General features: G+C 48.7%; 1 protein-coding gene across 5 annotated transcripts; it reads left to right on the top strand.

Annotated features, from left to right (window-relative positions):
- The first annotated feature begins 25,301 nt into the window (after positions 1 to 25,301).
- CXCL12 (C-X-C motif chemokine ligand 12) lies at positions 25,302 to 51,417 on the top strand. Of its 5 annotated transcripts, none has more exons than XM_057736036.1 (4): positions 25,302 to 25,440; positions 29,440 to 29,557; positions 31,767 to 31,853; positions 51,096 to 51,417. In XM_057736036.1, the coding sequence occupies exons 1-4, from the start codon at positions 25,380 to 25,382 to the stop codon at positions 51,178 to 51,180; spliced, it is 351 nt and encodes a 116-aa protein (XP_057592019.1). In that variant the 5' UTR covers positions 25,302 to 25,379; the 3' UTR covers positions 51,181 to 51,417. The 5 variants fall into 5 exon arrangements, with proteins under 5 accessions (XP_057592019.1, XP_057592020.1, XP_057592018.1 ...); XM_057736037.1 differs by lacking the exon at positions 51,096 to 51,417 and adding an exon at positions 37,170 to 40,390; XM_057736035.1 differs by lacking the exon at positions 51,096 to 51,417 and adding an exon at positions 34,522 to 37,163.
- Positions 51,418 to 70,853: the final 19,436 nt, after the last annotated feature.

Below are 70,853 nucleotides of genomic sequence, written 5' to 3'. Positions count from 1 at the left end.
GAAAACACATGTGGCCTGGCTGGTAGCAACTGTGACAGGAATCAGAACCTGACCACCGGTTGTCTGTGCTGCAAACCAGAGGCTTCCATTGGCCCGTCCAGCCTGCACGCTGTCAAGGTATGGGCTCCACAAACACGCCCTGAGCACCACCTGCCTGCTGGGGGCTAGACTAGGTGCTAGAGCCCCAAACATGAAAAAGACACTCCTCTTCCTCAAAGAGTCACATCCTGGAGAAGAAGATAGACAGACCTGGAGGTAATTAAAAATGGCATTTCAAGTAAATGCTGTCAAGCCTTCTGCTCAGTAATTTCTCAGACGAACCAAAAGAACTCTATCTAGGAAAAAGAAAAAATACTCTTCTACAGGAAACCAGGGAAATCCTGCCTCGATCTGCAATCTCTGCAGACTAGCCTCAGACACACCACAGTGGGGACAGAGGTCATCACATCACAAAATGAGCCACCCCAGGACAGCACTGTCTGGCCGAGGGCGTGTCCCCAGTGCCCTCCAGTGAGAAGGGTGAGGGCCAGCGGCTGGCGCTCCCTTGAGACGGAGGGTAAACCCCAATTCGCTTCTCCCAGCCAGCGCTGGTCAGCATGGGCAGAAGGACTAGAGAAACATGTTACCAAATAAAATTTTTATTTTCTGTGACCAAATTTCACAGACAGAAGGGGTGAGGCAAGGAGACATCTGACTTTATTTTTTTTTTTTTTTTTTATATTATTATTTTATTTTATTTTATTTTTTTTGGGGGTACACCAGGTTCAATCAACTGTTTTTATACACATATCCCCATATTCCCTCCCTTCCTTGACGCCCCCCCCTCGATTCCCCCCCACCCTCCCTGCCCCAGTCCTCTAAGGCATCTTCCATCCTCGAGTTGGACTCCCTTTGTTATACAACAACTTCCCACTGACTATTTTACAGTTGGTAGTATATATATGTCTGTACTACTCTCCCGCTTCATCTCAGTTTCCCCTTCACCCCCCGCCCCCTCCCATACCTCGAGTTCTCCAGTCCATTCCCTGTATCTGCTTCCCTGTTCTTGTCACTGAGTTCATCAGTACCATTTTTAGATTCCGTATATGTGAGTTAGCATACAATATTTGTCTTTCTCTTTCTGACTTACTTCACTCTGTATGACAGATTGTAGTTCTATCCACCTCATTACATATAGCTCCATCTCATCCCTTTTTATAGCTGAGTAATATTCCATTGTATATATATGCCACATCTTCTGTATCCATTCATTTGTTGATGGGCATTTCGGTTGCTTCCATGTCCTGGCTATTGTAAAGAGTGCTGCAATAAACATTATGGTACAAGTTTTTTTTGGGATTATGGTTTTCTTTGGGTATATGCCCAGGAGTGGGATTACTGGATCATATGGTAGTTCTATTTGTAGTTTTTTAAGGAACCTCCAAATTGTTTTCCATAGTGGCTGTACCAACTTACAGTCCCACCAACAGTGCAGGAGAGTTCCCTTTTCTCCACACCCTCTCCAACATTTGTTGTTTCCAGACTTTGTGATGATGGCCATTCTGATTGGTGTGAGGTGATACCTCATTGTGGCTTTGACTTGCATTTCTCTGATGATGAGTGATGTTGAGCATCTTTTCATGTGTTTGTTGGCCATCTGTATGTCTTCTTTGGAGAAATGTCTATTTAGGTCTTCTGCCCATTTGTGGATTGGGTTATTTGCTTTTTTGGTATGAAGCTGCATGAGCTGCTTGTATATTTTGGAGGTTAATCCTTTGTCCGTTGTTTCATAGGCAATTATTTTTTCCCATTCTGAGGGTTGCCTTTTAGTCTTGTTTATGGTTTCCTTTGCTGTGCAAAAGCTTTTAAGTTTCATGAGGTCCCATTCGTTTATTCTTGATTTTATTTCCATGATTCTAGGAGGTGGGTCAAAAAGGATGTTGCTTTGATGTATGTCAAAGAGTGTTCTGCCTATGTTTTCCTCTAGGAGTTTGATAGTGTCTGGCCTTATATGTAGGTCTTTAATCCATTTGGAGTTTATTTTTGTGTATGGTGTTAGGAAGTGTTCTAATTTCATTCTTTTACATGTTGCTGTCCAATTTTCCCAGCACCACTTATTGAAGAGGCTGTCTTTTTTCCATTGTATACTCGTGCCTCCTTTGTCAAAGATAAGGTGCCCATACGTGTTTGGGCTTACTTCTGAGTTCTCTATTCTGTTCCATTGATCTTCCTTTCTATTTTTGTGCCAGTACCATACTGTCTTGATCACTATGGCCTTGTAGTATAGTTTGAAGTCAGGAAGCCTGATTCCACCAACTCCATTTTTCCTTCTCAAGATTGCTTTGGCTATTCGGGGTCTTTTGCGTTTCCATACAAATCGTAAGATTTCTTGCTCTAGTTCTGTGAAAAATGCCATTGGTAATCTGATCGGGATTGCATTAAATCTGTAAATTGCTTTGGGTAGTACAGTCATTTTCACGATGTTGATTCTTCCAATCCAGGAACATGGTATATCCCTCCATCTGTTTATGTCATCTTTGATTTCTTTCATCAATGTCTTAAAGTTTTCTGCATACAGATCTTTTGCCTCCTTAGGCAGGTTTATTCCTAGGTATTTGATTCTTTTGGTTGCAATGGTGAATGGGAGAGTTTCCTTAATTTCTCTTTCTGCTCTTCCGTTGTTAGTGTATAGGAATGCAAGAGATTTCTGTGCATTAATTTTGTATCCTGCTACTTTACTAAACTCATCAATGAGTGCTAGCAGTTTTCTGGTAGAGTCTTTAGGGTTTTCTATATATAGTATCATGTCATCTGCAAAGAGTGATAATTTTACTTCTTCTTTTCCAATTTGGATTCCTTTAATTTCTTTTTCTTCTCTGATTGCTGTGGCTAACACTTCCAAAACTATGTTGAATAACAGTGGTGAGAGTGGACACCCTTGTCTTGTTCCTGTTCTTAGAGGGAATTCTTCCAGTTTTTCTCCATTGAGAACAATGTTGGCTTTTGGTTTGTCATATATGGCTTTTATGATGTTGAGGTAATTTCCTTCTATGCCCATTTTCTGGAGAGCTTTTATCATAAATGGATGTTGAACTTTGTCAAAAGCTTTTTCTGCATCTATTGAAATGATCATATGGTTTTTATCCTTCAATTTGTTGATATGATGTATCACGTTGATTGATTTGCGTATATTGAAGAATCCTTGCATCCCAGGGATAAACCCCACTTGATCGTGGTGTATGATTTTTTTAATGTGCTGTTGCAGTCTGTTAGCCAGTATTTTGTTGAGGATTTTTGCATCTATATTCATCAGTGATATTGGTCTGTAGTTTTCTTTTTTTGTGACATCTTTGCCTGGTTTTGGTATCAGGGTGATGGTAGCCTCATAGAATGAGTTTGGGAGTGCTCCGCCTTCTGCAATATTTTGGAAGAGTTTGAGAAGGATAGGTGTTAACTCTTCTCGAAATGTTTGATAGAATTCGCCTGTGAATCCATCTGGTCCTGGGCTTTTGTGTGTTGGGAGATTTTTAATCACTGCCTCAATTTCTGTACTTGTGATTGGTCTGTTCATGGTTTCTATTTCTTCCTGGTTCAGTCTTGGAAGATTGTATTTTTCTAAGAATGTATCCATTTCTTCCAGGTTATCCAATTGATTGGCATATAGTTGCTTGTAGTAGTCTCTCATGATGTTTTGTATTTCTGAGGTGTCCGTTGTGACTTCTCCTTTTTCATTTCTAATTCTGTTGATTTGCATCTTCTCCCTTTTTTTCTTGATGAGTCTGGCTAATGGTTTATCAATTTTGTTAATCTTCTCATAGAACCAGCTTTTAGTTTTATTTATTTTTCTTATGGTTTCTTTCCTTTCTTTTTCATTTATTTCTGCTCTGATCTTTACGATTTCTTTCCTTCTGCTCACTTTGGGGTTTCTTTGTTCTTCTTTCTCTAGTTGTTTGAGGTGTAAGGTTAGGTTGTTTATTCGATCATTTTCTTGTTTCTTAAGGTAGGACTGTATTGCTATAAACTTCCCTCTTAGAACTGCTTTTGCTGCGTCCCATAGGTTTTGGGTTGTTGTGTTTTCGTTGTCATTTGTTTCTAGATACTTTTTGATTTCCTCTTTGATTTCTGTAGTGATTCCTTGGTTGTTTAATAGTGAATTGTTTAGCCTCCATGTGTTTGTATTTTTTGCAGTTTTTTTCCTGTAATTGATATCTAGTCTCATGGCGTTGTGGTCTGAGAAGATGCTTGATATGATTTCAATTTTCTTGAATTTGCTGAGGTTTGATTTGTGACCCAGGATGTGATCTATCCTGGAAAATGTTCCGTGTGCACTTGAGAAGAAAGTGTAGTCTGTCGTTTTTGGATGGAATGTCCTATAAATATCAATTAAGTCGAGATGGTCTAATGTGTCATTTAAAGCTTGTGTGTCTTTATTTATTTTCTGTTTGGATGATCTGTCCATTGATGTAAGTGGGGTGTTCAAGTCTCCCACTATAATTGTGTTACTGTCGATGTCCCTTTTTATAGCTGTTAGCATTTGCCTTATGTATTGAGGTGCTCCTATATTGGGGCCATAGATATTTACCATTGTGATATGTTCTTCTTGGATGGATCCCTTGATCATTATGTAGTGCCCTTCCTTGTCTCTTTTAATAGTCTTTACTTTCAAGTCTAATTTGTCTGATATGAGTATTGCTACTCCAGCTTTCTTTTGACTTCCATTTGCATGGAATATCTTTTTCCATCCCTTCACTTTCAGTCTATATGTATCCCTTGGTCTGAAGTGGGTTTCTTGTAGGCAGCATATAGAAGGGTCTTGTTTTTGTATCCATTCAGCCAGTCTGTGTCTTTTGGTTGCAGCATTTAATCCATTGACATTTAAAGTGATTATTGACATGTGTGTTCCAATTACCATTTTGTTAATTGTTTTGGGTTTGTATTTGTAGGTGTTTTCTTTTTCTTGTGTTTCCTACTTAGAGAAGTTCCTTTAGCACTTGTTGTAAGGCTGGTTTGGTGGTGCTGAATTCTCTTAACTTTTGCTTGTCTGGAAAGCTTTTGATTTCTCCCTCAAATCTGAATGAGATTCTTGCTGGGTAAAGTATTCTTGGCTGTAGGTTTCTCTCTTTCAGGACTTTCAGGATATCCTGCCATTCCCTTCTGGCCTGCAGAGTTTCTGTAGAAAGGTCAGCTGTTATCCTGATGGGTTTTCCCTTATATGTTGTTTGTTGCTTTTCTCTTGCTGCTTTTAATATTTTTTCTTTGTGTTGAATTGTCGTTAGTTTGATTAATATGTGTCTTGGTGTATTTCTCCTTGGGTTTATTCTGTATGGGACTCTCTGTGCTTCTTGGACTTGGTTCATTATTTCCTTTCCCATGTTGGGGAAGTTTTCCACTAGAACCTCTTCAAATATTTTCACAGACCCTTTCTTGTTTTCTTCTTCTTCTGGGATGCCTATAATTCGAATGTTGGTACGTTTAAGGTTATCACTGAGGTCTCTGAGGCTGTCTTCTAGTCTTTTTATTTTTTTATCTTTTTCCTGCTCTGTGGCGTTTATTTCTTCCATTCTATCTTCCAACTCACTTATTCGTTCTTCTGCCTCAGTCATTCTGCTGGTTAGAGCATCTAGAGTATTTTTAATTTCAGTTATTTTGTTATCCATTGCTGTTTGTTTTTCTGAGTTCTTATGAACTGTTTCTTGTACTTTCTCTAATTTGTTATCGAGATTTTGTATCATTTTTACTATCATTACTCTAAATTCTTTTTCAGGCATTTTTCCTATTTCCTCCTCATTTATTTGGTCTTGTGGGTTTTTTTCCTGCTCCTTTGCCTGCATGGTGTTTCTTTGTTTCCTCATGGTTGTCCAAGCTTTTGGGGTTGCTTGTCCTGGTGATAGAGGTGTTTATAGAAGACTGTCCAAGCCTCAGACTAATGTCCAAGTATTGGATTAGACGAATATTCAGTCTAGGAAACACATACATGTATAAGACACACAATTATTGAATCCGGTAGGACATAAGGCTCTAGAAAGACCTGACAGAACCCCAGTGTGCTATCAGATATTCAGAGAGAAACCCAGCAGAAACTGACAACTGAAACAGAACAAATCAGAGACAAAAGCAAAAGCAAACAAACAACAAATAACACCCTACACATACAAACATCAATCCAGGGAGATTTTGTAAGCTAGGATCAAATATAGAAATGAGCTGGAGTACCACCAGAGAGAATGGAGATTCTCAGAATGTAATTAGACAACTGTACTAAGAACTAAGATAAAGACAAAAGCCTAATATTAATACCAAGGCAGTGCATCATCTGGAGAATAGAGCAAGGAGTCTGAGCAGACCGATAGTGTTGCTTATAAGTATGTTAAGATAAAATACACTTAAAATGGCTGGAAGAAAGGGGAACAGAAGAGCGTAATGTGGTTGGAAGTATGCAAAGAAAAAGAAAGGAATAGAAGTGTATAAAAGAGAGGGATGAAAGGAAAGTATGAAAGATATTTTGTCCGTACTACCAAAAACTTAGCTAGATATAGAAGTATTTTAAAAGGCAAAAAAAAAAAAAAAAAAAAAAAAAGAGTAAAAAATATCCTTATAAAATTATGTTGTAAAACTTGTAGATCCCTTAGGGCTAAAATCGTATTTAATAAATCAAAAAAAAAAAAAAAAAAAAAAAAAAAAAAGAGAGAAAGGAAAAAAAAAAAAAAAAAAAAAAAGAAAATCCAGAACTGATCCCCGAATGGACCAGTTCAATAGGTATTGATACTACTATTTCTGTTTCCTTAGCGTCTCAGCTGTAAGTGTCCTTTTCCTTGCCTTGGGTTTTTTTTTTTGCGTTATTCTGTGACCAGCAGAGGTTCCTTTACTGTTCGTCTGTAAGCCTCGGTGTGTGGGGAGGGAGAGGGTGCAATAGTGGCTCCTTCTCCTGGGAGGGAGTGAGCAGTGGCGCACTGTTGCTTCAGTCAGGCTTGGAGGTGCCTGTTGCAGAGGGCACTGGTGGCTCAGGCGTACACAGAAAGTCTTAGAGTTGGGCCTCTCTCGGGGTTTTTTCTTTTTGATGCTGGTTTTTTTTTTTTTTTTTTTTTCCTCTCGGCAGCCTCCCTGCTGCTGGCGTTGCAAGGAGTTTTAATCTAGCCCCGCTCGAGCGCCTGAGGGTGCTTGTTATCCCTGAGCACCTTATGTGGCCCCGCAGGGCGTCTCTCCGCTGCCTGTTGCAGAGGCGCAGAAAGAGAGAGAGAGGCTATGTGCGCGGCTCCTCCCCCCCGCCCGGGAGCCTGCAGCCTCCAGCCGCCATCATGGCCGGGCAGCTCTCAGGGATCGGCACTCCTCTCCGCGGACCTCCTCCCTCCTGTCCTCTCGGTCCGTCACCCTACCGGCAGCAATGTTTCTCCCCCTGAACCAGCTCTCCGGTTCCCACGCTCCCGCTCCTGGACCCTCCGTTCAGCCGCGGATTGATGTCTCGGTCCGGGAACGCTGAGCTGCGCTGCGGACCCTCCGTATGTTTCTCACTCCCTCCCGTCTGCCACAGCTCCGCCGCTTCACCCTCTTTGAGCCCTCGTAGATGCCTCCCTACCGGCTATGTCAGGTTCTCCGCAGCCCTTTCCGGTGTCCGAGGCCGTCTGCTGGTGTTCAGCTGGTTCTCTGTGGGAATGACTGTGTCCTTCCGTGCATTCCCAATGCATCTGTGGAGAGGGATGCACTCCACGTCTCTCTACTTCGCCGCCATCTTTAACCCTTCCATCAATAACTTCCGACATCTGACTTTATAGCAAGAGATCACAAGTGACTCTGTATAGAAAAAAAAAATACGCTGAGGTCAAGTCAAGGAAAGTTCTTGAGCTACAAGGCATTTTTCTAATTTGACTTTATACTAACATATCAAGTCTTATAACATGGTAATATACCTATTTAAAAAAATTTTTAAGTTTTATACAATGAAACTAAAAATCAACTATATCTCTTCCAAATTCCTAACAATGGTTTTTGAGGTGGAAGAAAACAGACCATAGTTCAAAAGACAGAAAAAATTTAAAAACACCAAGGAAACATTAAAATAGAACATCAAAGCTATGTCTTAAAGCAGCTATCTTATGCAATAAATATAAATATATAAACCTAACTCATAAAGAAAAGCTATCGGTCAGACAAGAACAAAACAATACAGAACAAATCACAGGCAGTCTACAAAAATATGCAATTACAATAAAGGAAATTAGGAAGGTTGAAAATAAAGAGAACAAAAATATTGCAGTTCATTGTACATAAATGGAAATCTCGGTGTTAATATCATACATAGTAACATTCAGAACCAAAAAAGATGATTTTGTTATAATAATATTGAACTGTATTCAATATAAAAATATTGTACTCAACACAAATATTCAACATAAAATATTAAATATTGTGTAATATTTTTCAATGATTTACAGTAATTTTTATTTATTAAATAGCATAGCACTAACAAACCAAGCAAAAGCCAGAGTAAATAAAAGTATAAATTTTGCAGAACACAAAATCATTAGGAGATTTTAATGTCGCTCTCTCATTCAATCCAATAAGAAAACTAAGTATGAGTAAAATACAGAGAATCTAAACAACATTAATTAGATTGATCATGTATATAACATACACATATATTATATAAACATATGTGTCTATTTATATGAATAGCTCTCCATGCATTGCAAATAGAATTTGCATTCTTTTCTATTGTCCATTTTCTTACATTATTTCATGAAAAAAATCTCAAGTTAAAAAATAAAATAAAATGAAAAATAGCAGAAACCACTTTCTATAACATCAATAGTCAAACTAGAAAAACATAACAAAGGTTAGTCATTGCCAATAATAACAAGGAACAATTCTGGAATTTTAAAAACTCTTACCTAAACAATACTTTGGTCAAAGAAAAATTTGAATAGCTCATGAAACTTTCCTAAAACACACCCCTTTATCAAAAATTTTGGGATTCTATTTGTAGCTGTAATTACAGAAAAATGTATAGCCATTAATATTTTTAGTAATTAATGTGAAAAAAACAAAACCAAGTGAATTGAGAATTCCATTCAATGATTTTTTTTAAAATCTGCTAAAAAGGATATTAAACAATATAAGCAGATTAAGAAGTTAACAGCATATGATTAATCATGATACAGAGGGTGTTTCTTTGGGGGAAGGAGAATAGAATAGAACAGAATAGAAGAATAGAATAGAATAGAATAGAATAGAATAGAATAGAATAGAATAGAATAGAATATTAGCCTAGTCAAGAAAAACAAAAAACAAACTAATAAAAGAAAAAGAAAAGAAAGGAAGTTGGGGAAAAAATAGAGTAAGAGAAAGCGCCAATATCTAAGCTTGGGTATTAAAAAAGAAGGAACAGAATTATACAAACATGTTAATGACTCTGAAAACCTGAATAAAGTGTCTTCTTTTCTAGGAAAGTACAAATGATCAGAACGGACTCGAGAAGAGATAAGAAAGCCTAAAGAACAAATCCATACAGTTTTCAAAGAACTATACCCTGTAAAGCACCTGATCCAAACTTTTTTCTAGGTGAGCTTTTTTCAAACACTGAATTTTAACAGATCCAGAGGGTAGAAATAGGGGAAAATTTTTTTCTCAATTATTTTTTGGAAAGATAATATAATTCTGACATGAAAGCTAAAAGAGCACAGAAAAAGTACCAAAAACTCTTACGGATATCGATGCATAAATCCTACGTTAAATATCAGCTTAAGTAAGAAAGCATAAATGAGAAATGGGACAACGCACAATGGCAGCCAGTTTGTGAGTATCTTGCTTGGTCAGTGGGTCCAACTACATTTCTGAGGCTGAGAGCTGGGCCTTATCTAAAGGGAATGGAAGGTCCCACTCAGTATCATGAAACAGAAGTGAGTATGGGACAGAGTGCTTGGACCCAGGGCCTTCGGGGCATGGCCAAGTGAGGGATGTTTGTAGAGAAAGGGGCTGAAGTAAGATGCAGGTACCAGGCAGAGACACTAGGCGGTCTGGGTCTGAGAGATTGCAACTCCTCTGTGAATTGTTCTGGGACTCTGCTGGAAAGCAGCAGTGAGCACTGACGCCTGGTCTCAGAGGTGCGGTGAGGAATGAGGGCTGGGCTTCCCCTCCAGGACAGAGATGTGGGGGGCGGGGCGCGGGGAGGGAGGGCACAAAGGCCTCTAGGAGAGAGATCTCTCCTCCAAGCAGGAACAGAGTAGTCTGTAAGACAGAAGCCTGGATCCCACAGCCAGGGGGCTCACAGTTCCTGAACACACAGGAGACTTATCCTGAACACGCAGGGAGGAACTGTGAGAAAAAACCAAAAAGTATAAAAAGTGAAAACATCAAAGTAGCATCTAAAGACAAAGAGATCCGTGCCATGTTTTACAAGCCTTACCAAGCCTCTTTGCAGCTTCTAGCCTGTTTCGTATCAAGGTTTGGACAATGACCATGCCCAGGGAGCCTGGGAAGTTAGGAAGCGCACGCCTTCCCTCGTGTCCCCCTACCTCCCCGAGCTATGACGAGTCACAAAATAAGTCACATGCCAGCCCCAGCCACCCCTTCAGGCCGAGTTCTCCCCACTGCTGGAGCTTTCCAGCCTGAAGCCCAGCCCAGCCTGGAACGCCCCAGGGTCTTCTGAACCCATGAAGCTATCCCTCTGCCCTTTGCCACATTTACCTCCACGGGTTGCACACCCTCCTCAAGGCCCTGGAGAAAGTGATCTGTGTGAACGATGAGGTAAAGTGAGAAGGTTATATGGCAGTGCATGATTGATTCCCTGGGGCTTTACAGTAATAACTTTAATCTTCTGGAACTCATCTGGTACGAATTTAGAAACTGTGCGGCATTTCGCTGAAATTCCCCGTAATGCAGCCCTCGCTCTTAATGCTGGCCTTCGTGGTTATGGAGTTTGCCATGTTTATGATTTGGCCCCAGGCTCCTTATTAATAGATCCTGAAAAAAGGGTGTGGAATGTGTTGGCGCCTTTCGTTGTGCTTTTCTTGGGGGGAAGAAACAAACAGAAACCTCTACCTTGAAGTACATCTGGGCTCTGCCGTCCTTGAAAGAGAAGTAAATCAATTTGTGCTTTCCAGGCCCCATCAGGGTGGAGAAGCGTCTGGCACCTGTACGTTCTCTGAGCACTTGGTGTTTGCAGATCAATGGGGAGAAGAAGTGGGCTTGCTGAGGTCTTTGTAACAAGGAACTCAGGTCCTTCCACCACTGGGCCCACAAGGGTTAATGGAAAAAAAAAAGTCATGTGATTTGGGGCTCAGCTCCCTCTATTTTAACAGCTCTCCTGGTGAAATCTGCCCACACTGGACATCAAGAGACTTGGGGTCAGATCCCCAGGCTTACAGACTTCAGACAGGTCACCTAACCTCTCCCCACATCATCCCTCAGTCCATTTAATAAGCAGTTCCTGGAGTGGCGTCACAGATGGGTCCTCTGAGCTTTGCATCCACTGGGCATCAGGGTACCAAGATCGGGAAAGCAGAGGCTGATCACCCCAGTGATCGTGAGTTCTAGTGCACCTTCGGAGCTTCGCAATCAGAGCCTGCCTGCAGATGACCACAGGCCAGGCGCTGCATTAGTGGAATGAGGAGTCAGTGTTCCCATTACCCTCTGAGGCTTTTGTAAATCAATAGAAAGCAAACAAACAGACGTGCCCTTGTAGCCTTGATGGAGCTGTGCTGGGACCAGCTGAGCCGGTAAGAATTGTGACACCTTGAGATGCAATGTGCACACCACTTCAGGGTCTTATTCTTTGCAGCCAAAGGCTTTGGTCAGCCTTGTTTGCAAGCAAGGTCACTAGCATGGAGGCTCAGCACTGTTAAGTGACTTTCCCTGGAACCCAGCAGCAATGCTGCCTCATAGAGACAGGAAGTGTGGCCCTCCCGGGCTTCAATCAGACAGCCCAGATTTTCATCCTGGCCACTCACCAGCTCTGGGATTGTGCAAGTTATTTATGTCTCCTATGCCTGTTTCTTTCTTAGGTTAACAAATGGCCATAAGATTGCCTGCTTTGCAGGGTTCCTGTGTCAACTAAAAATCTAATGTATGTCTATTTCCCAGGAGCATGTCTATACACAGTAGATGCTCAGTAGACCTAAGTTCACCTCCTCACTTCTTTCACTGCTGTGTTTCCTGCACTGGAGGTATTGCGCAGATATTAACCGACAGTAGTAACCAGAAGAGAACGGTCCATTTGTGTACTTGCTGGCACATCTGTTTGAGTGGTGGTGATGCCCAGATCTGGCTCTTGGGTCGCCTGGTGGCTGGTATCCTCCATGCCTTCCTTGTCTGGAGCTGTCTACTGTGAGCTCAGGATTAAGGAGCCCGTGTGGACCAAGCCCCTCAAAGCGTCCATGTGAGCCCCCCACAATGCCACACTTCACCCACAAAGAGGCTTGGCCAGGCCATATGACCCAGAGGAAGGGTATTATTGCCTCTGACCAGATGTCCTGAATATTCTACTAGGTTTTGAAAGAAATCCAGCAGTAAGAAATAAGCAACAAAAAGGCCAGCTGTGAGAGCCTATGTTGGATTCTAAACCCTGCCAGCCCTCTACTTCTGCTCTTGCTAGTTCCCCAGTCTGGGTCTGGCCTCATCTGTATCCCAGCATCTGGGGAGGAAAGGGAGTGGAGGGGTGTTAAAATGCAAGGACCCTCCACCAGGATCAGGACAGCAGCCACAAGACCCAGATCTATTGCACCCCTGGCTGAACCGCTGGGGCTGGGCTGCCCTGGCTCTCCAGGGAGCACTCCCAGGCATCCTCCGCTCTGCTCCTCCCCTCGCCCCGCTCAGGGGCCCCACGGAGGCTGCGGCCACCCCCCCTCCCCCCCACAACTCCTTAGGATCAAGCCCAGGCTTGAAATACAAGAGGGGGACCACATCCTCTTCTCTGGAGCAACTACTCCTTCCCTACTTTAAATATGCAAAGGGGAGAGAGCTGGAGATCTAATCTTCCCTGAGGCAAGTCCACCCTTCCCTTCCTCTGTCTATTTACGAGAAATAGTAAATTCCCCCACCCTGGCCTGAGTTTTAGTCACTCGTGACTGTAAAAATTGACTGATACAAAAACCCCTGCGAAAGGTTTGTAGACCTTCTGTTCTAACAAGCTGGTGGCACTTTTATATTCCTGCTGTTTCCATTATAAAAGTTTCTTAAAATTACATTTCATCTTAAACCAAGCCAAACCGCCACTCTGAAAGGTGTTCCCATGAAACTCCACTGGGCACCCTGAGATTTCGGAGGCCTTGTCCCCCTGGCTTGTCCAAACAGACCACCCACACCCAAGGAGCCTCCTGCACGCACAGGTCCTTACCACAGTCCAAGACCAGCCCCTTAACTGTCCCCGTCTAACGGAAAACGCTTCCTGAGGGGCAGGGCTTGGTGAGGCAAGCGGCGCACTGTAGTAGACGCTACGATGGGCCACCACGTGCCCCTTAGGGCCTGAAGGACTTGTTTCTTCCACGTGCTGGGAATGCCACCGGCTGACGGCCACCCCGCAGCCACCCCAGCGGAAGCTGCTGCTGGAGAGAGCAGCCTCACCCGCGGCCACACTCCTCCCGGGACGGCACCGCCAGCAACCCATCAGGGTGGGAGCAGGAGGGCCCCTTTCCCTCAGAGTCTGGGCTCTTACCTGGGACCTTTCTAAGGCTGCCTCACAGCTTACCATGCCCCTCTGCTCGGCGCTGCTTCCTTCCCTCCCCCTCCCTAGGTATCAACGCTGGGAGCACCCCACAAAATGCACTGATAGAGTAAGTCATCGTCTCTGATCCCAAGAGTCCTGCGCTCAACCATTTTCAGGGGCTTCCTTTATCCTCCAGAGCTCCGCAGCCCTCCCAGCTGAGGACCGATGAGGCCAGCCACGGCGGTTTCGGTCACCCTGGGCAGCCAGGGATGGACTGGCTGCACTCAGATGGCCGAGAGGATGTCTGTAGACAAAAGCGGTGATGTGAAGCTGTAGGTGGCGGGACAGGAGGGCTGCGGGGGGCATTCTGGCTCCTGGCCAGGCCCCCTGAGTGGGTCTGAGACTGCCGAAGGTGGACTGTGAGCAGATGGAAGCCCTGTGGGCTGGAGCGTGGTGCAGTGGACAGACGGGGGCCACTCCAGCCGGCACAGAGAGGAGCACAGCCTCCGCCTCGGCTGATGGAGAAGGAAGGGGCTCACTCGGCTGTGCATCCATGGTGGCTTTAGGGTCGGTTGGGGCAGCAGGGCCTTTATGAAGGTGGGTGTGGGGGGGGGGGCTCCAGTGAAAGGGGGCAGAGTCACCACTTGCTGAAGATGAAGCTCATTTGTGCCCACAGGCTGGGAAAGGTGGGCACAGCAGCAACTCTCCCCTCCTCCATGGTCAGACACTCGAGGTCTCTGTGAGCCGGTCACAGCCTGCACTCACTGTTTAGCATTTGATACTCAACCAAATCAGTCTCCTAGGTACCCCCAACATGCCCCCAGCATCCTCACCCTCTCTTTTTGCTCCCCTAACCCTCTCCCTCCAGCTGCCTCATCTTTATATCTAGATCTTTTCAGTCTTCAGGACTTAGGAAACCCCCTCCTTCACCCAACCTTTCAAACCTCGCCCACGATGTGGGTCCCCTGTGCCCTCCACCCCTCCTTGTTGCAGCTCGAAGCCTCAGGCCCATCCTGACAAGGCACCACCTTCCTCCTGCCCTGAGGAGGCACGTGCAGCGTAAAGGAAGGGAAAACCTGGGATTTGTGGTTGAGTGCGAGTCTAGATCCCACCTTTTCTGTTTACGGGTGACAAACTCCCCGAGCCTCAGTTTCCTTGTCTGCAACAGAGGGATGGGCGGCCACATGCAGGCACCAGGTGAGCTCCGAGGACTTCTCTGCAGAGCACAGGCGCTTCTGGTGAGTTTGGGTTGTCCACTCTGGCTTCTGCCTGAAAGCCATACTCTTGGGAGTGAGCCTCTACCAAGACCTCCAGTCACCCCCTGAAAGGGAGGGAGAAAGAGCCTAGGGGACTACAAGGGAGGAGAGCGCCCTCACCTCTGCTGGGCAGACTGGAAGCAAGGAACACCCGAGGGTGGTGCTGGGTTCCCAGAAGGGCCAGTCCTGGTGCCCAGGTGTGACTACTGAGGTTGGAGATGTGGCATTGCTGAGATGACTTGGTTTGTTGATCACTCAGGGAAAGCAAATACACCAGGTGTGGGGAGAGGGACCAGGGAGGCTGTTAAGCACCCAAGGACAGGAGTAGAGGTGCCTTTCCAGATTCTTTCTCCAAATAGATCCCAGGAGGCAGGGAGCTCACTGGGCAGGAACGCAGAGCCTTTGTGGCTGCTGGCTGGCCTTTCTCACCGTTAACCCACCCTCCCTGAGCTGACCTGGCAGAGGCAGAAAGCACGGGGCTCACACCCATGCTGGACTCCAAAGCATCCCAAATCTGCAGCTACGTAAGCCAAATGGCTTCTGTCCAAGGTGCCTGGGTGTTGGGTGGAGACTGGCTGGCTGCACTGCTGAGTGCATCTCTTTCCTCCTCGGCTGTGATCTGAGCTGAACTTAGCATTGGCTGAAGAGTTCACAGGGTCCTCGAGTGGACACTGGAGGAGGGGCTGGGAAGGTGGAGGGGGCCAGGCTTGGGAGGTTAAGGATCTCTGTGGGGGCCGACTGGGTGCTGCCACCTACAGGTACCTCTCCTCACTCACTGGGCACAGACACTAAGGGGAGCCTGAAGTGGGCAGCAGGCCACGGAGAGCCCTGACAGGTAGCTCTCCACCCAATCCAGTTTATTCCTTTATCTTATCTGCAAACTAAACACATCTACCATCTGGCAACCTAGAGAGATGAAGGTCAAATTTTGCACACATGAAGCATTTCCGCCTGAATAAACAAGTTTTCTCCCCCCTCTTGGTTCCTGGTCATTCTCAGAATTGATCCAGCTGTTCATAGCCTGGGCCACCTCCTAAGGACACACCTGGGCTGACTGAGTGGGAGGAGGGAAAAGGCGGGTCTCTCTTCTGTGGCCCAGTGGCCAAGAAATGCCTGCGCTTGTTCGGGGGCGGGGAGGATGGACAGGGGGCAGCCCACCCCAGCCTGGCCCTGCCCTCACTGCTCTCCCTGGGGTTCTAGAACTTGAGGTTTGCTCCAGGGGGGTTGACTGACGCATACACACAGCCACCCTCTTCCTCCTACCAAGATGAGGCTCCAGGGAAATGCCCTTCCTCCCTGGACCTCAGTGTAGCTCTCCTGTCCTTCCCTCTTCTGTCTCCTTCCACCTCCTCCTTCCCCCTCCCCAATGCTGATAGGGAGCTGGCCCTGGGTAAAGAGATCAATTTATCTTCACTTCCATCTCCTATCAGCTCCTAGGCCGGCAGACAGGCTGGTTCTCACTGAGACCAGGATTGCTCAAATTCCAGGGGCTAGAGCTTACAGAAAATAAGCTCCCATTTAAGAGCCTATTAAGGGGCCAGGCTGAAAGCAGCAAGGGGGCAGGGGTGAGCAGCGGGGGCTCAAAACCTGTTTTTCTTGCTGTCAGGTCTAGCCCAGGACCACTTGCGTGCAGACACCTGCCTGAGAAGCCTCCTGTTTAAGACTGAGGTGGCCGGCAGTGAAATGAAGTGTTTTCCCGATGTCTTCCTAAGGTCCAGTCTGCTGAAGCAGCTGCGCCTTCACCACCGCGTGAGCTGTTTCTTCCTGACGGTGGTACTCCCAACCCTCTCTGTGTCTACACCAGCCTTTAGAGGTCCTGCAGCTGAGGGAGTGACAATCCCCAGGACCCCGCATCTCCACCCACCACCTGAGTAACCTCCTTCAAGCCTCTGAGTCCTGGATTCATTCCTTGTGGGCAAAATACGGATGAGAACCCTCACCTCACTTCAGTTCAGTGGGAGAGAAAAATGCATGTGAGAACTGCTTCCTAAACCAACAAGAGCTGTAAATTGGGAAGACATACATCATCATCATCATCATCAAAGTGCTGGCATTCCCCCGCACGTGCGCAGAATGGAAGAGCGCTGCCCTCCGAGCTTCAGGCTCCACCGAAAGGGAAGAGCAGATCCCACCCCTCTTCCAGCTCCTGTAAGCACTGCTCCATTCTAAGAAGCTGGTGCCTGGCCATGACCTTAGTTGTGAGGATTTCAGATCTGCTGGGACAAGGATGAGGGGGCCCCTCTTTGGGAGCCCAGAGAGCCAGGCCTGGAGTCCCCCAGGAAGCTGCTGATGGGTGTGGAACAGGGGAGCCCACGGCCCTTGCTGGGGCTCCCAGCCGGCCTGAACCTCTGGGGCTCTGCAGACCCCATGGCAGGCCTCAGGCACAGACCAAAGGATGGCAGGCCTCATTCTGGTCTTTGCTGTCAGCTAGTCTGTAGGTTTATTAAACTGCCTCCTTTCAGCTCTAGGGTAGAGCCTAACTGTGAGGTTTCAGACCCCTACTGCACAGCAGCTAGTACTTCCCGAAGTGGGCCTTGGGTCAGGAGTCTGCCCTTCCATGTCCAAAGCAACCAAAAGACAGGCACCTCCACACCCAGACTGGAGCGAGCCGGGAACACGTGGGCCGCGGCATGAGCTCTGGGCAGAGTCTGGTCTGCACTGCCAGCTCAGCAGGTGATGGGAAGTCCCTTCACTGTCTGGGCCTGGGTGTCTACACCTGAAGAGTGGGACAAGCATGCTTACCCTGCATTGCTGCTGGGAAGCTCAGATGAGCTGGCGGTGTGACCCATCTCTGGAATCGTCAGGCTCTGTCTGACACTCGGCCAGACTGTGGTTGTCACCATACACAAGACCTCAGGCTAAATGCAGCCTCTAAAGGTAACTAGGTGCTTGGTCCTTAGGGAAGGATGCCTGTGCTCATAAGTTTAAGCTTTGCTTTCCCTTCAGATTTCAAGATCTGTGCAAGGTCTAATGGACTCTTTCTACCAAGGCATGAGATTCTTACACAACTAAGACTGCCATCTCTGCATGATGGAATATCAGAAAAGCATGGGCCTTCTGAGGGCACTGGGACAAAATACAGCCCACAACTTCACAAACCAGTGGTGCTGTGGACCAGATACAAACTGAAGTCATCCATCTCTGTTGATAGCGGCCTGGGTGTGCTGAGACCCTCACCCCATCCGGCCAGGACAGTACCATGTGCTTTTCTTGGCGTGCTCTGGGTAGGGGTGCCTGACTCCTCCTGAGTTATGAGTGCTCAGGGGTGGAGCTTCCTGCTGAAAATCTCAACTCCAGTCAACTGGTAGACAGAATTATACCCACACTGACCTGAGGAAGAAGCCGCAGAAGTAAATATTGCCTCGGGTCAGAGCCCCTCCTGGAATCGCGGAACTTTGTTGAAAGCTGCCGAGGCAGGGGTAATACATCGCCACCACCCGCCTCTGTTTACAACCGGGTAATGCCTTTTATGACCACCGCTCTCTATTCTGAATATTTGTTTTATTGCCCCTGTAGGGAGCTTTTTCCATTTGGCAAAAAACATCAGATGGTTTCAGTCATGTTAACAACTGCTCATTAAATGCAAAGGAGTAAACAGAGAAATAAAGGTTTGTTTCTTTGCTATTTTTTCTTTTTCTTTCTTTCTTTCTTTTTTTTTTTTTTTTTTTTTTGTAATTTATGGAAGAAAATCATAGGATGGGCAATAAGGGGTGAAGAGTACTCAGATGTTGTCCCTCCCTAGCTTCTGCCTGGGTGGGAAGCCAGGAAAACCTCCCTGCCTTTCAGAGAGGCCATTCCTTCAGGGAGGAGAGAGGGAAGGTTTTGATCTGTTTCAAGGTGAGGGCTTGCTGAGTGATCTCTGGGTTTTGGGCCCTTGATGCTTGATTCTTCTTCCCCTGTGGTCCAGAAAGCAGGAGGTACATCTTTCTGTTCCTGGAGGAAAAGGCATCTCAGGGCTAGAGCGGTACTTGAAAAGAAATGGTGTGGCGTGGTTGAAGGGGAGAGCCAGGTGGATGGGTGGGTGGGTAGATGGATGGATGGATGGATGGATGGATGGATGGATGGATGGGTAGACAGATGGAGGGATGGATGGATTTTTGGGTGAATGATGAATGGATGGGTGGATGGGTGGATGAATGGATGAGTGGGTATATAGAGGAATGGATAGATGGATGGATGGGTGGTGGCAGGGTGGATGGATAATGGAAACCTGGATTGCAGACTTATGAAAGAAGTATAGCTCCTCTTGGTGGCAAGTCTAGGGCTGTGAGACAAAATTTGGGTACTTTACAAAGACAAAAGGAGCATCAGCGATCAATCCGTCTGGCTGCAAACATAGAAACTTCATTTTAGGAATCTAAGAAGAGAAAGGTTGGAAGCTGGAAGCCAGTGAGGGTTCATGGGTGATACTCAAACTCCCAGTCAGCATCTTGGATTCGCATTGTTTAAAAACAACACCACCCCTAGTTTACAAAGTTTTATTGTTAAATTATTCCCAAATAAAAATTTATTTTAATGATCACCTTGTTTAACCTCTTCAGTCTGCTTCTGAGCAGTGGGGTGGGGGGATGCGTACCTTAGAAGAGCTGCAATCCTCTCCACCCGAGTCCATGTCCCACTTCTATCCCCTGGGCCAGACTGCCAGCAGGGTCTGGCTTTGCATTTCATTTTGAAAGCCTCTCTGAGCAGCCTCCATGTGCAGTCTTGTCCAGCACATCTATGAAGAAAGATTTCAGACTCTGGCCACAGAGATGTAAGGTGGAGAAAGATGTACAAGTCCCTCCTCTGACCAGGGAGAGCCAGTGTGGCTGGGATCCTGGCTTCTCTGACTAGGGGACCGGCTGTGCAGGCAGTAGGCCCAGCTCCTCCTCCATGACACACAGCAGCTCTTGCCCTATTTCTTCATCTGCAAATCCCCCCAGAGAGGATACTGCTCAAGTGATACTCATTCCTGGGATGACGGTTCCTCCTCCTCCCTCATACATAGCCCATGCCACCTAAAACACACAGAAAGGGTATCAGTAGCTGGACTTTACATGCATCTGCCCAGACTGGAGGAAGTGGAGGGCAGGTGATGCTGAAGAGAAAAAGCCTAGATCTCCTTGCCTCAGGCATGACCAGGACTGTTTCTGGAAGGTCAGGGTTGGGGCTAGTACATTGTGAAACTGTTCATAGCAGAAAGGAGAGCAAAAAAGATCATTCCCATACTGCTTTTTTTTTTTTTTAAATCCCATACTGATTTAATGCACCACTTTCTGGCATAATAAAACTCTGTTGTAATAAAATTCAAGAAATCCCCTCACTGAGAAAGTGGGTGATTTCAGACCTTGCCTTCCCAATACCCTTCCCACCCTCTGCCCACAGGTCCTGAAGTCCCAGGCAGAGAGTCCACAGAGAGGGGCTCCATCGTGTCGTGAAGAGTGTAAGACTCTGGGGTCAGGTTACCAGACTCAATAAGTAAAAATCTTGCACACCTAGTTAAACTTGAATTTCAGGTGAACAACGAATAATTCTTTTTTAGTGTGACTACGTCCCATGCAATATTTGGAACATATTTATACTAAAAAAAAAGAGACACATTTGTCTGAAATTCAAATTTAACTGGGTGTCCTATATTTTATGTGGCAAATCCACTCTTCTATCCTTCACCAAGAACAGCCCTACTCCAGAGCCTGGCTGAGGTGATTTAAATCCCAGCTCTGCCAAAGAGTAGCTGTGTGATCTTAGTTCCCAAATCTTGGGAATGGAGTTAATATTGAACCTGCCTCACAGGTAGATGTGGGGATAAAAGAGGCAAAAGGTATACAACACTGAGTAGCTCCTGTGTAAATGTTATTCAGCCCCCAGGGATCACACTTCCTATCACCCAGGGCTGTATGGTAAGGACTGGTATATACTCCGACTCCAGAAACTTCAGTGGAGCTCCAGATACTGAGACCAGTCTGCCCAGAGGCAGGGGTACTAGGAGAGAGGGGTAGGGTTAGGATTGGCAGAGCAAATCTGGACCTGACTCCACTGATTCTGGCAATGGGGTGCAGGTGCAGTTGCGTCAGAGTGTGGGAGCTGGTGAACAGGCTGGGGGCACGAGGGTGTCCCAGAAAATATCACCCGTGCTTTAGGAGTGTCCATCAAGGGAGAGTCTTTGGGTACAGCCACCTTACACAGAAGATCTGGCTTGCTGGAGGTGCACCTTCCCCTAGGAGCCCTGCCTGCACGTGTGTCCCAAAGCCTGCCAGGACCCAGCACTGGGTGAGCCCCACATGCCCGAGCCCTGGCTCGGCCTCTCGGGGTCCTTCCCTCCAGGATGAACTGGGGCCCTTGGAATGGGCTCCTGAGGCCAATTTGGGATCCAGTTGAGGAAAACATAGTCAGCCTGACAGATGCTGAGGCCAGGCACTGGGTACAGGACTCCAAGAGGTTCCCTAGACACCTGCCACGGAAGCGACCTTCATCTCTGCACACGCTGATGTTCCAGAATCCAGAGACACTGGTCCAGAGAGTTGTGCCTTTGTCCTTGGCCAGCTCTGCCATGTTGGCCAAGGCCTTGAACTGCTCTGAACTGCAGGCTCCTGTCTTCGAAGCTGAGATAGTAGGGCTTATTCTGTCAGCATCATTTTTGTAAGAATCAATGTGATAAATTCAGAGAAAGCCTGTCATCTTTGTACGAACCAAATGTGACAAAGTCAGAGAAAGCAAATTGAAGTCCTGTGTAAATATCTTCCTGAGGGCCTTCTCTGTGCCAAGTGCTTTCACACTTAGTAAATCCCAAGGCCAACCATGAGAGCTAATAGACCCATTCCACAGACGATAGCATCAAGGCTCTGAGGTTTTGTCTTTCTCATGGGCCTCCTGGTTCCCAGGGTGGGACACCTAGCGGTGAGGCCTGATGTGAGATGTCAGCGGTGGGAGAGCAGGGGTGGGTGGGGTGCAGCACACGCAGCGCTCTCCTGGCTGTGCTCCTCCAAGCCCACATTCAAAGCTGTGTTAGGGAAGACGCATGATTGCGGTAGGAGGGTCACGGGTATCTAGGGTCGGGGGCTGGGATCACTCTTCCTAGGACCTGAGCACTCCTGGGTGAGCATTCTCTGGCCCCCTCCAGGTGGCAAGAGTGAAGATGCCATATCTCCCTTGCATGATTTTGTTTTACCACTTTGAGACCAAGTGATTTTTTTAAAAAAACGGGGGGTGGGTGTCAAGTAATTAAAAAGTGTCCTTTATATTCAAACTTCAGAACTTTTTGTATCACTGTCTATTTTTTGGCTATCTCCCCAACCACCTATACTATTGCATGCTTTGTTAGTATAAATCTACTTAGTTTTTAAAACAAATCACATATTTAAAAAATGAAATCAGTCTGGAGCAATATCTGAAAGATCCACCTTAATGTTCTAGTTATTTTTTTATTATTTTAAAAAATAAATATATAAGTCCATGTTGTTTAAAGTAATGTTTTCAGAGTACCACCTATAGTCATCTTTTTGGTTTCACACTGGGAAACAGTGACTGGGTGCAAACTTTAAACCCTATACTAGGGTACTTCTCCAAAAGCCCAGTCACTGAAGTCTGAAGGTGTGAACAGCCCAGCCTGGGCAGAGAGCCACGGGCAGGCACCTGCACTGGGCACCAGGAGTCTAGAGACCACACATAACACATAATCGAGCCTTGCAGGTGCACCTGTCTGTTAATTCAACCACCAGACTTCTGCCTCCCTCTCACCTTGAACTCCTTGTGACCGAGGTGTCTTTGAGGAGCCGCAGCCCTGAGGGCTGAGTGTGGGAGAGATCTGCAGGATCTCACAGGGAAGGTGGCATTGCTTTGGGCCTTGATGGGGAACCAGATTTCCTGGCAGAGAAAGAAAGGTGGTGCTTTTTAAGCAGAGACAGTGCCGTAAGCAAAGAACAGAGAAGAAAGTGTGTTGGGCCCTGTGAATTTGGGAGGCGCCCCTGTGACAGAGCACAGAGCACAAGTTAAAAGGCACAGTCTGATGCTCCTGGTCCCTGGAGTGTTGACTTGTACAGAGTTTTAAATTTAAGTAGCTTGCCAACTTGTAATCTGTGGACATTTTACAGATCCTTGGCTTCCCTGTGTAAAGTTCTAACTCACTCCCCTTCCTTCTGGTCCATTTTTCTCACAGCACTTAATGACCTTCTACAGATTATGCGCTTAATTCCTTATGGTTAGTACCATTTTCTTTTCGCCCATCCCCCAGGATGTAAACTCCAGGAGGACAGGGGTTTGGGTTGTTTCGTTTGTTTGTTTGTTTGTGCTTCCTTTACTAAAATATTTCAAACACTCATCCCACGTCTGGAACATAGCAGGTGCTCAATAAGAATTTTAATCAATTAATGGAGGAAGTGATGGACACTGATGGGTCCCACACTAATGTCTGTCCTGGGATCGCGAGGCGCGGCCAGGCAAAAGGCCCTGATTTCCCTCCAGCTCACGCGGGTCCCTCCCAGTGGCTCCCTCAGGCTGTGGGAACAACAGCAACCGATTTTGTGACCAAAGGAAACAAGCGAGAGGCTTTGACATTGGCTTTGGCCAGGCTTGCAGGTAAGGCTCCGCGTGCGCGGCTCTCGCCGGTCTCTGGCCTCCATGGTGTGCCCCAGTCCCGGCCGCCGGATGTACGACTGAACCTTGCAGCTCCATCTCTCTGCGCAAGGATCTGGGACAGGTCTGGGTCTTGGTTCATTCGGACCCCAGGGCCGTGGGGGAGGGGTGAAAGGGGAGGAAAACGAGAGACTTCGCCACCAGAGGGCGCCCGAGCTCAGCCGCCGCGCTCTAGTTTGTCCGCAGCCTTCTAGGGCTCAGGAGCTTGGAGATTATCCGCCCCAGCTTTAGGAGGTGGTGGCTGGAGATGCCCGAGAACTGTATTATCTGTTGGATTGTTAGTTCTTTAAGGGCAGGGACCAAGTCAATGGGATACCCGGCTCATTGCCCAGAAGTGGGATCGGCCTGGAGTGAATGAATGAATGAACACAAGTTCATAGCACATCAAATTGTGTGCGAAAGTAGTTTGGAAAAAACAAAACAAAACCCACAAAAGACAGCCATCCCCACAGCCGAAATCCGGAGCTCTCCTAGCTTCCTACTGATTGCCCCTTTTCTTGGCCCCCAGTTGGAGCAGCTGAACCCAGGCTGGGCGGGCCCCGCCCGCTCCCCCAAGGCCAGAGATCGGGGACTCCAGAGACTTGTCCCCACCGAGCGCCCCTTGGATGGACGTGGGTACAGAATCCACTCTTTGTCAGGTTATGAGGGAAAGAGCAGAGGGAGGTGGCCAGGGAGGCTTGCGATCACTAGCGAGGCTCAAAAGGGCGCTCTTCTCACCCCTGAGTCTCCCAGGCCGCCTACTTGCACCCCTGTGCTCTGCCGGTGCCATCTCAGGTGCCCAGGTGGGGAAGCGGCGGCCCGCCAGGAGGTCTGGACACCGCCAAGGGACGACCCCGCGGGTGTAGCTCTCTGGACCACAAAGACCAACTCCAGGAGCACCATCCTGGGTGTAGGGGGTAGAGGAGAGTTCTTTCATTACTTTGGGTGGTGCAGGGCATCCATTGGGGAGAGGGAGAAAATCCTGAAGTGTAAACAATTATTTCTAGCTTCTGTTTCTTGAGTACTGATTCTGTGTCAGACGATGCTGAGCACTTCACAGTGGTCAGGAGGGGAGTCTCAAGTTAGCCCCCACAGTTCCCCTCCGCGGGGCGGGAACTGCATGTAGCCCATTTCACAGCTGAAAGAGCAGAGGTGTAAAGGGTGAGTAAATTCACATTCACTGCGAGCCTCCCGGGCGAACAATTATTTTCTTTTGGCTCTACAGCTGTCTATTTTAGAGCTTCAATTTCACAATTGAGGAAACTGTGGCCCAGCTAATAAGTGATAGCTCTGGCTTGGAATCGGAGTCACTCTGATTGCAAAGCCCAGTCTGGTTCCCTTAGTCCCAGCTTTCTCGGCCGCTGAGCAGCAAGCCGAGGCCGGTGGTTACCTCCAGGTCCTGTACTCCCCAACAGGACGCTCTTAGCTACAGGGGACGCCCCCGGCCTTGCCTGCCCTCACCTCTAAGACCAACCTGTTTGTTTTTCCTTGGTTCTCATTCAGTTCCCACCTCTAGGACGCCACCTCTCCATCTGCATAATGGGAACAGTAACCAGCCCTATCCCCAACCCTCACTGAGCGGCTGGCTTCCTCGCTGCAGGTCACGCTTACAAAGCAGGGACCTGCGCAACTCAGAGGTCAAAGGCTGGAGCGCACCGCAGGCCCGGGAGCATCCCGGGCGCGGAGCATGGGTGCGAGGGAAGGGCTGGGGGAGCGGCCCCGTGGGAGGAGACTGGTGAGAGCCCAGGGCCGAAGCCGGGATTCGGCTCCAGGCCCGCCCCTCGCCGCGCGCCCGCCCCGCCCCGCCCCGATCTAGCCTCTAAAGTGCCGGGCGCGCGCCTCCCGCTGCCGCACTTTCACTCTCCACCGCCGCATCCCCTGTGTGTCCGGCCTCCGTCCGCCCGCCGCCCGCTCGTGCCATGAATGCCAAATTCGTCTTCGTGCTGGGCCTCGTGCTGACTGCGCTGTGCCTCAGCGACGGTGAGTGCGCCCGGCGACGGAGCCGTGGGCAGGCGCCGGACTACTGGCTCGGTGCGGGGCTACGGCTCCTGTGGCGCAGCCCGCGCCGTCCTGAGCGAACCTAATCCGCGCCGCTTTGCCTCCTGGAGGTGGAGGCAGCCCACTTCGCGGGGCGCGCTCTCTCGGCGTGCGGAGTTCGAAGTCCCCGGGGTGGCTCCCCAGGCGCTGAAGCTTCTCACTCCGCGGCCGGGCACGGGTTCCGGGACGGGGGAGCAGACCTCCGGCGGGCGGCAGAGCGAGGTCGGGCAGGATAACTGGGTGCGAGCGCGCGCAGGGCGCTTTCGGAGCCGGCGCAGGAGGGCGCGAAGGTGTGGAGCCAAATCGGGAGCCGGGGTTCCCTGGCTCTTGACCACCCACCTCTCAGCTAGTGCCTTCCCGCGCCCGGCTCGGTTTCCAGAGGCGAATGCTCCGAGGCCCCGCTGCGCGCCGCGCTGGAGATGCGATCTGAGGTTTGTGTTGGAGAGAGCGCTTTACAAAGCCTGTCTGGCATCGCGACTTGCTTGTGGTGGCGATGCGATCCGGTGCAGCCGCGAGGCGTCCCTTCCATGCAAGGCCTGCCCTCTCTCTGCACCCACTTAAGTGGGGCTCCGCGGGCATATCGTTGCGAGCAGTTGTCGGGTTTGCGCCAAAAACCTGGCTGCGCTTCCGTACCGCGACGCGAACCGCAGCGACGCGGCGAAGCTGGACGCACATCCAGTCAGTGCCTTCCCTGCCTCTTCCTGGGGTCACCCAGGAGAGGCCCAGGGGCCATCAGGGTCATGCATGCGCCTACCCAGCCCCCAAAACACACCTGCAAACAGGCGCCTTTGTCACCAGCCAAGCCAGCGCTCACTCGGAGTGAGTGCTGCAACAAAGTTCAATCGCCTAGGCTTTAGGCCATGGGGAAAGGTGGTGTCCCGTTTCACTGTGAGAGGGAGAGAGCTTTTTTTCCTTTTGAGGCTTAAGAGAAATCTGGCAGTCCTGTTACAGGACACCGCTGCTGCTAACCAAAATACACTGTTGCCTCTGAACACGCAAAACAAAACCATGTCAGCATGGTCAGGCCGTGCTGGGCCTTCTTGGCTGCGAAGTTTCCAACAAACCCTGCAGAGGGTTGAAGGACACTGACTGCTCAGTGCAGCTGAGGTCTGGACAGGGCCCCGCCCCTGGAGCAGTCTGCTCGGATAGGGCTGAAGACCACTGCTGCGTTCTCTCTGGCTGGTGGCTGACCACCTGGGACGTGTTCTTTAAAAGTGGAGCAGGTTGCCTGATCAGAGCTGCAGAAGGACTGGCACCAAAGGGAACTTAGAATTTTTCTATAAGCCAAAAATGTAACCTAGCCTGTGTCTTGACACTGACACCCCCACCCCCACCCAAGGTCATGGGTAACACTGATTTGGGTATTAACAGTTGAATGGTTTGGTGAGAGAAGAGGTGTCATCATCAGTCTGTTGGAGGAAATGGTGCTTCCTCTAGCTGCACCCTCCCCTGGGGAACTGCAGAAATGACTGGAATGCAGGCACCCAGGTCCTTGAGTCCTGGGCACAGCTGGCCTGGGGGGAGCACAGAAGGAGCCTCATCCACAGACTCTGGGAAGGGTTGGTTGCTTGCCCATCTGAGTTACCCTCTTGGCAGCCGAGGGGCCAGGTCAGGGTTCCGGGCTCTCCTTGCATGCACAGGCCAGAATGCACTTTTTGACCACCTGGAGCCTGTGTGCCCACACTGGTCTGCTTGTTCAGTCTCCGACTCTGGCTCCTGCCCTCCCTGCATCGGCTGACCTCAGCCAAGCAGCTGGGCCCCTGGATGCCCCAGGCTTCCAGGGGTTAAAGCCAGGGTGGGCCCCCTTCCCAGCCCTGATTGGAGGGGCTGGCTCAGGGGCTCCTGTCTCTGCATTTGAGTGCAGGGACTGCTCCAGAGAGGAGCCAAGTTCACCAGATGCCAAGTTCACTAGAAGCCAAGTTCACCCCAACCTTGGGTAACATCTGGGCCAGTCAGGCCTCTTGCCTGTACACAGATCATATGCAAAACAGTTGGAAAAGTTAGTAATATTGGCAAAAAGCTGGCAGGAAGGTCACCAGATGGACACAGCACCTAGCTCTCTTGTTAAGAACACTTGGGGCTCTGTCACTTTAAAAAACCTGTTGAAATTCTCTACTTGATACTCAGGGAACTGGGTCTGGGGGAGCAGGAATAAAAATTGCCTTTGAAGGAAATGGATAATCCCAGGGGGTGGAGAGGGGAGAGGAGAAAAAGAGAAAGCTTGTGTTTTGAGCTCAGAATGGGCTCTGATTTCTGGCCTGATCTCTACTGCTGTGTTAATGGAGTCAGAACTGCGTCTCAGGGACATGGGAGAGGAGCAGACCCCACCCTCCATAGCGCTGCCCCCAGCAGCTGTCACACTGTGCACCTTCCAGCTTGTTGCTCTGGGGCTGGGACCAGTCCTGCCTCACCATTGGGCCCCACATTCCAGTCCGCTCAGCTCGGAAGGACCCCTGAGAATTCCAGGGAAACCTGGAGGCAGGACACTCAGAGGGGAGACCTTGGCTCTTCCTTTACCCTGGCCGCCCAGCCCCCAGCTCCCGGCCGCTTTCCCAGGTGATCTGGTTACAGGGCCATACAGACTTCTGCAGGGACCCAATGCAGTTGCTAAAAGCCAGGCCCGGGCAGCGACTTTCTGGAGTTAGTCCAGGTGTACAGCTCAGGGCTGCTCCAGGCTCTCCAGTGCCATGAGTCACTGAGCGCCTTGAAGCCAGGCTTTCTTCTTCCTGGTTTTCAAGGAGTTGTTTGGTCTTGAGGGGCCAGGTAGTCTGCTTTCCCCCTGACTTGGTGGCCATGCCATCTCTCAACTGAATCCAGCCTTGAGAAAAAAAATTAAGTCCCTCACTTACAAGCTTCCCCAGCTGTCTTGCCCCAGTGTGTGGAACTTCGGAACCACCAGGAGGCTTGTGGGAGCTCTGTAAACAGGCAAACATTTTTTTTTAAATCTCTGGACAAAATAGTCTCAGACATACATTTAATCCCTGATGAAAGGATCTACAAATTCAAATAATTTGGGGTACTAGGTAGGGCTTGGATAAAATCTGCAGAAAACAGGCACAGAGTGCACACACACACAAATCCCAGCGACCCCCCCCCCAACCCCTCACCCCCCCACCCCAACCCCTCACCCCTCCGGGCTTGCACTTCTAGACTTACAGGGTGAGCTGTGGGTTCTGCAGGAGCCCTTTGCTAATTTACACTAATGGGTGTCAATTATGGCATTTTGCAAATTGGTGAATTGGCAAACAAAGATGTAATACAACCCAGGAGCTGTAGCATCCCTGCACAGGCAATGAAAGCCATGTTTGCCTCTAGCCCTGGAAGTGCAGGGAAGAAGATGGGCCCTTGCCTGCCCTCTGGGGACTCCCAGGTAGGAAGCCAGTCTGAATTCTTTTGTGGTTGCCTGGGCTTAAGGTAAATAAATGTGAGGAGAGAGAAGACTACAGGTGGGGGAGGGCAGCATTCCCAGGGGAGTTTCAGTGGCTCCTGGGGAGGAGGCAAGAAAGTGAGCCTGCAGCCTTCTTCTTCCCCCTCCCCATTCCCTGAAGTCTTTCTCAGTTGGCCCTGGAGGGCAAGTTGCAAAGAATAAGTAGGAACCTCAGTACCTTGGACTGAAATAGTTCTCTCTTGTGATTAATTTCCTTTATCTTGAGATACCTGAGCAGGGGGCTTCTTATTTTAGCTTCTCTATCCTCCTAGGGTCCAGCTCTCCTCAGGTCCTTCTGGCCTCTTGCACTGTAGAAGCTGAGCCTGAGCCCACTCAGAGCTCCCTGTGCTGCCCAAGGAGAAGGTCTCTGCCAGGATGCACCCATGCCTCCTCCCATCGCTCCCCATCCTACCGTCATTCCACCATCTGCCTCTCGGCTGCAGACACAGACACACTTGTGTCCCCAAGGCCTGGCAGGATAATAACAAGCTGCCTTGTTCTCATTACCTCTCTAGAGAAACCGGTCAGCCTGAGCTACAGATGCCCTTGCCGATTCTTTGAGAGCCACGTCGCCAGAGCCAACGTCAAGCATCTCAAAATCCTCAACACTCCGAACTGTGCCCTTCAGATCGTGTAAGTCTGAACATCACCCTCCAGGGATGTTGCATTTGATGGGCATAGTAACACCTATCTCGCAGACTTGTTAAAGCTAGAGAAATGACACATGCCGAGTGTCCAGGCTCAAACCTGGCATAATTAGAGGCAGCTGATGTTACCACCAGGCAGGAGTTTCAAAAGCTGCTCTTACCCTTGATGCCCTAACCCTTGGCGCTGTGCTCATAGAAGTACTTGCCTCCTCTTTCCAACCTTCCTCCCTTTAGTGCAAGAGATGGGAGCACATTCGGATGCACCCTTAGACTGGAGAAACATGGGCTTCACCAAAGTTTCTTTCTGCTGAAGTACAGTAAATTAGCCAGTCCCTTGCCAGTAACAGTTCTGTCTGTCCTGCCAATTTCAGGGCTTTGGTGCCCTAATTTAATCCTTTATCATACAGCGCAAACTCACAAGACTCAAATTCAGTTGAAGTCATCATTAAACCATTTGGTGAAACTCAAAATTACCAGCTCACTTAACTGCATTTACTGAAACCCAGTGCAAGGTTTTAGTTTTGCTGGTATTGATGGCTGCTTCTAACATTTGATTTCATTCATGTGGGAAACAAGACACACCACAATCATACATGCATGAGACACTAAGATCTCTCCTGGAGTGCAGAAGGCTGGGCCAGGTCCAGAAAGAAAGGCACACGTGGCCATCCATTGCTCAGCCCTCCTGTGCCCGCCTGTCCCCATGCTCGCTCACAGTGAGCTTGGTTGTGTGTCTAGATGTCGGGGAGTTGAGGCTTGGGGTCTCCTGGGCAGAGCTCACCTCCTGAAAAGTCCCAGCACTGAGAGCAGGACAGGGACACAGCAGTTGGAAGAAAAGCTACACCCACCTAATGACTTCCCACCCAACACCAACTGATTTTAGGTTTGATTTTCCTTTTCTTTTACTTTAGCCTTTGTTGCCGTGAATGCGTTTGTCATTTACGATATGTTTTAGGGCACTAGAGGATGAATTTTCCTTTTCTTTGCTTGTAATAAAATACCCTCTCTTTTGAGATGTATTTAATCAGATATTGAATTCAGAGAGGATGGGCCCTCTTTTCAGTGTAGACTGTGGTTTCACTTGCCTGGGAATTCATCTCGAGGTTGAAGAAGCCAAATAGAATCCTCAGATTTGTTTGGGCAAACACAACATTAATAAACAGCAGTCCCCAGAACTGGACCTGGATCTGCCTTGCTCCAAGCCAGGCCCTCTGCACAGCTCAGGGGCTAAACAGACAGGCTGTGTGAAGACTCCTGTGCATGTCCACGAGCCTCTGGGCTGGCCACACGTGTCCTTGTAGACCCCGAGTGGCTGGGCAGTGCTGTCCTCTGGCTGCTTGAGATTACCTGGTACCCAGGGCTTTATGGAGAGGGATCCAGAGATAAGTCCATGCCTTCCTCCAGGAGTCTTCAGGGAGGGAGGCTGTGCGTGGAGGTGAGAATTGGGAAGAAGGTGCAGTACAGACTTTCAAAGAACAAATGAGACCCTGAACATTCAGTGAACTTGTAAAATCTCTCTGGAAACCATTTTCTGGCAAACTACCTACACTATCTCCCCCCCCACCACTGTCCCTCCCCCGCCTGTATTCTCACCTCTCCCCATCCCCTAGACTATTGTGGTACCTCTTTGTAGGTCTCCTGCCTCCAGGCTTACTCCGAAGTCTGTCTTCCATGTACTATCAAGATGCTTCATCAAAATAAGAATCTGCTTCTGCCAGCCTCCAGCTTAAAGTCCCCACAAGGTCCCATTATACATGAAACTGCAGATAAAGCCCCACTGCTTTGCCCCTTACATCTGGCTGCGGGCTTCCTGAGTGTCCTGTTTCCCAAATTCCTCCACGTCCTCTCTGCACTGTTACCCCTCTGGGGTATTTGCTCTTGCTTTTCCTTTCCCCTTACCTTACTTGCCTAGCTCCTACTTAGCCTTCAAAAGCCAACTCAAATTTCCCTGTGTGAGTTCTCCATGGACTCCCTAAAGACTTTTCTTCACCTCCCAGTATCTCCGGGGTGAAACTTGCAGCACAGCTAGCATTGTCTCCCCAGCACACCTGGGATTTCTCCTGAACCTAAGCCTGCCAAGCTGGGCACCTGGCTCCAGTCGGGTCCTGACCTGGGTGTCGGATGAGCAGATGTCCAGGTCACAGCTGTGTCCCCCTCTGTTCAGCTGCACACTGTCGCCTCTTCTTTTTTGGCAGGGCAAGGCTGAAGAACAACAATAGGCAAGTGTGCATTGACCCGAAATTGAAGTGGATTCAGGAATACCTGGAGAAAGCTTTAAACAAGTAAGCACAACAACCAAAAAGGACATTCCACTAGATCCACTTGAGGAAAGCTAAACCCGTATGAGAGATGAGAGGGCAAAGGTGTGGGGGGAGGAAGGCCTGAATGGTGAGGACCAGGTGTGCCTGGGGGAGCAGCACACTGACCGGGGGATGGGCGTGAGGTTTGCCCCGCACATAGACAACTGCATTTATAGCATATGGTACAGTATTACAGCGTGTATTCATCTGTGCCCTCTACCCTTCACATTGGCTATTTTATAACTGGGGTTTTTCTAAGAAGTTGTATCATCCCAACAGCATTTCCCACCACCTAGTTCCCTCATGGTCATCACAGTCATCATCATTCTCATTATCCTTTTTTAAGTCGATGATTACTTCAAGCTCTGTATTTGGTTTGTTTTGGAGATTCTCCTTTTCTCCCCTGGGGAGTCTGAGCACAGTCAGGTGATGGCCAAGCAGGGAGCTCAGAAAAGCATCCTTTCCTCCAGACGCTGAGGCTCGGAGGAAGACTGTGGGCGACCCCTGCAGGGGGTGCCCCTCCTGGAATGACAACCCAGATGCTGACCAGTGCTAGGCAGCGGCCACTGCCTTCACCTCCTCTTTCAAGCTCAGTGATTAGATGGGTGGGCTCCATGCAGAACCACCACCACTGGGGACTGTGCTCAGAGACCCTCTCCGGGTCACTCCCGGCCTCTCCTGTCTCCCAGAGCATGCTTTCATCTCGCTTCTGCTTCTCATTTCTGTACGCACCCAGCGGGAGGAGGGTGACCGCAGGGGCTCCCACCCTGCGGCCCCCTTCTCCCTTTGCCTGCCCCTCCTCCGCAGGCCCACTGTGAGATCCTTCTCTGGCCTCCTCCAGAATGGGGCTGGCCCTCTGCTGAGGGTATGAGATCATGTCTCTGCCTTCCCATGAAAGCCAGTCTTTGCAGAATCAAATGCAATTTTCAATCTGAGAGCTTGCTTTGAGGAATTTGGTTTCTGTGATTGCCTCTGAAGCCTATATATGCCATGGAGGTTCTACAAACTCTGAGGTTTCTGAAATCAGAAGGGAAGAAACAGATGAATAATCGAGGCTCTTGCCACTAACCCCTGCCCCTGAAGCCACAACATGGTTTCACGTTCCAATCAGAAATGTTGGCAAGATGAAATTCCCCTGCATAAATGTGATCCACAGATGGGCCTGGTGGTGTTTGTAACTTTTTGCAAGGCGTTTTTTTATATATATTTTCGTGCACAATTTTTTAAACGTTTCTTTAGTAAACAAATGTATTTCAGAATATATTTATAGTCGAACAATTCCTATAGTTGAAGTGGAGCCATATGAACGCCAGTAAGTTACATTTCTCTAGTACCGTAAACTACTGGCAATTTGTAAAGAAATATATATGATATATAAGTGTGATTGCAGCTTTTTAATGTTACCCACAGTGTATTTTTTCACTTGTACTGAAAATGTATCAAATGTGACATTATATGCACTAGCAATAAAATGCTCATTGTTTCATGGTATAAACCTCCTACTGTATGTGGGAATTTATTTACCTGAGATGAAGTCCATTAGTTGTCAGACATGGGGCTCACACACATTTCTGGAATTTATGGAGATAAGCTGGCCTGCTGGTCAGGTGCCTTGCATCCCTCCTGCCGAGTTCCCATGGGAGTGACTGCACATGGGCCTTGCTCAGGAGCAGATTAGATCTGCAGACTCAAGTTTTTGTGTCTTTTTTTTTTTTTTAAACCCAATGGAAGCAGTGGTGCTAGTTTTCTAAAGAATAATATTTGATTCACTAATTCCTCTTGCCCTTCCTCCTCCTCCTCCTCCTCGGTTCGCCTAACATCCCCATGTAATCTCCAGAGACTCAACCCTCATAATATCCAGCTTTCACATTTTCCCATGTAAAATTCCCATAATTCCAGCCCATGGTTAATATCAAGCTTTCTCAGGAACAGGTGGCCTTACCCCATAAATCATTAAATACCATTCAGCTTGAATCATTTTAATGCGACAGTCAAGAGCCAATTGCTCTAATAAAGTTGCTCTAATAAAATTCTGCTAACCAGCTCTCTCCCTTGCTCTCCAGAACAATCCCAGTCATTCCCAAGGGGTGTGCACAGGCATCCAGAAAGGAGAAGGTGGGACTGGGCTGCCTTCTTTCTCTTCTCCTGGATGGCCATCTCAACCTTGGGCCTCCAACCTCCAAAGCGTTATTCGATTTGAAATGTAGCGATTTTTAAGATGAAGCAGAGAGTTCAGCTCTGCACTGAGATGTAAAGAAGCCCTAGGAGAGCAGGTTGGGGTGAGACAGAAGACCAGTCCATCCTGGCCCTGGGCGTGCTTTCCCATCCTTTCAGATATCAAGTCTTCATCCCTGTTAGAAGTCTCAGACAATAGAAGGAACCAGGGTCAAGTTGGCAAATGGGCAATTGCTAAACCAGTTCACCAGTATCGGTGTTCTGGAAGCCCATCTAACATTTTTTTTTGAATTGGGGAAAATGTCTGATTTATTTTAATGACATACTGACAAACAGTGCTTTGCCCAGGGGCCTCCAGGCCTGAGACTAAAGACAGGGTTAAACAAATACATGGGCCAGTTTTAAATATTGTGCAGACTGAGACAGACTCTTGTTTATTTCAACATTATTAATGGTTCTACTGATTTTATCTAAGGGGGCGCAGAGAAGAAAAAGTGGGGAAAAAAGAAAAGATAGGAAAAAAGAAGCGACAGAAGAAGAGAAAGGCTGCTCAGAAAAGGAAAAACTAGTTATCTGCCACCTCGAGATGGACCGCAGTGCACTCTGCTCTTGTCTCTCACGGCGCTTTGTAGATTTGCTCTAACCGTCCTCCAGGGCAGACGCCCCTGCCCCCCGGGCAGGCGCTCAGACGTCCGTGGGGGAACAGCGCTTTACCGCCCCTGTGGCCACACTGGCTCCTGTACTTATGTGCTTTTTAGGGTCCTTCCTGGTCTGCTAAGTTAAGAAGAAATTAGTTGTGCAGAGACCGGGGTCGGGGTCTATGATGCAGAGCCTGTGTGCTCAGGACTCTATCTAGAACAGCCTGGGACTCCAGAATGGCCCAGGGCTCCATCTAGAGTGGCCCAGGGTCTCTCTCCAGCCTCACCCTGGGCTGATGAGCCTCCACCCTGCCCTCCACTGCCTCTCTCGGAAGGCCCATGATCATGATCGCTCAGAGCTCACAAGGCTCTGCACTCCGACAATCTGCATTCCTGTCTGAGGCCAGCGTGTGGCCGCCTGGCCTGTGCACAGAGCAGTCTGCTAGCCCAGCAGCAGGCGTCTCAGCCAGGAAGAGCCATGTGCCTTGTACCCTCTCATTTGCCACTGCCAGTGGCATCACTGTCTTTGCAGGGCAGAGCTGGCTGTGGCCATGCCACTTGCAGGGGATAACTGACTCCTTCCCCCAAGTGCCTGTTGCCTGGCCCTCCATCACTCTGCCACCTGGGGTAGGACTTTTCCAGCCGCCCCTTCCCTGGGCCTGGGGCTGTATGAGTGGCTTTACCTCCGAGCTTGGGTGGGTTTCTTCAGACCATGTGGGGAGAGTGGCTGGCAGCTCTGAATTTCCAGAGAGCAGCTGTGGAAATGCTTCTCAGGGAACCTCTTTGCAGGGCCATTCACTCTGTAGGTTCTTTAAACGGGTCCCTGATGCAGAGGAATTATGTGAAGGGCCTGTAGCTCTGGGGACTCCTAGCCTACCCCCTCCCCTCTTCCCCGAGTGATTAGGTTCAGGGACACAGCTGCCTCGGTCCTCACCACTCCCCCACCCCAACACACATACACACACAGATTTATGGCTAAGATTTCTTGCCAAGTCTCTCTTGGACTGGAAGGAGGGGGATTACAGGGGAGAGCAAGGCCCTGACTTCAGTGGTGCTTTGAAAAGGGAAACCTTGAATATCTACTCTTCTACCCATCCCCCGTCACACATGGACACACACTCACCCTGTACGCCAGACCCCTGGTCATCATCTCAGGGGTCCATGAAAGATGGCATGGACCAGAAAGATGACATGGTTGGAGGATGGAGCACATGGATTTCAGGAGAAGAAACCCAAAGTCCTTACCTGTCACTTGGGTCACAGAGCACTGTGTCCTCCCCACGCTTTAGTGCGCTCCTTTGTAATTACAGCATAAGGAATTACAGCCATTACTTTTCTTCCTTGGAGACGTGTCCCCCTAGGGCACTGTAGCCAAAAGCTTTTTACCTCCCACTGCCATCCCTTGTGCCTGTGCCCCTCTCACCAGCACCAGGGATGGCAGGCCTGCTTTCCGGTGTGTGGGCTGCCCACCTACCTCCTCCTGCCCTCAGTGCCTCCGAAGGCCTCTGGGTGGCTGCCGGGCTGCCCAGGGCTGCAGTCCTTTCCATGGAAGTCAGCAACAGTTCTGGGCTGCGGGACCTTGACCAGGGTCGTGCTACTCTTACAAAAGCACCTGCAGCAGGTCAGGCCTGTGACTCCATGTTCCCTTCTTCACACCACAGGAACAGTCTATCTCTGTGCCAAAGAGGGTGACAGATCTGTTCTGGGAGAGCTGTTTGCTCTGTAGCAGCTGTGGGTCAAGCTGCTGCTTCCCTGAGTTGACAAACTGCTTTCAGCAGTGTTCAGGGAGACAGCACCTGCCACCCACCTGGGGGAACCTGGGCTGCGGGGACTCTGAGACTTGGCCCCACACGAAAAAACATAGGCAAGCCCCTATCTGTCCTAACACGACTCCATTGGCCCTGGGGCCTCTCACTGTATCTGACCAGCAGGCACAGCCCTAGCCCCGCTGAAGACAGGGTCGCAGTGGAAGAGCCGAAGACCCGGACCTCCATTCTGTTGTGGGTTGAAACTAACTAGGCAGCGCGCACGCGTCTGCCACCAGGTGCGCATGCGTGGTCTCAGTGCTGCCCGGCTGCCTGCGCGCCCAGCTCCCGGACCATGCGGCCACGCCAGGCCAGAGGTCCTGGGGCTGGGCTCCGTGTGAGCCGGGCCTAATATCTATCCTGGGCTAAGGCATCGCACCTCCTCCTGTCGTGTGACCGCTGTGCCATGCCATCTCCGTGCCCTTGTCTGTCCATCCGCCCTGTGCTTGCTGTGCCCACCTGCCCTCTCTGCTTCCCGCCTTCCATCCATCCTTCGCTTCTGCCATGCTATCTCTCTCCCTTCAGTACCCCTGCTCAGGGTCTCGGAAGGGAGAAGCATCGCAGCGATTTGGAAGTCAGCAGTGGGATCCCTGCTGGAGTGGCGCTCAGCATCTCAGGTGTGCGGCCCAGCCACTACAGGAACCCGCCTTAATGGTGTCTCCCTCTGTTCTTGTTAACAGGAGGTTCAAGATGTGAGAGGCGCAGGTTGGGTCAGACGCCTGAGGAAACCTTACAGTAGGAGCCCAGGTCTGAAACCAGTGTTAGGAAGGGCCTGTAGCCGCCCCCCTGCCCCAGGCAGGGCTGAATGCATTTCCAAGGGCCTTGTCTTGCACAGGTTGCCTTACTTCACCATTTGATTATGTAGCAAAATATATGGTGTTTATTTCTCATTTAGTTTGATTATCCAGTGTCACTGACAACAGATAAGAATTTAGATTAAGGCCTTTCTTTTACCTGCTTTGTTATCATATCTTTCCCACGGAACCCCTTATCTGGCCAGAGGTTCCTGAGCTGTGCAGGCTGGAACCCCGGAACCCCAGACCCAGGGAGCCTTGCCCACATCACCGTGTCCAGGGTGGAGAGCCACCAGGAGGTGTCAGCACCAGTCAGCATGGGCAGACCCTAGTGAAGGCCTCCCTGTGCAAGGGTGGGGGTGGGGGATAGGTTCTAGGGGACCAGGCAGGAGCCTCACCCTTCCTTGGGGTGAGAGCAGAGGTGCTCTTTGGTGAGCATCGCCGGGCTCCCCTGAGCTGAGGCAGGCAGGAGTGTGAGGCCAGGGTAGGGTGAGCTGCACCCCTCATCCCAAGCTCTCCTCTGCATCCCATCACGTCCTTCTCATCATTCTCTCTCTCATCCATCATCATGTGTATCCAAGACTGTCTCCATGACCTTGGAAAAGGACTCTCTCAAGACCAAAGCTTTACTTTAAACTGGGCACCAAGAAGCAAATCGAAATGTCTCGTGTTACCCAGTCCTGAAAACACTGTGCACATCTGTGTCTTGTTTGGAATATTGTCCACTGTCCAATCCTGTGCTTTTGTTCAAAGCCAATGTCTTTGATGCATGTGCTGTCAGATGCAAAGGCTGAGGGTGAGGAGATGCCCCTTGCGGCCTTTGCCCAGGTTTCTGATCAGGCCTGTAATCTTTCGGGGTGGAACCTTGATTTCTCCATGATCACAAACTCGTGGTGGATCAACAGAGCCCAAGGGAATTTGGTGTGCAGTAGTGAACCTCCGAGGACGCCGACCCTCAAGACTTCTATAATTGTTGACATCTCAGAACTACAGAGAGTTTTGTCTTCATGGTGTCAGCACTCTTTGGGGAATAGCAAGCAAAGAATTTTCAACGTTTTTTTGGTTTTGATCCATAAAATAATCAACCTGGACGTGAGGATTCCTTCCCAAGTAAAATCTGATTTCATCTTTTTTCACCTTTTGATGATCACATCATCTCTGCACTGTGGCCCCTGGACCTTGTCTGCTGCCACTGTCATCTAGTGCTTACAGGACGTCCAGCAGGGCATTCCTCTTAGAAAAAGATGGGCTGGTTGGAAAAGTAGCTTTAAAATCCTGACATTTAGAGTATTTCCCTTTACTGAGAGCAGTTTGTAGAGTTGCATTAAACAGTTTAAAAATCTCACTTTCTGAAAAGGTAGGCTCTTGAGGGGTTTTTGCTTGTTCTGTTTTTCATTTGGCCTCACAAATACGTTTCCCCTCTAATTAAAGTTCCCAGTATAATTTTTTTTTAATTAAGAAAGTAGAAAAAAATAAGGGCAAAACAAGGAAATGTATCAATTGACAGGATGATGTAAATAACGTAGAAAGTATATTCTTGTAAAATAATCTTGAATTGTAGGTGTTCTCAGATTTAATAATCTTTGGGTTATCAGTAACATGTGTTAGGCATTTCCATAAATATTCCTTTAAATTAGATCTTCACGGTAGATGTAAATCTGTAAACCAAACAAAAATTCACATCCTCAAACTATCCTTGTTATACTAAAAAAAAATAGAGTATGGAGGGGCCTTTATTAGTTACAAGGGATGCAGAACTGGTTTCAAAACCCTCTTCTGAAATTAACCTGTCACTACAGGGCTCCTGAATTATGCATGAAATGATTGAATTGTCAGTGGGAGAATCATTTTCCAAGTAATTCAAGACATTTTAAAATCTCACGGAAAATTTGGAAGTGTCTCCCCTTGGAACTCATGAACCAGAACGATTAAATCTCTTTCTCCAAGAAAATTAACATGGCCCTAAATAAATCTTGACTACAGTTAAGGAAAGAATAATTTTTGTTTCTTCCTTATGGGGGAAAATAGATAAGAGGAGAAACTGCAGGGAAAATGATTTGTGTGACAATTCCTCTACTTGCAATCTGCTCCTAAGTGGAGATTGCCCAGCTAAAGCAAATATGCATTTAAATAGTCCATTTGCAAAGGAAAAGGCTCTCGTGATCCCCTTTTGCTTTCAAAATACAGGTCCCATGGATCACTTTGATTAGGGGTCACCCAGCTGTTCCTTCAGGTCCAGTGCTGCCTCTACCTGACCTTCTTCCCTTGGGCTCCGGGTAACCTCCAGGGTGGTCCTCCACTGCCAGCCTTTGCATCAGGACGTGGGCAGGGGAGGGGGCGGGGGGACTGAGCCCACAGCCGTGCTGTGTGTTGGAATCTGAAGCTGTGCCTTGTGTTGTTTGCACTGTTCTTTGTCCCACTCTGGCCAGGTGCTGAGACCCCAGCGAGGCCCACGAGGGGCCCTCTGCTTATCTGCCTGTCCTCCAGAGAAAGGAGGGCCAGCTTTGAGCAGAGGGCCTGAGTAGCAAAAGGTTGCAGTCCCCACTGTGTGAAGTCCAGAGAACGTCTAAGCCTTTTCACTGGATCCGATCTGACCTTCCTTTTCTGCCTGCCGCTTGGTGTTATCACTATGGGATCTCTCCCTGGGAGCTCATCACCTTTCCCAGGTGGTGCATCCTTTTGTAGCTGGATGAGAATTGTGGGGTCCTGATCACTCTACACATCTTCCCTGGGAAATTTTCCATCCCTGGGAAGTGTTCCCTGGAAAGCTTCACATCCCCTAAGGAGACCGCTGACGTTGCCAAGTTGAAAAATCCCACAGGTTGTTATTCTGCAACCTCGCTGGACTCTCAGTCTCTGAGCAGTGATGGGTTCAGTGTTAAATGTGATAAATACTGTATTTTGTATTGTTTAAATTGCATCTCCCACATAATGTGAAAATGGTCCAGGAGAAGGCAGCTTCCTGTATGCAGTGTGCTTCTTTTTTTAATATTTTTTTTTAACAAGTAACAACTCCTTTTGAGAAACAACAATTTCTACTTTGAAGTCATATCAATGAAAAGATGTATATGCACTTATAATTTTCCTAATAAAGACATGTACTCAAATGTAGCAGACAACGGTTTGAAATTAGTGTTACCAGTTGGAACTCTCCAGACTTGGTTTTTCTTCCTCAAAACCAACACAGAAGGGTTACGTAATCCTAGCTGCAATGGTTAGTGGAAAACAGGCCATTGTAATCACACTGATCATAGGAAAGAATTCTGGGGGCAGGCTTGGTTCTCTTAGGCTGTGTCCTTAGCAGGGGGAAAGGCACTCCCTTTTCTCTGAACGTCCTTGGTTTTGCTGGAATCCCTTCGTAAAGGCGGGCCAGCCCTCTACTCCAGAAGGGATAGTTTTGTGAAAGGGCCTGGGTATTTGCCTGTCAGCTATGGGGAAGGAATCCTCCACTCTGTACTTCTCAGGCTTAGTAGAAGGCAACAGAGGCCCCATCCGAAGGCATGGCCAAAGACCTTGCACCCTTCATGTTTTCTGTCCTGCACCAGGGCCTCTGCTGGAAGCCAGCAGTGTCTTGGACACTAGGAACAGGGCCTGAGCCCGGCATACAGTGTTGTGTCCTCACAGAGACCGGCCGGCCTTTCACATTTTCCACCACGTTCTCTCTCATCCAGTCAACCTTGCTGGAAAGGAGAGACAGCACAAAAGCCCTGAAATGCCTGAATCCAGGTTGTTCTGTCCTCCAGACCCTCTTGCCCATGGGCCCAGACGTGACCACATCACCCCTGTGCTCAGTACATCCCGGTTATTTACAGGGTGACTGCAATGTGGTTACCAAGTTGCAGATGAACTGGAGGAAGAAGAAAGGATTAGAGAGGCCACGTCAAGAGGCACCATGGCATCCTGGGACAGGGGTGGGAGTGAGGATTAGCAGGCCGGTGCTTGAATCCTGGTCTTCTCTCTGCTCACTCTGTGATTCGAGACCCTTGCCTGAGTCTCTGTCTCCCCATGGAACCCCATAGAACGCTGGAGCTTAGCATCACCAGGAGTTGTGAGGATTAGACTGGGATCGTGTGTGTGGAAGCCATTCTGCTCCTCTCTCGCCCTGCTGCTCCCTGGGGTCTACAGAGTTGGGATAAGATCCTGCCTGCCTCTGCTTAGACCCTCAGCAAAGCTCTGATACCAGCCAGAGCTAAAAGTGATCTCGAAAGTTGAGCTTCATCCTCTTAGCCGACTGATGGGGAAAAGCCTATGGGTTGGGTCTTGTAGGTGCCCTAGTGCCTGTGCAGTGCTGGTGCCAGCACGTTCCACCACTATCCTAGCACTAGGAACTCACAACCTAACCTCTAGGTTAATTCCCCAGAATGATGTTGACTCTTCAGAATAATGCTGCATTAAAAAAAAAAAGCAAAGAGAAAATCCATGGCCTACCATGCTTTACACAGCTGATGGCCCTCGGTTAGCCAGCCAACAACAGCTGCCACACCAGGCCCAGTACTAGGCGGTGTGGATAGTGTGGTGAGCAAGCTGCCTTGCCCCCTGATTTCACGGAGCCTGAAGTCTGGGGGACTAACTTGCAATAGTGAGCTTTTTCCGTAAAGCTCGGTAGGGTGCATCCAGTAGGTCAGGGTGCATCCAGGGGTCAGGGAAGCTTAGAGCACCATCAAGGGCTCCCTAAAAGAAGTGCTGCTGAGGCTGAGACCTGAGAGAAGTAGATTATTTCAGGGGAGGGAAGGATCTACTGAGCTATGAGGACTGCCCTCGTGAGCCCACGTGATGTCCTGCTGTGAGTTAGAAATGGGAGCTTATTCTGCCAGGGGTGCATCTCCTATGGAGAGCCCAGCATGGGGGCAGAGAGAGCTGTTTTTCAGCCCCTCACTCCTCTGCTGCACCCTTGTGTAAGGCACAAACTGCACAAAGGCAGCTGAGACCACTCCTGACTGTTTCTTGGGCTTCATGCCTTCTCGAGTCTCTTTGCTGTTTCCTCCTCATCCTCCAGACATCATCCAGACAAGAACACCCGGGACACAGTCCTCAGATGCTCTTCTTAAGCACCAGGTGAACTCACTCACTCTCTTGGCCTTAACTCCATGTGAAGGCTACAGAATCCAGCCATCTGTCTCCTGGACTTCCACTTTGTAAACTCAGCTCCTCCTCTGAAATTTACCATATGCAAAATAAAACTCTTAATTCCCACTTCCCCCCTGCTCATCCCCATTTCTGCAAACAATAACTCCATTCCTTCCAGTTGCTCAGGCCAAGACCTTTTATTTATCTTTGACTTATTGTGTTATCCTACAACCCTCAGCTAAACCATTAACAAACCCAATGAGTTACCTTCAGAATATATCCAGAACCCAATCACCCCTCATGCTACCATCTTGATCCAAGCCACAGCCATCTCCTATTTGAATTCCTAAACTAGACCCCTAGCTGCCCCATCGTCATGTCCTGCAGTGTCCTCTTAACAGCAGCAAGAGTGGCCAGTCACCATGCCCAGCCATGTCACCCCTATGCAGACCCTCCAGTGGCCAACAGAGGTTTACACCTGTGGGCCCCTGTCACCTCTCTGTGTTAACATCTCTCTACTCTGGCCACACTGGCCTCCTCTCCCTTGAACTGGCCAGGGCTGCCTCTGACAGAGGACCTTTGCACTTGGTGGTCTCTGCCTAGAAACCACATGGTTTGCCCTCCCTCTTTTTTGCTTCTGATCACCATCACCTTGTCAGAAATGGCTTTGGAGACCCGATATCCTGTGCAGCAGCCCCTTACCTGCATATGCCCCGGCCACCTTATCCTGCTTGTTCCCGTCCACAGCACCACCTGCCCTGTTGACTTACTTGCGGACTGCTTCTCCACAGGACAGGGTTAGGACCACGTGGGAAGAGAGGGGCTCCCTCTGTTTTGCTCACTAATTATTCTATGCGCCTGGTACATACAAAGTGCTAGTGAAATGTTTCTGAATGACTACCTGATAAATCGACAGGATGCTAACACATTGGACCCCTTCTTTGCTCATTTTTAAAATAAAGACAGCAACGCTCACAAGGCTGTGCATTCATTCGTGCACCCGAGGTCACACTGGTAAGTCATTATTTTGACCCAAATTCATCTCAGTCTAATGTCCAGGTACCCGTAGTCACACACACTGTCTCTTCCTTAGAATCCCTTGTGCCTGACCCTTTCCCCCGGAGTCCCCACCACGTGAAAAACTGTAGTGGTTCATTCCACATGAGTCCAGATTAAAGAATCATCCCTTTCCCCTGAGGCCCCTCCTCCTGAGTGTTCCTCCCCGTCTGTGGGGACCTGCACACACTCCCTGTGCAGACCACAGGGGCAGTCAGTGCTGGGCTGGGGTCCAGTAGGCCTGGGCTCTGCAGCCGGGGGCCCAGGGGTAGGACAGCCACAAACAGTGCAAGTCCCTGGGGATGAGATCTCTGCTGCTGGTGCTTCATCACAGGCAGTGGATGGCTGGCCAGACCTTACGACCCAGCCAGGGCCCTAGAGGAGCATCATTCCAGAGATACTGAGCAGAAAACAACAGTCAACAGGGATCAGCTACAGGAAACCAAGGCTGCGTCCTTCCGCAAATGGACACAAGTGGGAATGACAGACCGGAGGAGTTCCAGCCTCCATAACCATCTGGATTCCCTGCCTCACTTCTAGGGGTGCCCATGCCTTTCCCGCTGCCCTGACCAGGTGGAAGCCTCAATGCACCTGGATGCCACTGGCTTGGCCTAAAGGTAGATGCTGGCAGCCAGACCCAGAAGGGATGGCCGACTCTCTGGGGAGGAGGTGAGGCCAGGCGCCGAGAGCTCAGGAAGGTTGGTGACAGCAGGGACTGTGCTCAGTTTTCCTAAGCAGCAGCTGAGCTCTGCACTGCAACTGTGGAAGTTGCTCAGGGGAAGAGGTGACCAGTCCCGGTCCGTCTAGAAGGCCCCAGCTCTCACCTTGCCCCAGCCTCTTCCCAGGCATTTTCCTGAACATTTGAACATCAGCCCAGGTCACATGGGCTTGTAGGCAGGGAAGAAACAACCATTCTGGGCATTCCTGAGCTTTGGGGAAGTGACCGTCCTTCCGGCTACTCTGGGAACCGCCAGCACGATGCGGGGGGGGGGGCCTTGGCACCTGGGAGAAAGGCCTTTGAGGGGCCAGCTCTTTCCAGTTCTTCCCCTGATAGATCACCTGCCCTGCCAGCTGTGTGGCCTGCCCCCTGCTCAGGAGGCCAAGGGGAACCACAGGCTAATGTATTCACCACGCGTTTCCTTATGTGCGCAGGACGCAGTTCCCAGTGCGGACAAACAAACACCTTGGTCAGGCGCTTTCCATCCTGCTGACGTTTCTGGGTCAGGCTGTGCCTGCCAGGCCCATGGCAGTACTTTCTAGGCACTGTCTTCTTGTCCTCCCAATAATCCCACAAGAGACCAGCCTTCTCCTGTGTGATGGACACAGGCACAAGGTCCAGGGCGGCCGTGGAGCCTTCATGTCTCAGAGTTGGGACGTGGGGAGGCCAGGTCTGACCCTGGGCTGTTTGGCTCCAATGCACCAGACAAGCTGTCCTTGCAGTTTGCAAAGCGGTGCCCCAGGCAGAGGCGGTGGGCAGGGGCTGCCTGGCTTCACAACAGGTTCTGCCCTGCATGGCCCAAGGGTATTTCCAGACCTCAGACGAGAACCCATTCAGAAGAAACGCTGGCCAGACTCTGGCTGTGAAGTCAGTATAGCCTCTCAGAAGCAGCAATTTTAAAAAATGAAATAGCATCGAATGGAAAAGAAGAGAATAAATGGAAAAACACAGGCATATGTCACATTTACTAAGGCGAAGAATGATTCACGTGTGTGTGTGTGTGTGTGTTTCATAATGTCAAATGCAATTTTTATTGTAGATAGTGGTCAAAAGTGTACTCATCTTGTGTACATAAAATCCAGTGATGAATGTGTCTCATGCTCCCTGGGTAGAAGGAAAGTTAGAGGATAGCACTGGATTTCCTTGATTTAATAAGAGTTTAAAAAAAAATACTCATGTTTCTAAAATCAGGAAACATTGACAGTAACAGTATGCATCAAATGGCTATTTTTTTTTCTTTCTTAAAGAGCTATAGGCTATTCTACAATAGAAAATCAGATCTAACCTACAACGTACTTTCCAGCGCATGTTCTCAGGTGGCAGGAGGGCAGGAAGCACATCCCTGCCATTGTGCCTCTCCAGGGAGTCAGTTCCAAAGGAGTGGGCTTCATGAGGCCCCAGCTGACCTTCCCAAGCCTGGTTTGCACACAGGAAGCCACAAGGAGCAAGGGCCTGGAGCCTGGGTCCCAGAAAGGGGAGGGCTTGAACCCCAAGATTCACAAAGAGGGAAACCGGAAGGGAGTCCCCTGGGCAGTCAAGGGTATCAGTGATGCTATTATGATGCCCTTCAAAGTCCTTAAAAATGGAGTGACCTGCATCCTGATGTGCCCAGACAGTCCCCGTGTCTGCCTGTTGTCCCCACAAAATGACTAACAGTGCCCCTTCTTTCTCAGAATGTCCTGGTTTGTATGGCCACCTTACCAAAGAACGAATGAGTTTGTGGACTTTGCTAAGCTCACGCCTGCTTCTCCCAGCCCTCTTTCTCCTCTGTCTCCTCCCCTCCCTTCACGAAAACCTGAACAAGCCTCAGGTCCCCGTCCCACTTCCTCCCCTGGTCCTCATTTCTTCTGCTCACCCAAACCAGAGCCGCTTTCTGGGGTATCTGAATCCCTGGCCTGGCCTTGGGCTCCTCATTCTCCCCAGAGGCCCGGTGCAAGACAGGGAGGCTGGCCCAGGAAGAGAAGAGATCAGAATCCACTCCACAGAGCTCTTGAAGAGTCACTGGACCCGCAGTCAATGCCCACCCATCACAGACCACATTAGGGACCCAGGGAAGCCTCTGTACCTCCCTCAGCCCTGGTCTGCTTGTCTGTGGTTCCTCATCTGGAGCTCACAGGGTGGGAAGAAGGGACAACCCTGGGTTATCCAGAGCTGGCACCTGAGTGCAGGGAAGGGTACCAACCTAGCATTCATTGCATCCTTCCTTGTGCCCAGCACACAATGCACACTAACAGATGCTCACTGCAAAGGAAACGGTATTCCTGTTTTGCATATCAGAAAAGCCAAGTTAAGCACTTTCCTAAGCCATGTGTGAAAAAATAGCAGAACCTCGAGTCTCCACATGTTTTATTGAACCTTCTATATCACCAGTTAGTCCTCCTTCCTGTGTGTCTCAGAAGTAACCATCAACCATGGAGTGATGAAAGGCAGGTGTTGGGGGTGGTGGGGCTATGATGACAGGAGGGAGTCACTTTGAGCCTAAAAAGCACTGGACACTCTTTCCCTATCAGCTGGGCCGGGGGCTGCCCTGGGATAGAGGGGTGATGTGATTGCGGCTCTCACAGGGTCTGCACACTCAGGGTATGCAGAAGTGTCTTTTGGATGTGACCCTGTGGGCTGACATGCCCCCAGCCATGCACAGTCATGGGCTCAGGAGTGTGGGTGAAAGACATGCATTCTTGTGCTGGAAAAAGGGAGAGTTAGAGCCTGCCCTGAGTGGCATGGAAGGAGCCAGGGTAGAGGCTGATAAAGAATAACAGGAATAATTAGGACAAAGGGATGCCAGCTAATGTTGCCCACATGCTGATTATGTGCCAGACTCGGCACAGAGTGGCTGCTCTAGATCTCTGAGCTCACTTGATCTGACAAACCTGGGAGAAAGGGAGTGACTTGCTCAGGGCCACGCAGGATCAGTAGTGGACGCAGACCAGGTACATCCCGTCTCTGCATGGTGCGGGTTTGAAGGCTGGTGACGGGGGCTTTGCACTCGGTATGTTGGGTGCCAGGGAGTGCAGTGCTGAGTCGGGGTTCCCCTCCCTGACTTTGCCCCTCAAAGTTGCCAACATGAGGCTCTTTCATTTTTCAGGGCTGCCTCCTGTACCCTCCATTTGTAATCAAACCCATATCTTAGTGAAGTGCCAGGGGCCCTTGGTGACGTTTGTCCCCTCAGCTGTCCGTGTTGAGGGTGTTCCTTTGCTGGAGAGCAGGCTGGGCTAAAGGGTTGACGCTGCCCTACTTCAGCTTTTTCCACAGGCCTGTCTCCCAGTGAGCTCCCACTGGGGTGGCCTGGACTGTGTGAAGTACCCAGGGCAGGACGTTCCCATGCAGCCAGGATTCAGGAATTGTTCCAAATTCATGTGTTTAGGCTCTGCCCCAGGCCTTAGGGCACGCAGGCCCGCAGTTCAGCCACCTGGGCTCAGGCCATTGCTTCCCTTCCCTTCCTCATCTCCGTGCCGTCCTCTGTCTGTAGCCTCAGACCTGTCCTCAGGGACCCAGCTCCCAGCTCAGCCCTCCTCCCAGACTTCCCACTCATCCAGGGCTCTGGGAGTCACCAGCTCTACCCAGTTTCACGGAAATGTCCAGCTCCTAAGTCTCCATCTTGGGGCTACCACGTACTCATTGCGAGACATTTTAATTACTTGTTGAACAGAATATTGAAACAAACACCAGAGGTTATGTAATCGCCACCCGCGGCAGCTCCCTGACCTGCAGATCCTGAAAGGGTGGGACAACCCCACTCTGGGCCCAGAAGTTCCTTAGAGTCCCGCATCCCTGTGAGGTTTCAGCACATGGGGCCCATCTGATTATAAGTCTGCTGCCGAGGATGTGGTTTGAGCATCACTTTTGCTCCTTTACCTGTGAGCTGAAAATCTTTCATCTGGATTTTACCATTTCTTAATTTCACTGAGGGTTCACAACCCACAGATCTCCACCGTGTTGAACATATGTATTCCTGGGAGTTCAGATTCCCAACTTTCATCCTTCACTCCCTATTGTTCTAGCTTCAGCAATTTCATCTCACCAGCTGTCCTGCCAAGGGGCCCCAGCACCACCTCGTGCCAGTATAACAAAGACGGATCCCTTCTCAGAGCAGCCAGATGACCTCCTATGCAAAAAATAAAATAAAATAAAATAATTTTTTTAATGATTTTCAAGTAAAATAAGACAGACAGAGCCCTCCACCTGGTCCCCTCAACCTAAGCCACCCGCTGCTCAACTGGTCCCCACCCAGAGGTTGCTTAGAAGGATGTACAGAATGTCCAGGGCAGTTTGGAAATGACTTGCATCTCCTCTGCTTCCAACACACGACATGGGCTGTTTTATAGGAATCAGATCAAAGTGGAACAAATTTGTGAAGTTTCCAGCAACCAAATGCACCTTCCCCATTGTTTTTTCTTACATGCTCACACAATTCAGCATCAAAACAAAACAAAACAAGACAGAAAAAGGCATCTTTGGCAGGTTTGGGCTTGGAATTGTGGCAGGAACTAAAGATGTTTATGAGAAATCTCATCCCAGGAACACAGCCAAATCCAAACTCAATGAGTCAGGGAGCTACTGCCAGCCTTTGGGAGCAGCTCCAGCCTGATTCGTGACTCTGGGTCTGTCTCCAATGCTTAGGACAGTTGCACTTCCCAACATCCAGACAGGGAAACAGAGAGGCTACCTGATTCCCTGGACGTGGTCCTCGAGGAGAGAGAAACCATATGCAGCGATTTAAGAAGAGTCTGAAGGGAAAAACCAAACAAAAGTTAAAATGGATGGAAGGAAAACATAATTTATAAAATAATATTAAACATTTAATTTTAAACAATGTGAGGAGAACCTTTGTAATGGTCTTGAAACTTTGAGGATTTTGGATTCAATGTCTTTCCTCACAGAACGATGAAAAATAGCTCAAAGATAGCAACGTGTTAGATTCTGGAGCAGAAAGATCAGCCTCATCTTGCTTTGGGGTTCCCTATGTGCTCAAGAAATTGTGAACTCATTGTAGGCACTAAATAAGAGTGCTCTGCATGAGTCTTAACACTCCTTTATTTGAAACCCTCCAAGAAGTACAGCTCCCCCTCCAGCCCCACTTTCCATCCCCTTCCTCAGTCACACCATTTCACCCCTGCCTCCTCCAGGGTCCTCAAATGCATCCTTCCTTTGCCGAAGGCCTCTTCCCAGACATTCCACCTCATGGCTCTATTTATCCTTCAGCTGGACCCTCCCCTCCACCAAGATGCCTCCCTGATAACCATTTCTGCTCCATCCAGTTTCCCTCAGAACCCACAGATCTCCGTATCATCCTGATTTTGCTCATGTGTCTGTGTCTGTGGTCTGTCTTGCCCCCTGGTTGTCAGCTCCACCAGGCACTCTGCTTCACACCACATCCCAGCTGTCTCTGCTAGGACACCCCCTGAAGCCAGCTGGCATTCTTCGGTCTTGTCTCTCTGGAAGTTTTCTCTGGTCACGCAGCCAAGTGTAAGTTTGTTTACCTTCTCTTTGGCCAAAGCCTGACCTACTATGCCAAGAAGGAAGGCAGCAAAACTGTCACCTGTTAACTATTTACAAAGCAGTACCGTTGCCGTTCCTTACATGCCCTGAGGGTTTTGCATTGGTTAAACTGACATCATTTGAATAATGTGGCAAGTTAATATTTCTCTAAACACTTTCATGTGGTTACATTTGCAATCTATGTTGATACATAAACATAAACCATAGTATTCATTTTATTTAAAAAATCGTTTGGCAAGTTTCATATGGAACACTGTTAAGTCCCAAAGACTACAGACGGAAGCTTTAGGATAAATGAAATATACTATTTTTAACATACTTATGCAAACCCCCAGACAGAGGATTTGCTCACAAGGATCTAAACAAGAGTTTAGACATTTTTTTTTTTTTTTCCTCAGTAAATATTTGGAAAGATTATCAGCCTAACGTGTTTTCAGTGAGTCGATGAAATAAAAGAGAAGGCAAATCCAAGAAGAGGATTTAGTAAAAGAGATACAGGAAAGCAAAGAGATAGGAAGAGCAAGTCTAGAGGCAACAGGGTCCTCCTGGGGGAAGGCCCAGGCCAGGGGCTCAGCCTGAGCTGCACGTTAGGACCAAGATTCCTAGATCAACAGAAGCACAGTCTGGGGGTGGGATCCAGGTGGCTGTTACTTTTTTTGCTCTGTAGGGAATCACTGCTCTAGAGCAGAGGTGCTCAAGTTTGAGAGGTGATCAGAGGGCTTCTTAGGACATATTTCTTGGCTGCTCCCCAGAGCTTCTGACTTAGCAGGCCTGGGTGGCACCTAAACAGGTGCATGTCTAATGGGTCCCAGGGGATGTGACACTGCAGGTCCAGGACCACAGAAGGACAGTGAGCCTGTGCTCTGGGTCTGGGACACTTTGCCTTGGGGAAAAGACACAGCCGCAGGGATTGTTTAAAAACCAAATCAAACTCTCCAATAGCTTCGCACAGCCTTCTGGATCCCCACGCCTCCTCAGGTCTGCTTTTGCCTACATCTCACCGGGCTGCACAGGAAGCTTTCAGTGCTTGCGGAGCTAGAGGCATGTGGAGGTGGGAGAGGTGTCCAGAGGCAGAGGCGGGACCAGTCCTGGAGCCTTGTTGGGGCAGGTGTCCTGCACATTTGCTGCCTTCAGCCCCGGGCCTCCTCCTCCTCCACGTCTCATCCTGTCACTGTGGACCCAGCTTCCATGCTGCTGCTTCCTCTTACTCCTCATTAATTTCTGTTGCTCTCATTTGATTAGTAGGATTCTCTGAGTGTATATGGCAGACCTCATGCTACTCATTCAGGGCCCTGCAGACCTTGAGGGCAGCGGGCTGCGGGGGCTTCAGTTGGGAGGAACGATCCAGGTTTAGTGAGTGTCTTGAGGACTCAGTTCCTCAGATGGTATTTAGAGACATCGCTGCCAGTAGAAGTTACTTTATAGGATGGGATTCTGGGGCACTGTGTGGAATATCTTCTGTCACCTTCCAGACCCAGTTCCACTCTCTTGGGCCTGACCTCTGCACTGGGAACCAGCCCGGCCAGCACCACCGTCGGCATCACCAGCAGGAGCTGAGGACGACAGGATGCTTTTGTTCCCTGGAACCTTGAGCCAAGTCATCACCCCCCCAGCCCCCGCCCCTACTGCCCTTCTTCTGCTGATGGAAGGTTGGAACTCTGTCTGTCTGTCCAGGGCTGCTCCCTGACTTTGTATCTGGTGACTGCTCCCTCCCCTCCCCCGTCTCCAGGAGAGGTGAGTCTGTGCCCTGCCTGCACTTTTGTAGCGAGTTCCTTCATTAAACTCTTCTGAAAGGACGCTAACTGGAGTGTGCCCGCCTCTTCTCTGCTGGGACCCTGATTGCTGCATGCACTTTCACATTTTCAGATTATTTTTTTCCTTGATGTGTGCATTTCTTATAACAGGCCCATGTTACTTTTACAGTAAAAGTAAACAGCAAAGAGAAGCAGCAAGGAAAGGCAGCACTCAGCAGCTGCAAGGGGGTGGAAAAGGGCTCCCCGACCTGGCTCACTCTGGGGGCAGGTTTCAGCCCCCAAGGGGACACACAGCTGACCCCGGTCCCTGTATCTGTGCACAAAATACCCAGGGGAAGATTTTAACTCAGTGAGTTATGATGATGCAAAATGATTTGCCAAGAACGACGCAATTCACACTCTGGAGAGAGAATGTTGTAACTTTAGTCTGTATTAATTTCACCGTCTGCCTCAAGCTCAGAGGCTGCAAGCCCAGGCTTTGGAGTTAGGCAGACCTGAGCGCTAGTCCAGGCTTCGCCTGTGTGACCTCAGAGAAATCACCTAACTTCTCTGAACCCCAACCTTGTCATTGACAGAATATTTATTAGCTGTGGGGAGAACTAAATGAAATAATATATTTTCAAGGTTTAGCATAATAAGCACCAAGCAAAGTCTTCAAAACATGGAGATAATTCTCGTGTAATTACGATAAATGCTATTCCATGTCTTGGGCAATCATGTGTAGAGGAAGGTGGATGATGATATACCCACTTCTAGTTTTCACACAGCATGTGTGGCAAGAAGGTGTTTTCAGTCCCAGTCTGGCCTGGACTCCTTTAAGGTCTTCAGCCCCTATTCTGTCCATTCTCAGTTGTGGGTCTCAAACTACCTGAAGACCCAATTTGCTCTGCCTTGGGTTGGCAAGCCCTCCTCCCAGGGGCTTTGTCACAGTTGGCAGAAGATCTGCAGTCTGGGGATCTGTGGTCACTCAAAGGTCACTTCATGCACAGATGTGTTACCACCTGGTGTCTGGGGAAGAAAGTTTCCATCCGATAAGGTTCCCAGGACTCCAGCCACCAGCCTAGGTGGTCAGTTGGGACAAGCATCTCGCCGTAGGTCACCCAGCAGCTCTGTGTCTGGCTCAGTGCGGTGCTGGGGCCGCCGTCTTAAATGTTTGCTATTCAGGAAAGGTCTTTTCCTGAATGAGATTCAAGCTCAGTGCCCCCACAGGACACAGGACAATTTCCCTATAAAGGCACCCTGTCTTCGTTGTCCATCCACGACTCTGCCACGGTCAGAGGGCCCACCCACGCCTCTGTGGAAAAAGCACAACGTGTTTGATGCCGGTCATCAGGGATCATCGGATGTGAAGGTAGGAATGGTCGCCCTGAAACTATATGTCTCTAGGCCTGAAAGACTGAAGCTACTTCCTTATCCAACCCTGATTGGCTGGGAGCAGAGGCTTGCAAGGGAGGCTTTCAGGATGGCACTCGAAGGACAGCCGGTCTCCATGGACTGTGCCACACTCCTGTTTCTGTCCCTCCCTGGCCACTCTCCCTCTGCTCCTCTATGGCCCAGGTCCATGGGAGGATCCCAGAGATCAAGGGTGTAGCATCCACATGACTTGGGCATCAGTTCCTGGTGTCCACGATGCAACCCGCAGCCCCAGCTACAGGACACGGATCCGCCAGTGGGCTTCTCCATGGCACCAGACACTCTACTGAGCATTCAACAGCTCCCAGCTGCCAGATAGATCTTTAAAATATAAATTTGTTCACACTCTTCTCCCTGAGTAAAATTCTTCAATGCTTTTTTCTGTGCCTTTATAATTTTTATAAAATTATAAAATTCAAGCCTCTCTCTAGAGCCCACAGGCCCAAGAAGCTCTGCCTCTGGTTACCTTCTAGTGATCATCAAAAAACATCCCGTCACCTGTTTCTTGTGATCCGGTCTCCCCACCGTCTTTCTGTCCCTTGACCAAGCCCCGCTAGCTCCCTCCTCAGGACAAGGACATTGGCACTGAGGGTTCCCTTTGCCATCTTCCCACGCTGCCCCCTCTTCACCCTCAGTGTGAATAAATCCCCCCAGAGAAGCCTCTTCTCGTCCCCTAGGCAGACCATCCTCTCCTCCTCAGTTCTGCCTCTGCACCCTAATTGCCCCCACCCCATTTATCATTTGACATTTCCTCCCTCATCATCTATCTGCGAACGTGTGTGTAAGGGCAGAGAGCCTTGTCTATTTCCATCTGTATCACCAGGGCCCTAGAACAGTGCAGAAAACACAGTAGGGATTTAATAAATATGTGAGGATGGGTGATGATTCCCCAGGTGCCTTCCGGTTTAGAGACACGGGGGTCCTGGCTTCAGGCCAGAGGGCCCAGAGAAGCCCAGGCAGCCATGCCACCTGTGGACCGGCTGCACAACAGGGAAATGGAGGCGGGAAGTGCCCCAGCCTGCCTCCTGAAGAGTGCAGGCCCGCCGTGCACCTGATGGAGAGAAACTGGGGATGCGGAAGGAATGGGTGAAGTTCAGGTGTGTGGAGCACTGGGGGGCAGGTATGGACACTGCAGGTTTCCAGCGGGCCTGGGCCCGATACCAACCAGTGGGCTGCTGGGCTTTGGAGCTCGGCGGCTTGCCCAGGCCACAGCTGGGCAGGCTCAGCTGAGCCTCCCCAGAGGGGGAGAGCTGTATAAACAGGAAGTCCACTGCCCAGACGCTGATATGCCTTTGATAAGTGCCGAATCCTTGGAGGTCTCTTTCTTCCAAATAGTTTCTCTACTGGTTTGAAGCCACAGCTCCGGTGCAGGAAAACAAACTGGAAAGTGTGGACACTTTCCTCCTTCCTGACTCAATCAGCATGGGGGGTTGGAAGGGGGTGGGGAGAGAGGATGGAGAAGAGGAAAGGGGAGGTAGGGACTAGGAATACATGAGAAAAAGGGTGAAAATGGGGAAAAAAATACGAGGAGGAAAATGAGAGAGAGAGTGAGACACAGAGGAAGAAGGAAAGGAAGAGCTGAGTGATTCTATAATTTCTCTAGAGTAAAAACAACTAAACAAAATGGAACTTTTAAAAGCTAAAGGTGCTTTGAATGGATCCACGTATGAAGTTTCTTAAGTTAGGAATTCCGTGGAGCCCCTGCTTGCGAACACTGGAGTCAGAGCACTCTCCTTCAAGGAACAGGGCTTATCAGAAATTCAGTTTTCTAGTGTGTGCTCTCTGTGGAGACGAGATAACGGGATTTAGCACCATCCTTGCCGGGTCTCTCCAGCCCTCTTCTCCCTGCTTCCTACACTGTCTCCCTTGAGCTCAGCTAGCCCGGCTGTTCCATGTAAATCGCTCGCAAATCTCCACTCTGTCCTCATTTCACTTCCAAAATTCAGTCTCACATTTTCTATTAGCATCTCCAGCCTCATGCCCCATCGACACCTCAAACTTACCAAAACCTGGCCCCTGAGCATCAAGGAATATACAGAGATAGAAGGAATACGTCAAAAATAAGAAATAGGAGGATTGCTTGGAGCAGCAGCTGTATTTCTGCACTATTCCTCCACCTCCCCACACAGTACTAGGTTCTTTGCATGCAGTAGGTGATCAATGGCTGTTCACTGAGTGAATAAATTTATAATAGACACCACCATCCACCTAAATGGAAATCACTCCCTTGTGAAGCCCAGTGAACCCCACCTCTGCCATCCTTCCTGTTCCCTCTCTGCCGCCCTCATTCAAGTTGAACTGTACTATGTGGTAGCATTTTCACTTGTCCCCCTCTTCAGTTTTTCTCCACTCCAATGCATCTTGCTGGCTAAATCTTTCTCAAGCCAAATTTTAATATTTGACACGCGCACAAATGACCTACTATGTGCCTGACCCCATACTAAGCATCTCACATACACGGGCCAACTTGCTCATCAAGGTCACCATGTTATGCAGGTACCCCTATTTCTCCCCTCAATCCCTGTACAAAAGGAAAACTGAAACCCTCATGCAATACTAGTGGGATTGTCAATTGGTACAGACACTATGGAAAACAGTATGGAGGTTCCTCAAAAAACTAAAAATAGAGCTATTATATGATCCAGCAATTTCACTTCTGTGTATTTACCCAGAGAACACAAAACTACCAATTTGAAAAGAGAAATGAACTCCAATGTTCATTGCAGCATTATTTACAGTGGCCAAGATATGGAAGCAACCTAATTGTCCATCAATAGAAAAATGGATAGAGAAGATAGATACACACCATGGAATATTATTCACCCATAAGAAATGAAAATATTATTGTGGCAACATGGATGGACCTAGAGGATATAATGCTAAGTGAAATAAATCAGACAGAGAAAGACAAATAGCTCGGGATTTCACTTACATGTGGAATCTACAAAACTAAACAAACAAACAAAACAAAAACAGACTCATAGATACAGAGAACAAAGGGGTGGTTGCCGGGGGCGGGGGGTGGGGGGCGATAAAATAGGCGAAGAGGATTAAGAGGTACAACCCTCCAGTTATATAGTAAATAAGTCACAGGGATGCAATACACAGCATAAGAAATATGCTCAGTACTACTGTAACTTTGTGTGGGGGCAGATGGTAACAGATTTCTGTTGGTGATCATTTCACGATGTATGCACATATCAAATCATTATGTCGTACACCTGAAACTAACATATTCTTGTAGGTCAACGATATTTCAATTAAAAAATAAAATAAAAACATGAATAAATAAAAAGGGGAAAACTAAGCTTAGAGGTGGCACAGCTCACCAGGGTGAAGCAGGGAGCCTGCGGCGACTCCACAGCTGATCCTTGTATTGCTCTCTTGGGCTCTCACTTAATCACTGCTCCCCAAAGCTGGAAAACATGATGCCAAGTCCTTCCCTCTGATATTCCAGGACTTTCCCAGTCTGCGCCCTACCCCCTTTCCGGGCAGATGTCCCCTGGAGATCTTCCAGTTTGGCTCCTCCGAACTCCTTCCCTGTGTGCTCACCTTTCCTCTTTTCCCTGCCTGAAGGGTCATTGCTTGACGTATTCAAATCCTACTCATTGTGGAGGGTCAAGATCATCTAATACATTAAACCTCCTTTTGGGGGTATTTCCACGTGACTTTCCATGCACCCCATACCTAACCCTCTTGTGCTGATGTGGCCTCCTGGAGAAGTTAGTCCTGGCAGCACCACGGTGCCTCTGCCAGGCCTTGGCGCAGAAAGGAATGTCCGCCCTCTGATGGTCAAACTGCAGGAGACCTCCCAGCTGTTCCTGCTGCCTTCTCCCAGCATCCAGACTGAAAGGGAAGTTATTCCTCAGAGCTCGCTATGAACATTTCTTAAAGAGATGTCGTCTCCAGGAACTCCATCTCACCAGCATGCACTCAGGGTGGTTAGTACGTCCAAAGCCTTTCATAAGAATTCCAGAGCAGAAATAAATTGCCCTTCAAATACGTTCTCTGACTTTATTGCCAGCCAAGTAATTTTGGTGTTTTTATATATTAGATTCATTATTCCAGGTCATTAAAAATAATCGTGAGCTTCAACATGCAGTACACTAATTAAGAGTTCACAGGCAGATTCCTGTCATTTCCTTTAAGTGCCTGAAATCCAAGTTCTCTCTTTCCCCAGTTTATTGAAATTCAAAAGCACATCCTGTGTTCTGTCAAATTCCAGGTGACCCTGGGTTAAAAAGCCACTTTTTAGGTGGGATGAGTGGTTGTATGACTCTGACTGTAAGAACAGATTGATTAATTTTTAAAACTATAGGACATGTAATTTTTTAACCTTCAAGAGTACCCTCACTCCCTAAAAAAAGTCGTGGGATTCTTCCCCCAAAGAGCTCCAGGGACAACTTAACAATGTGCAGGAAATTCAGAGGAATCTGTGTTAGTTTGATGTTCCCAAGCCCCACCTTGGAGGAAAGTACAGAAAGTTAAATGCAAGAAAAGTTATGCCCTGAAGCTATGCTAGTTTAACTAAGAAATGAGAGGTGGCAGGTCAGGTTGAGAAGCTAGATCTGGGCAGCTCCCACGCCCAGGTGCACGTGTGGTTGGTACCCTACATGGAGGCACTCTTAACTGCCCGTGCACACATGGCTACCCTGTCCTCTGTCCCTGGGACTCTGCCCTTTCAGACCTACAGTCTCCAAAATGCGGGGTGAAAGGGCTGGTCCCTGAGCAGTGCAGAGGAGAAGTGTGCATGCATCCTGAGGGCTGCAGCTGATCTACACTCCCCAAGATCTCAGTAACCTTCAAGGCAACCCTAAGATGCATGACTGCTGGATGTTTAAGGCTTTCAAGTTCTCACCTGTCTTTTTCTCTGCAGTAGGGTTTGGGAGGCATGTTCAAAACCAAAGATTTTCTTTTTGAACTTTCATTTTGCTAAATTGTGTACATATCTCTGGGTTGGTAAATTAACTTTGGATCTTGGTTCTCTCATTCAAGGCATTTGAAATTCTTCCCAGCTACACGCAGTCAAAGTCTTGATCAGAACTTCTACAGTGAACCAATGCCCCAAATGCCCTTCCGGCAGCTCACCTTCTTCCCCTAGTCTGCAAGTAATAAGGGAGACCTGGGCAACAGGTCTTAATGAAGACTAACTGCATTCTGTCCCCTTCTTTCCTTTAGGACTTGTCTTTAATTCCTTCACTATTGCCATGGATTTCTTCTGTACTGTTCAAGTTTTTCAGGTGTTTTAAGAAATGTTCTAGTCCAAACAGCTGAGTTTGGACTAGAAAGCAGGACTCTGAGAGTCCCCCCACCCTCCACCCCAGGGGAAAAGGCGGAATCAAGGATTTCCCTTCATCTAATCCATTTGACAGTTGTCCTTGCCTCTCTCATCTGGATTGTGACTCACTTACACCCATCGTGGAAAGGATGCCCCATGTTGCCCACTGCAATCTTATGGATGTTTTCATATGTTAGAGATACACCAAGGTTCTCATGACACTTTTCCAAACATTCTTGCTCAGAAAAGATTAAAGAGAAAGGATGAGCCTAGAATCCTCTCGCAGGCGGGATGCAGAGAGCCAGATTTTCCATCCCCATTTCCTTCCGGTCAACAAAAGTGGGCATGGGCAGTGGAGACGGGGAGATGAATAGCCTGTTCCTTTCTATTTCTTTCCTAAAGAAATGCATTTCCTCCAAAGCAATCTTACTATATGTGTATGTTCCCAGTGTCCTTCATTACAGGTGGCTCGCGGCCAGCTCAAAGCGAACTGTGAAATTCACAAGAGAGCTCTTGTAGATGGAAAGAATCACTCACTAACTCCAGTAATTATGATGTTTTTTCTTTTTATTAATAGAGTAACCCCAAATGTATCCTCAGCTAAGTAATTTATCAAATATAAATTCCAGAGCCTATACATAATTGGATTCCTTTTAAAGCTTTAAATAAATCCATCCTATAGACCTCGTTTATTGAGGGTTCAGTGGAACATGAGAAGATGAAAAGAGGGGAACTAGGGAGTTAATGCTTTAAAATTGAGACTCCTTGGGTTGGTTCAGAGAAGGCTGTATTTCTGGGGAAGGAAAACAAGGAAAGATGAGACGGGAAGAGGTGAGAAGTCTTAGGATTTGGTATAATGAGCACTGTTTGGGGAGCTATAGGCTTTCAGCCATGCCAGCAAAATCCTCCCTCAGCAACATGAGAGGGCTACGTGGGAATATTTCTCCTAAAGATGTGAGCAGTTCAGTTACGTATTACTACCTATCAAACCATCCCAAACACAGTGACATAAAGCTGCTTCACCACCATTTCACTTTGCTCATGGAGTCTGTGGGTCATGAGTTTGAACAGGGAAGAAGGGGGTGACTGGTCTCCCCTCCATGCACTTGGGGGCCTCGGCCGGAAAGAACTGAATGGCCAGGAGTGATGCTTACAGCCGAGGGCTGAACTGCAGTCATCTGGAGGCGCCTTCTCTCAATGTCTGACACCTGGGCTAGACAGCCAGCAGGTTAGGCTCCACTGTGCCTGCGGACAGCACCAAGGCCTTGCCTTTCTATGTAGCCTTTCTTGGCCTCTGGATTCCAAGTAAAGGAGCCTGTGATGGTTAATTTTATGTGTCAACTTGACAAGGCAATAGTACCCAGATATTTTGAGATATTTGGTCAAACACTTGTTTATATGTCACTGTGAAGGTTTTTGTTTGTTTTCTAGGTGAGATTAACATATAAATCAGCAGACTTTGAATAAAGCAGATTAGCGCCCATAATGTAAGTGGGCCTTATCCAATCAGGTGAAGGCCTTACAAGAAAAAGACTAACCTCCCTCAAAAAAGAGGGAATGCAAGACTGCAACATCGATTCTCCCCAGGGTCTTCAGCCGGCCAACCCACCTACCCGGCAGATTTTGGGTTTGCCAGCCTCTACAATCATGTGAGACAATTCCTTAAAACATGTTATTCGTCCTGTTTATTAGTTTTATTTCTATTAGTTCTGTTTCTCTAGAGAACCCTAACTTCTAGGGGCTCAAGAGGGACCATCCTGAGAGAGCTTATTGGAAGGCAGAAGCATCTGGGCCTCTTCTGGCTGAGCCCCAGAAGTCACAGAGCATCATTGCCCTGTTCTGTAGTGGCTGAGCCCAGACTCAGGGGGAGGCGGTGTAGCCCACCTCTTAATAGGAGGAGTGTCAAGGAACGTGGGTCCATGTCTTACAGCTTGTCCACTGCAAAATCCACAATGGCCCTTCGAGAACTAGGATCAGACACAGGGTAAAGTTTCTCGATAATTATTTAAGGAGCCAGGTGAAGAACAGATTGAAGATTACGTCTCTGCTAAGAATCCCGGCATCATTGCACGGCCTCCGACTGCATTTCCCTACTGAAGACGGGAGGGAACGGTCAAGGTCACATTTGTCCCAGGTCTCAGGTAGGGCCAACCGTCAAGAGAACTGCTGCCTTGCTCTGAGATTTGGGAGAAGCCTGTGGCATGTGGACCATGGATGTAGTCTGTGTGACAGGATAGACAACTTGGAAGAGGGCATATAAGCAAAACCTGGAATTTTAATGTGGGTTCGGTTGATGGCATGGCCAAGCGCATGCACCACAAGATGCCTCCTCTCAGTGGGCTTACGGTATAAGGTTGTACTCAAAACTTTCATTGTCTCATTTAACTTTTCACATAAGCATGTGAAGTAGTTATCTATTGTTGCTGAACCAATCACCCCCAAATCTACTGGCGTGAAGCAGGAAAAATCATTTACCCATCCTTGTGGTTCTGGGTGGACTCGGCTCAGCTGGCAGCTCTCACTGGACGTGTCCCAGGCGGCAGTGAGGGCCAAAGTCACCTGAGGCTCACTCGCTCACAGGTCTTGCTGTTGAGCTGTCACTGGAACCTCCACTGGGACTGCCAGCTGGAATGTATGTATTGGGTTCTTCATGGAGAGTGACAGGGTGCCGAGAGAGAAGCCCAAGAGAACCAGGCAGAAGCTGTCTGGCATCTTGTGACCTACCTCACGTCAGAATCAAGTAGCATCCGTTCCACTGTATTCTATCTGCTACGTGCGTCACTGAGGTCAGGCCATATTCAAGGGGAGCAGCATCAAAACACTTTCAGACAAGGCTGAAAAACTGTCACAGGCAGCATTTATTCCTCTCCTTTTACAGACGAGGAGACTAAGATCTGGAGAGGCCGTGGTGAGCACAGTGGTTCACACAGCTAGTAAAAGTAGCAGAGAGGAAACTAGAAACCAGCTCAGCCAGACTCTGAAGCCTGTGCTATACCCCGCCTCTGTGTGAACCCACATTCTAGCAGGGTACAGATGCATAGGGCCAGAAACTGAGGTTGAAATTGATAAGCACTGGAAGAAAGGAACCGATAAATTATTCTAAGAGCAAAGAAGGAATGAACACGTCCTGCTCAGAGAAGTAAGGCAAGGCTTCCAGAAGCAGGTGGCTTGGAGCAGGGGGGAAGGATCTGTGTAAGACACGGACATGCAGAGAAGCTGGAGGGAGGGTGGGGAACGTGGAGGGGCACAGGCACTCCTGGCAGAGACACAGCATGAGCGGATATGCAGAGGCAGGAACACACATGGCAGCCCTCACAGTTAACAGCTGAATGTGCATAAGGCATTTCATGGAAGAAGAGGCAGGAAACTAAGATCTGGAGAGGCCGAGGTGAGCACGGTGGTTCACACAGCTAATAAGTGGCAGAGGACTGCCACCTGATGATGACAGGGCTTGAATGCCAGGCTGAGGCCTTTGACTTTTGTTTAAAACTGTGCTTTTCAAAGTGTGATCCCTGGACCAGCAGCTTGGGCAGCACCAGCACACCTGGGAACTTACAAGAAATACAGATTCTCAGTCCCACCCCAGAATTACCAAATGAGATGGGGAGGGGGCCCGGCAATTTCTAAGGCAGGCTCTGGTTTGAGACCCTCTACTCCCAGGTATTGGGGAGTCCTGCAGCAGTTTTGAGCAAGAGAGTGCTCTGATCTGAGATCCTCTTAAAGCAGATTGCCCTGGTTGTGGTGTGTTGGGCAGGCTGAAGAGAGCGGACACTTGTCCCCGGGAAAGAGGTCATGCAGAATCTGACAAGAGGAGGGGAAGTTGGGGCAGGAGTGATGGGCGAGGCACTGGGGCAGGCAAAGCCCCAGGACTTGGAAACTGGTGAGGACGGTGAGCCCTTCCCCACAGCATCCCCTCTAAGGATAAACAGCCAATAGGCACAGTTGGGCTATTTAGAATTTCTCGAAATATTTGAACCATGTGGCCCAAGAATCTGGGTATAAACTGAAGATCCAGGGGTTGGATTACAGACGCGGTTTTCTGTTACACAGTCAAGCTACTCTCTGCAGTTTTCCTGGGGGAAAGCATTGCTTGGTCCAGCATTTCTTCCTCATGCTTCATTACAAGGTCTGTTGGCTCCATCATGTTGTTGCAGAATGGGTTTCACAATATGACCTACCACATATGGTTGAAAATTAAAGAGTTCCTGCAAACTCAATATACAAGGATGAGCCAAAAATTATCCACACTCCGGTTGTTTTAAAACTTCTTTTGGCCGCACTGTCTTATCACGCTTTCCATTCAAGGCTACTGTCTCCCCAGTCACTGCTGTGCAGGTGTGAATGTGTTACATCAGTTCATTTGTAACTGTGGTGCGAGCAAAAATGGATGCCCCACTTGTGATTTGCATGAAAGAAGAGCAGCGTGCAGTGATTCTTTTTTTTGTGGTTAGAGGGTGTGCACACCCACATACTTCTGCCCACACTGTCGACACGCTGCAAAAACTTCGTTTCTAGGTGTTAAAGCATCCTCCCTATAGTCCTGATCTTGCTCTATCAGACTTTTACCTATTTGGTCCCCTGAAAGCAGCCCTACAAGGATGAAGATCCACTTCTGATGAAGAGGTGAAGACAGCGGTGCATTTGCGGCTCGCAGCTCAGCCTAAAACATTTTTTAATGAGGGAATACGAAAGCTTGTTGACAGATGGACAAAATGTATTGAAAAGGAAGGAAATTATGTCGAAAAATGATGTATTTGTGTTTTCTAAACGTTAATTAAAATACATTCTAGAGCTGGAGTGCGGATAATTTTTGACCCACCTGCGTACATTGGCTATTTTAATTATTATTGTTCTTGTTGTCATCATCATTATTCATTTATTAAAGACATGTTTTCTGTGCACCTACCTTGTGCAAAGCACTGACGCCACAGGGGTCCATCTTCTGGGTCTGTCTATCCTTCACTGAGAGTTCACCTGTGAGACAGACAAGAACACGGATCTTAGACTCTGAAAAATTGGATTTGAGCTTTACTTTAATCTTGATAAACCACATCTCTAGGCTTTTTTATTCTTCTGTAAAGACCTGCCTTGCTTCATAAGATTGTGTAGGGATCAAATGAGAAAAAAGATGGGAAAACTATTCTTTACTATTTGATCATAGTCAAGGCTATACACCCTCAGGTGCAGCAGAATCAGTGCTTCTCACTCCTTCCTCTCCCATGCCCACATCCCCCTCAACTCCCTGGTGCCTCTCTTGCCTTCACATCTTGCATCCCAGTTCCCCACTGCAGTGTTGCAGATCTCATTGTCTCTTTTTCTGGGCTGCCCCCAGCTGCCTTCCAATTCAATGAAAGCCAATTAAGTCACAAATCACTTGGCACAATGACTGATTCAATGACCATATAAATAAACAGATTTGTCAACAGCTTGTTTCTTTTGATTCTTTATTGAGAGTTTGGCAGTCTTACTGGATGTGGTGATTTTATCAGCTTATTGATGTTTTAAAGGACATTTCATCTGTGCTGCTGTAGGGATCTTGATGGGCACCGGGACGTAGAGGAATTCTCTGATGGAGGAAAGGCAAAGACAGTCATCACGTGGACCCCCTTGGACTGTCTGATTCAGAGAAGAAGGGGCTGAGGGTACTGGGAGAATACGGAGGCCCCAGAGCCCTCCTATAGCTCTTAGGCCCTGCCAATCCAGCAAATATAAATTGCTGGAGATGTTACTATTTTGCTAAATCTGCCAAGTTCACAGATTTCAAACATTGAAACATTAAAGCATTAAGTGTTTTAAATTTAAAACACTAAATTAACCCTTCAGTGCTGAATGGTCCAGTCACCCATCAGTGTGTGGTCGACTGATTTTTAGGGACTTGCTGAGACCCAGACACACCCTTCCAAGTGGACTTTCAGCCACTCATGAGCACATGTGGCCCAGCCTGGTCTTCAACACACTGCGATTAGTCTTGTCTCTGACAGTTGCCTGGTTTTGACTTGAGCCCTCAGCCCTGCACACTGACCAATGTTTCAGCAGAGAACACAGAAGCAAAGGGAAGGGAACTGCTCTCCAGGACCCCACACTGGTGTGGGACTCGGCACCACCTGGAAAAGTCTGGCCTGGAAACATCTTAGGTAATCTCTCTGCTCTTCCTCTGTCTGAACCTTCCCAAACCTACCATTTTCCCCACATGTTTCAACACTTTTCCTTTTCCAAGCCAAGAATGAAGGTCGGAGGACTTTCCCCATTAGCAACTGTCCTCTGCGTACGCTCAGCTTCCAGGCTGGGCCCAGAGCGGCTGGCCAGCTGACCTTCACCTCCCTTCCTGCCTCGCATCTGTGATTGTGTTAGTCCTCCCGGGGGCCTGCACCTTGCCGGCCCGTGTGATCCATCAGCTGCGGTTCCGCCAAGCCTGTGTGTGCTGATGGCTGTAGCATCTCTCACCAGGGATAAGGTGGGGGTCCCAGAGCGGAGGTGGCCACAAAGTCCCAGTGGGCTCCCTGTGGGCGGGGCTGGAACCATTCCCCCCTCCCCTGCGCCTCCTTCGGAGGAGGAGGAGGTTGTCTGATAGAAAGGGTGACTGCCGGGGTCCTGTCCTCAAATTCCACACATTGAACTCCGTGGGAGGACCCTGCCTGCCCCTGCCAGGGCGGTAGGCGGCGAAGGTGACTCCCTGTGGTTTTGTTTACCTCTGGGGAAACTGAGGGCCAGGAGGAACATACCAAAGGCGTGTGTCAGTAAGAGACGAAGGTGAACGTGAACAGCGGAATTCTGAGCCACCCATCTGCTGCGCTGGGTCTCTCCAAGTCCACTTGCCTCCTACTCTACCCGGCCTAGAAATTGGCTAAAACTCCACCCCAATCAGATGTCTCAGGCCCTTCTTCACCTCCCAGCATCCCCTTGTCCTCGAGAACAATTCCCAGACTCCTCAGTTTGGTACATGTGGCCTTAGTTATCGGAGTCCTGTCTGTGTCTCTGGCCTGACCACCGATTTTGGTGTTTTACTAAACCACAATGTCACTGTCACTTGTGTGTCTTCTCACACACTGGGCCCCTTGAATGAATGACCCCCATCTTGTTTCAAGGCTACTTCTTACCCAGTGTATTTGTCTGCCAGGGTTGCCGTGGTCAATACAAGAGACATTTATTCTCTCAGTTCTGGAGGCTGGAAAGACTGAGATCAAGGTGCGGGCAGGGTTGGTTCCTTCTGAGGACCGTGAGGGAAGGGTCTGTTCCAGGCCCCTCTCCTTGGCTCGCAGATGGCTGCCTTCTCCCTGGGTCTTCACGAGGTCTTTCCTCTGTATGTACGTACGTGTCTCCCTCTTAACTTCCGTTCTTTATAAGGACACCAGTCATGCTGAATTAGCACCCACACGAATAACCGCATTTTAACTTACCTCTTTAAAGACTTTATTTCTAAATTCAGCCACATTCTGAAGTATTGGGGGTTAGAGCTCCAATATATGAATTTGGGGGGACACAGTTCAGCCCAAATCACCAAGCCTAAGTAGGGGAGTGATTGCCCTGGGTTGAAGGCGACTGAGGGGTTTTCCACAATGTGAGACTGTGGATGCTAAAACTGGGACAGTCCTGAGCAAACCAGAACAGTTGGCCCCCCTGCCCTAAGTCTCTGCGGGCTCAGTCTGTGCTGGGTGGGGCTGCCCTCACATCTGTTGCATCCTTCACCTCACTGTTCCCCCGCGTATCTCTGCCCACATAGTAGGGGCTCCTTACTCATCTTTGCAAGTACCTAGCATAATTCAGTGTTCATGTATGCAAAGGAACTAATAAATGTTCCCTGAGTATCTTCCTTCCCTCATTCCTGGAGTCTCTCACCCTCCCTCTTTTAACTGTCAGTTTTTATATCAGACCCATGATTAAGGCTCAGCTGAATGCAGGAAAACATTCCAGATTTGTCCACCAGAGCTGGCTGGGAAGGTTTCTCCGTCTTTGCGCCTGGCCCTCCCCACTGACTGTCCTCCGCCATGGGCTTGGTTACGTGGCGGGAGGCTTGGCTGTGACTGTGTCTCATCCTCTGCAAAGGCTTGAGCACAGGAAGCGAGCCCAGCCCCTCCTTAATGTGACAGCACGCAGCTGTTTAGAGCAACAGCGCTCAGAAAGCTCGTCCTCATCTCAGCTTGCTGTGTCCACTCAGAGCCTGAGGAGTGAGGTCCAGAGAAGGTCAATGGCCTGGGCAGGTCACACAGGGCAGGGGTGGAGCTGGGAGGCTGCTCTTGCGGTCCCAACTCTGTGGCAGGGGCTGGACTCCCCTGAACACCAAGGCGGGTGACCTCTGGGCCCACCGGCTCTGCCCGCCTTACATCTTGCTTCCCCACAGGCGTTGTTTGAAGCCCCTGCGAGCCTGCGGCCTGCTGAGGGTGGGGGTCTCTGACTCCTCCGTGCACCGTGCCTATGAGATGTCTCTAGTGTTTCCAGACTGAGTTTTGATCACCTGCTCTGTGCCCATCTGTGATGTGAAGGCAGCTGCACTCATTTCAGGAATGTGAGAATTGAAGGCTCTCAGAGTATAGCTGTAGATCATAGACAGATCTAAATTTAAATTCCAGGCAACACTAGGATAATAATAGCTAACATTTATCTGTGCCAGACCCTCTGGGAGGGGTGTCCCATGGGTTAATGCATGCGAGTAAACTAGAACCCAGTGAGGCTGTTTCCCTTGTTACACTGCAGGTGAGGAAACTGACGCACTGGGAGAGTAAGACCTCTTCAGGGACACAGACCAGGCATGACCCTCTGAAATGCACACCCACCAGCCCTCTCCCAATCATAGTTTCACTCAAAGTTTGCGTTCCACACAATCAAAATTTAAACAGAAACCCTCAAACTAGGAGTTTACAAACACACACACACACACACACACACACACACACACACACACACACAGGATGGGGCCCCCTGGGCCTGGGCAGTGCTGGCAGGAGCTGTGTGTGCCAGGCCGGGCGCTCAGGCTGGTGCACCTGCCCGCAACCACCTACATCCCTCCCCTCAGCCTTCCTCCACCAGCGCCCTCCTCTTCTCTCAGCACTGTCCCTCGACTCCATGGTCACGCTGTCCTCACTGCAGCCTGTTTTCACCACAGCTGTGGTCAGGGCCACAGGATTTTGCAGGGAATCAGTCTCTAATTGTATCCTGTGAGTCACGGCCATCTCCCAACTAATAATAATCACGGCTGCCCCTGCACAAGACCTTGCAAATCTCAGAGCTCTTTTACCCGGGAAAGTCCAATTGATCCTTCTCATGGCCTCCTCAGGAAAGCAGGTGGCAGTGCTGATTCTTGTCTTCTAGGTATTCCAAGGGCAATCCAAGGGCCGGACAAAGGGACAGAGGGAGTTGGCTCCTTTGCCCCCGGGCCTGAAACCTGACGCCGGCTTTGGTGTGGGGTGGAGCCTGTGGAATCTGGGCCCTGCAGCTGACTGTGCACTTTCAAAGACCACACAGTTGGGACAGACGCTTTGCTCCCAATATGCATCATTGCAAAAGGCACAGAATGTAGTCTCTGCCAAAGAATCCAATAAAGAGACGGAGAGGAAGAAGATAAAACAAAGCGCAGAAAAGAGGCGGCCCTGCTCAGCAGGCACGTGGAAGTGATTGGAGCCTTAGGGGATCGCCTTACACCCAGGGGAAATCAAGCAGGTGGTGATGCTGGGGATCTAAGGGCGTTTGAAAGTAATTATTCCCAGTTTATTATTCAGAATGGCATCGTTTATAGCTAAGCAAGAAGAGGAAAGCAAATCCATCTTTCCTGAACTTTGGCCTTCTTGCCTCCACCATGTCCGGACCTGGACTGTAAACTGGGTTGTGAGGACATCTGGATTGGACAGCTGGATCTGGGAGAAAAGCATGCATGTGTCAAGGAAGGATGCAAGCCTCTGTTATCCAGGAGAATCTCACAGCTGCGAGACAGCGAGAGAGCGGCTCGGCTTGGTGTCTTCTTCGGTGGAGACTGAAATGGACAGAGAGGACTGGGACGATTAGGGAAAGGCTCCCTCACACCCAGATGCAGGGGCAGGGCTGGGCCTGGAACCCAAGGCCTGCCTCCCAGCCAGGTGCCTTCCAGGACCCTGAAGACCAGAACAGCCCCTCGCTTTGAAACTCTCCCCTGCTCCCCAGGTGTAGGCCGCCCTGGCCTGGAGCATCTGAGTTCAGCTTCTGCAGCAGAAGGCACGTCTTTCTCTCTAGCCCGGCCTGGGATCCGCCGTCACCGTACAGGACTTGTGGAGATATTTTGTTTCCTTTCTGAAGAACGTCAGGCTTTGTTGGTTTTCCTTTTCTCCCCCTTTCTTCTTCTCTATTTCTTCACACTTAGACCAGTGCCAAGTGTGTAATAAGTATTTGAGAAACAGCTGTGAAGTATAGTATTGTACTCTTCTTCCTAACACCTTTCGTGTGTGGTTATGGAATTAACATGAGTTCGACCGTGTGAACGCTTAAAAATATAGATAAGTGTAAAAGGGAAAATAAAAATGCTCTAAATTCCCACAGCTTGGACAAATACATGTTTAAACATATCTCTTTCTGGTCTTTTATGGACGCATACATTTACATACATAGTTAACAAAACTGGGGGTTGTCATTTATATAAAGTTTTATATATATAAATAAATACAATATATATTTGATTTTCATGTTATTTATATATAGTTATATATATATGTAAATAGAGAGAAATTTGATTTTCACTTATTTCAACAGAAACATTTTCCCAACAACTTTTTTTTTTTTTTTGGTGTGCCACGGCATGTGGGATCTTAGTTCCCCGACCAGGGATCAAACCTGTGCCCCCTGCACCAGAAGCATGGAGTCCTAACCACTGGACCACCAGGGAATTCCCCATTTTCCCCACATTATTCAAGTTTCTCAGAAAAAAAAAAATGCATCTTAGAGCATGCTCACCTTTTCATCATACAATGGGTCATAATTTATCTAAGCCATCACTTCCTAGAAGCACTGCTGCTGTGAACAGCACCGTGCACAAACCATCGTGTGTTTCTCAGCATGGGGTGCGGGGGGGGCGTTTCTTTAGGGTCACTCCTGGAAAGGGAGTGAGCGGCTTTAGGGCCCCGCGCACAGGGCGCCCCAGACTGTCCCAAGGACGGTGTGGGTGGGTCTCTGTGACGTGCTCACTTCTCTGGAGCTTGAGGACACTTCAGGAGTGTCAGGCTTCATGGGTACTTAGCAATCTGTGCCTGTGAGCCACTAAAAGTATAAAATAAATAAAGGAAGGTGGCGCAAAGACATGGGATGTGAGAGGAGAGAGGCAAAGTGCACACTTCAGGAGTCTGGCTGAAGGACAGTGAACTCTTTGTCAGCACCTAGGTCTTCCCAAGGTGTAGAAAAGCAGATGCTCCTGTAGAGGTACGTGAGGTCACTGTCCTATGGTCGTGTGACTCTGTAAGGTGGTAGAAGGGTGCCTATTTCCTTGCAGTCTGGGTAGCTCAATAAACGTTGATATTAAAAGAAATCCTAGTGATTCCTCTACTTTGCTCTGAAAAGGATTATGGTTTGTATTCTCAACAGATAGAAGTACCCGTTTCTCAGGCCACCCAAAAAGGACCCCGGCTTATCTTTCAGACCTTATTTTCTACTTATTCACTTGCACAAATTTCAGATTCCAGCTAAGAGAGAAATCTATCTGTGATCCAACCATGCCCCCTGCCATCCCAACAAGTTTCTGCTTCCTGACTGTCGCTGGACCAAATCTTTGCTCCTAGAAGACCCCTTCCTCTTAAAGTTCCTCTCACTTCTTGCAGAAGTCCTGATTTCTGAAAACCTGAGATTTACTCAAGAGTCTGGTTTTAAGAGTCTCACTTGAGGCCCCTGCTGTGTCAAGAATCAATGGATCACAGCAGTCCCACTCCTGGGCATGTACCCAGACAAAACTATAATCTGAAAAGACACAGGCACCCCTATGTTCACAGCAGCACTGTTTACAATAGCCAAGACATGGAAACAACCTAAATGTTCACCAACAGATGAATGGATGAAGAAGATGTGGTACATATATTCAATGGAATACTACTCAGCCATAAAAAGGAATGAAATAACACCATTTGCAGTGACATGGAAGGATCTAGAGATTATTATATTAAGTGAAGTAAGTCAGAATGAGAAAGACAAATACCACATGATATCACTTACACATGCAATCTAAAATATGACACAAATGATCTTATCTACGAAACAGAAACAGACTCACCGACTTTTGGTTGCCAAGGGTGAGGGAGGGTGAGGGAGGGATGGACTGGGAGTTTGGGGTTAATAGATGCAAGCTGTTATATATAGGATGGATAAACAACAAGGTCCTACTCTATAGCACAGGGAACTATGTTCAATATCCTGTGATAAACCATAATGCAAAAAATATGAAAAAGAACTTGTATATATAGATATATCTATAACTGATATATGTATAACCAAGTCACTTTGCTGTACAGCAGAAATTAACACAACATTGTAAACCAACTATACTTCAATAAAATTTAAATTAAAAAAAGAATTGATAGATCAGATGAGCAGCAAAGTGTCATACATTTAACACATCATCTAGTAAGAGAAGAGAAGAACCAGTGCGATTGCTGTGTCTGTGCACAACTGAGAAGGAAACACAGCAGAGGATGAGCTGTAACCATGCCTGGTACCAGAGGACAGAGGGAGACACGTTCACTTGACTTAACCATGGCTCTGGGCCCCAGGCTGAACCAAGGTCCTCTCACCTCTGATGAAGATGCTCCTCAATGCAGCTGAGAAACGAGACTTGATATGGA

Source organism: Hippopotamus amphibius, chromosome 5, assembly GCF_030028045.1.
Source record: "Hippopotamus amphibius kiboko isolate mHipAmp2 chromosome 5, mHipAmp2.hap2, whole genome shotgun sequence".
NCBI lineage: Eukaryota > Metazoa > Chordata > Mammalia > Artiodactyla > Hippopotamidae > Hippopotamus > Hippopotamus amphibius.
This window is presented reverse-complemented; position numbering and strand designations above follow the sequence as displayed.

Bases quoted from the DNA above. Each gene is read 5' to 3' on its own strand.
- CXCL12 (XM_057736035.1), top strand. From the start codon at position 25,380: ATGAATGCCAAATTCGTCTTCGTGCTGGGCCTCGTGCTGACTGCGCTG. The intron at 25,441-29,439 runs GTGAGTGCGCCC...TTACCTCTCTAG, and splicing joins TGCGCTGTGCCTCAGCGACG to AGAAACCGGTCAGCCTGAGC. The intron at 29,558-31,766 runs GTAAGTCTGAAC...CTTTTTTGGCAG, and splicing joins AACTGTGCCCTTCAGATCGT to GGCAAGGCTGAAGAACAACA.